At 46.9% G+C, this 62864-nt stretch overlaps 4 protein-coding genes across 4 annotated transcripts; 1 reads left to right on the forward strand and 3 right to left on the reverse strand.

The window, feature by feature from the left end:
* Window positions 1–271: 271 nt before the first annotated feature.
* LOC137892952 (whirlin-like) lies at window positions 272–26807 on the reverse strand. The gene is made up of 12 exons (XM_068738370.1): window positions 26142–26807; window positions 18189–18365; window positions 17100–17225; window positions 13807–14045; window positions 12981–13017; window positions 9554–9739; window positions 8303–8485; window positions 5770–5838; window positions 3809–4499; window positions 3076–3242; window positions 1906–2034; window positions 272–976 (listed from the first exon to the last, which is right to left on the reverse strand). Exons 1-12 carry the CDS (start codon window positions 26805–26807, stop codon window positions 800–802), a joined length of 2847 nt encoding a protein of 948 aa, XP_068594471.1. The 3' UTR covers window positions 272–799.
* A 4195-nt stretch (window positions 26808–31002) lies between these two features.
* Window positions 31003–43317, reverse strand: noxa1 (NADPH oxidase activator 1). The gene is made up of 16 exons (XM_068738642.1): window positions 43298–43317; window positions 41633–41807; window positions 41252–41334; window positions 40309–40417; window positions 38812–38946; window positions 37916–38023; window positions 37474–37533; window positions 37354–37391; window positions 37119–37257; window positions 36944–37009; window positions 35191–35278; window positions 34618–34730; window positions 33132–33292; window positions 32587–32695; window positions 31556–31679; window positions 31003–31448 (listed from the first exon to the last, which is right to left on the reverse strand). The coding sequence occupies exons 2-16, from the start codon at window positions 41804–41806 to the stop codon at window positions 31342–31344; spliced, it is 1614 nt and encodes a 537-aa protein (XP_068594743.1). The 5' UTR covers window position 41807; window positions 43298–43317; the 3' UTR covers window positions 31003–31341.
* A 1307-nt stretch (window positions 43318–44624) lies between these two features.
* On the forward strand, window positions 44625–51965 carry dpp7 (dipeptidyl-peptidase 7). The gene is made up of 13 exons (XM_068738384.1): window positions 44625–44750; window positions 45228–45354; window positions 46919–47058; window positions 47301–47464; window positions 47675–47810; window positions 47935–48016; window positions 48147–48313; window positions 48613–48673; window positions 49218–49336; window positions 49416–49572; window positions 49920–49984; window positions 50053–50123; window positions 50239–51965. Exons 1-13 carry the CDS (start codon window positions 44664–44666, stop codon window positions 50348–50350), a joined length of 1488 nt encoding a protein of 495 aa, XP_068594485.1. The 5' UTR covers window positions 44625–44663; the 3' UTR covers window positions 50351–51965.
* A 759-nt stretch (window positions 51966–52724) lies between these two features.
* On the reverse strand, window positions 52725–57501 carry man1b1b (mannosidase, alpha, class 1B, member 1b). Its single transcript, XM_068760922.1, has 13 exons — window positions 57415–57501; window positions 57155–57266; window positions 56941–57053; window positions 55972–56045; window positions 55799–55905; window positions 55502–55681; window positions 54898–55046; window positions 54637–54825; window positions 53958–54148; window positions 53760–53880; window positions 53242–53436; window positions 53024–53155; window positions 52725–52931 (listed from the first exon to the last, which is right to left on the reverse strand). Exons 1-13 carry the CDS (start codon window positions 57499–57501, stop codon window positions 52725–52727), a joined length of 1857 nt encoding a protein of 618 aa, XP_068617023.1.
* Window positions 57502–62864: the final 5363 nt, after the last annotated feature.

The raw sequence follows: 62864 nt of genomic DNA on the forward strand, positions 1-62864 counted from the left end.
CGAGCAATCAGCCACATTGATTAGCAGCAGAAACCAACGTTAACCATCAAAGCCTGCGATAAAGACGACGCTGCAGCGTCCATCTTGGTATCTAAAGGGCACCTGCGCCAACCAGTTCACAACAGATGAACATTGCCGAGGTCCCCGACGGCTTTCTCATCCGGTAATTTATGTGATTTATTCGTACTGCATTACAATTACTCACATGCAGCCTCCGGGAGCGGTGGATGGGACAGAGGATCAGGAGACGGTGGACGAAGACGGTCCACCGGGCCACATTCCTGTCCCTCGTTGAAGATGGGTGGAGTTGTTGCATCAGAATCAGGCACATCTGGCTTTTAAAGGGAAAATTCTGCGATCACTTTCATCCGTGAAGCGTCTTAATATGCGTCTCACTCTGCACCTGATTGGACGCTGTAGCAGATCACAGACTTTGGACTGTGGACATTATGTCCGGTTTTCTTTATTGACATTCACTTTCACGATACGAGTGATTTATATATTACATAGCGCTCATTCTGATGGGCACCAGCTCAATGGGAGCATAAAAGGATTATTATTAGTTAATTATGAAAACTGATGCAAATATTATGTAACTCAGGTGTTTAAGGAAAATATTGATATCATTTCTCTTCTTTCAATTGTGCAAATCTCTGTAGCGTGCAAATAACAAATCCCGACACGTCTTTCCACTGATGCGTTCCCTGAAACTAAAAGGACCATGATTTTAGGACAACACTTGCGTGGTTCCGTTCAAACGGTTCATTCAAAGCACTAAAATAAGTGTCTTTTCCTCCGACTAGAGCCCCGGCTCAACCACCAGGAAGTCGATGTGATCTCTTTCTTTGGTCTTGAAGGCCTCGGCGACGATCCGCGCAGCGTCTTTGTGCTCCCGACCTCTCAGAGTCACACCGTCGACCTCCAGAATGACCTGTCCCACCTTCAGCTGGCCACAGGTATGAGCTGAGCCTCCTCTCTGCCAGCAGGGACACCAAGGGAATTAGCCACTGGCAATTCTCTTCATGAATTCATTTATTGTGAACTACTTTTGCCGCTTAAACACATTTCAGATAAGCGCCACCTTTTGTTCATGTGTCTGTGTGTGTGTGTGTAATAGTAATGCAGGGATATCTTCTGCATGCTGGACTTATTAGGCTAAAAGCGAAGACACTTGGGTTTTTCTGTAATGTCTTTTTGTGTTTTTAATGGCATAATAAGTATGCTATCATTACTTCACCTGGGAGTAATGCAGTACTACTGCTTGAAGGTGGTGGTAATACATGTACAGGCTGCTTGCAGTGAACGATGTACTACGGAGCCAGTTCAGACAGAAGAAGTATGCCAGCCATTAAAAAGTCTGATGAGGAACGCCTTCCACAAACAAAGGAAAATGAGTTGGTGTCATAAACTGAACGCGGAGCAGTAGCAGTTCAATAATCAATGATCAACGGCTCGTTCTGTTAGCAGGCGGCGTGAGCTTGATCTGAGACACGCAGAATGCACAACAACTACCATGTATTCTTGTTTGATTTGATCAAATCCAGAAAAAATAAATAAACATAGTAAAATAGTAATAATTTTCAAAATTCAGTATTTTCCACAAAGAGAATCGGATGAAAACGAAACTCCTCAAGGACGGCTCAGACGGGTTCAGTGATAATCTGACTTTAGCACTCTGAGCTCATTTAAAGAACTTCTGATATGGAAACGCGTTGCTTTGCTTTTCGGGGTTCGGGTTAGCAAGCAAATGAGAAGCCGCTGAAGAAAGACAGAGATTCTGTTCAAGCAGAAAATAGAATATTCATTCACGTTTTCACTGCATAAAATCCCATTCAAGTCACGCTCAGCACTTTTTAGGATCACTGAACAAGGGCCCAAACGTTTCAGCCATAAATCAAGACTCACCTGAATGGTGACGATTCGAGGCAAAGGCTGTCGTGTGTTGGCTCCTCCCTCTATAGCGATGCCAAGGGTGTTGGTTTTTTTCACCACTCGTACCAGAGTGGCGCTGGGCAGCGGGAGCGGTGAGCCAGTCTGCAGAGAAATAAGGTAAAGGATGCGTGTGTGTGTGAGTGTGTGTGTGTGTGTGTGTGTGTGCTGGAGGCATTCCTGTGTTTTCTTTCTTGCTTAAGCTGAATTACATTTTCTACAGGTCTGAAAGGACTGGTGAATCTTTGCATGCCCTTTCACAGTGTCCCAGTCCGCTGATCACGCATGCAGTGAGGCAGCTTGAAATCCGGAAAGTCCATGAGGGTTAATCATAAAGCTTCAAAACCAGAACTAAACTTTTGATTGTTTTCTGACATCACAAACTGCAGCCACTTTAAAATGTGTCCGGCCTTGAGCAGCTTCACCCTTTTGCCTGTTTCCCTTACAGAGAACGGCATCTATTCAGGTAAATCCGCCACATGCACTCTGCAGACGATCTGCGTTTTAGTCACACTCTGGTGCAAATAATTCTTAGAATTACTGCACCGAATGGTTTTCAGGGCTTTCTGCACACACGGTTCTCTCTCTTTTGACTTCAGGCTAATAACAGCGTTCCTGTTTCCGTTATTTTTGTTGAGACATTTGAATTTTTTATACTACAGTTACACTGGGGTAGATACAGTTACCCTAGGGCAGACTTACAGGAACGAGGCTGGCGGTCGGCCATCCCGACCACCACCGACATTCACTCGCTCACTACATTCACACAGGCAATGTGGGTGTGGTTGGGGGTTGTGGATTTTGGAGACAGAGGTCAATACTGCATTGTATGTTGTTGTTGTTGTTGTTTGTGATTTACCTCGACCTGGATGACTGAACACCTTCACAGACTTTTCATGGTTGGTGTATAAAGATACAAAGAACAATCTAGAACCTTTTGGTGCTGATCCAGATCACCATGTGGATCCAGTTAATGAGCTGCTTGGAGGAGGTCTGTGCTCTCTGAGTGCTTTTTTGGTTCTCAATGGACTTGCACCATTTGCCTCATGTCATTTTGCAACAGGACATTTTGGTACAAAAATGAAAACAATAGTGAATCATGCTGCAATTTAACCGTTAACTTTATGACATCATGCAAGTGCTTACTTGTCTAGGAGCCCCGGGAGGAGGAGCGTGGGCCCCTAGTTGTTCCAGACGGATCTTGCAGGGACGAGGGCTCCCGTCTTTACTCAGTCCTCCTGCCTCGGCTATGTCCACCCCGCTGTCCTCACTCAGAGTCTGGCCACTATCTGACAGCTGAGACAGGGTGGCCCCTGGAGGGGACATGAAATGCCTCATGAGTGTGCAGAGGCAGAAACAGGCCTCCTGTCTGCAGCACAGAGATCCATTCTACTGATTCAAAATCAATTTTAAACTTGATGTCACAATTCATTTCTACCATTTCAATATGTGAGGCCATTTTCATACAATATACTGCTCGCATTTAAATTGCACCATTCTTCTTAATGATATTGAAATGTATAACTTTATTTTTTTTACCATCACTAGATTTTTGTTTGGTCTTTCAAAACTTCAGCTGCTCTTTAATCTTCTAGGCTGCGAGTCCGAATCCTTTGCTTTATTTCACAAATCCACCATCCATCCGGGAGAGCAAAATGATCAAACATTCTCTTTAAAGCGGTGCCACTATCCCCTCACGGTTGGATGAACGGATGGACGGACGGACGGATGGACGGACGCCTATAGCTTGTGCAGCTGCTCCTGCCATTGGAAATAATGTCCTTACATTTGACAGATGTAAAAGTCTTAACAGGTCAAAAAGCATTTCCTGGCAGGAAGTGCTCCGTTAATTTGAAGTGCCTTAAACAAACTCGTGTACCTCTTTGCTGCGTCCTGGATTCGGCTGACAGGCGGTTCATGTCTGTTGTGACGACTTTCTGCGTGAGGGCGGGTGAGCAGGGCCGGTCATGGCTACAGGGCGGAGCAGCGGGCGCGATGAGAGAGGGACAGGGGGAGGGACACGGGGAGGGAAAGGGCGACAGATGAGGGGATGGCATGGGAGACGCTGCTTTGGAAGAGGACGTAGACTTCGAAAAGATGGAGGATTTCTCATAGGAGCTGGATCGGGAGGAGAGCTTGACCGAGGCCTCTGGCCGAGCCGGGCTGGACGTGTCCCGATGGTGCAGGAACCCCGGGCAGGTGTGGTGTCCTGATCCGGGCCGACTGTGCTGCGCAGCTTGATGATGGAAGTGATGTGCAAACTGGAGGTTGCGCTGCTCAGAGTCAGAGAGCTGCGGGGAACTCGTGCAGGCGTGATGAAGAGCATTAAGGGATGCATGGTGGGCTGAGGCCGGCGAGGAATGGTGGTTGGTGGGGAGAGACTTGAGTGACTTGAGGAGGAAGTCCTGGAGCAAACGGTTGGGGCCAGTGAACCGCAGGCTGCAACTCGGCTGCACCTGCTGCACCGAAGCCTTCCGATTGAGCTCCTTCTCCCTGATCAGCCTGCCCTGAGGCTGGAGAGGAGCAGCCCTGAAGGGTGGAGGAGAACCACCCAAAGCCTGCAACTCCCCCTGCCAGTGAAAGAAGGTCACAGTATATATGAACGATGCTATCACAGCTCCTCCCTCTCAGTCCTCCAACAAGCAGCGAAAAGAAAAAGTCTTCAGGCTGAGAACAGTCAACTCTGGCACCAATGAACCTTCTATATTACCGACTGCTCTGTTCTGATACTCTCACCCTTAACTCTTTCAATGCCATTGACGTCTATCTAAAGCCAAACATTCACTGCCAACCTGACATTGAAATCTGCCTCTCTTCAACGGCCAATATAACTCCGGAACTAAAAATGGTAGGGGCACGTTTTCTTTCCCTGACGAAGGAGGAGACGTTCATTTGACAGGTTCGGTGTTGGTATAATCATCGTACAAAATATTCTGTGGGGCTTGAAAAATAGGGCAAAATGAGTGAAAACTGGGGCAAATAGCCGCGCTGAATGAGTTAATGAGCTGGCCTAACTTAAACTAATTTTTTCCTGGTTCTAACTTACCGTTCGAAACCAGAATGATCCTCCTTTAAACACTTTCATTGCTGTTATACTGGACTGCATTTAATTTTAGAGCTCCTCGGTGCTCTAAAAGAGAAGGCGGGGGATTTCTCTCACTGGAATCAGCATCATTTTAAGATGCTGATGAGTGAAACTCGAGAACTAATCGCCGTGGTGAGTTACCGTGGCTTCAAAGAGAGTTCTCTCTCTGTTAATACGTCTGGAGCAGCCCTCACACTTGAACGTAGCTCCAGTGGAAACAAACCCACACAGCACGACCTCGTCAGAGCTGCTGCACGATGCGTCTTACAATGCAGAAAACCTCCCAGGGTGAGGAGGTCAGGGTGGAGGGGGAGGCGCGGAATCAGTCGATTTGATTGGTTGTGGACATTGAAGGTCATCAGAGGGCAGATCCTGATCCGGATCATCACTCTACATCCAAATGTCCCCCAGAGGATGGACACCCCTCTTTTGGGCACCTTCCACTGTCGTTTGAGCCACACACTTATTTAGACATGAATGAATCTATGACTCTTTTTTTTAGGACTCAGGATTTACCCCAGGGCATTATTAATAACCCCACACGTTCTGCTCATGAAAATTATGGCTTCAATCAAGCTGTGAGAGGGGCTTTGAGCTTAAATGTTCCAAGTTAATATAATATATCTGAATATCCACATCTGGAAATGTGGACATACTGTGTTGTAGTACATTAGCTCCAAAGCTTGCATCTGAGACAAACAGTCAAAACATTTAGCCTATCTTTATAAGGGGATTAAAGAAAGAATGGCTCGTACCAGTGCCATGTTTTGTAAGGCTTTGGTGTTCTCCTGGTCTTCATCTGTCCAACCAGCAACAGAACCGGCCTGAAAAAAACGGTATGAAACGTTATAAGACTGCAGGGATGCGCGTGTAACACAAACATATCTTCCTGTAGCCGACTCAAAGCAGAAGCTAAAGGAACGCGATTTGCATCACAATGAGTGTGAGACACAAAGAGCTTTGCTTTTTCTTTTTTCAACAATCACGGAATCATTTGAGGCCATTTAAGACTTTGGGGGGGGGGTGTTGCTGTGGAAGTGTTCAAAGCGGAATTCTTTGAACGGTCCACATCCACCACGTAAGGCCCAAAACAAAGCAGGACGAGTATTTGCCTCAGAAATGTGAGGTCACAAGGTCACTGGGGACGTGTGTGGAGACCCTTGGACTTCAGGATGGATGGATGAGTGGACGGGCTCTGTGATACGCCGAGCTCAGCTCATGTTGGCCAGAGGCGGGTCTATTTTAGTACGCTCTTTAAAATTGACATCCAAACACCATAAAGTATTACGTAAATTATGTTGCTTTCTTTTTATCGATTTCGTTGTCAAATTGCTGTATTTGTGCCTCCAGCTCGCCCCCACCTCTCTCTCTCTTAGCGTGCTCTCACGTTTTTTTCCCGGTGATAATTACACCCATCGGGTGTTCTAAATCCCCACCCTGCAGCCAAACAGCATAAAAGTGCCTAACGAGACAATTGTGCGCCATAGCGTGGCACCGCTAGCACGGATCCGGCTGTTTCTGCCGAGCGACTGAGCGACTGTCAATTAAATGCAATTAGCTTTTTTATTGAGGAGCCGCAATAACACAAACACCGTAATGACTCTGTCAGCACGGCCAATTACCCAGATGCTGCGGCGAACGTCGTTAACTCGCCGCGCAGCTAGCCATGACAAGACAAATGCACCCGAAGCATCTGTGGCCACAAAGTGTTCAAGCGACGGCTCCAGAATCATCATGCAGAGGGAGATGCTCGATCCATAGAGCTCCAAAGCGTATTGTTACACGATGCGGATCTGATGGGCTTTCTAAAGGTCGACCTGCCGGCGGTAATGGACGAGAGGAAGACTGCAACCCAGCAGAATCCGGTCTATGGACTGACGCAAACCACAATAGTGTCACACAGGTGGACGAGTTGCTCTATGTCAAAGACAGATGCTAGGAGGCTCACAGAGATAAAGGGAAAGCTGGCCGGAGTGGCGCACAAATACATGTTAGCGGTCGCTAATGTTTGCAAAAGAAGTATGGAAACCCGGCGCATTTAAATATCGGTCGTAAATCGATGCGTTTAAGACCGGTTGACACAGTGCAAATCTCTGCAGGTAAATCCTCGCTGTCAGGCGTGTCAGACGTTCGGTGACGCTGTGACCGTGATGAACATGATCTCTGTCTGCAGGGATTTCTGTCCGCTGCAATCTCAAAATGTCAGCTCCCAAAGTACCTGCAATGGAACGGCAGGCGAGGAAGCCTTCCAGGCATTCGGAGGAAGCACGGACAGCACAGGGTGGCGAGTCGGGATATTTCTCCGACACAGACAGGAATACCGATTTGAAAACGCTTCATTAGTTTAGCAGCTTTGTTCACTTTTTAATCATTTTTCATCGCTGTTTGTTTGCTTTTTATTTATTTTTATAACAAATGTCATCCCATCTTGTCGTAATCTGGGCTCAACGGCTGTGTTTCAACATTCAAATAGAGTTGTACTCATTTTTTAAAAGCTATTAGGGGAGCACTGATGCGTCTATGAACAGGATCATCACGTGATCGGGGACCAGTTTCCTCCTTCAGTTGTCGGCATGACTGAACTGTGGTGAAATACACTGAGTGGGATTCTCCAGTGACCCGGCAGACTCCAGCCAATCTGTCAGCGTGGTTGGACTGGTCAACGAGACTTACGGTCAGAAACTTCGCACTGACTTTTTGAAGTCGTATCGGAACGTGCGTGAAATCATTTTCAATCAACATTTGTTGTCCAACCATTCTCCTGCAGTAAAAAAATCCACCTGCTTACATTTCCAGCATGAGGATTCCAATGACGTTCCCTCGCCTGCTCTATTTTGGCTTAATTATCTGACTAAGGTCTAAAGCAGGGATCTCAAACTCGCGGCCCGGGGGCCATTTGAGGCCCACAGGATGATAATTTGTGGCTTGCAGGACAATATGAAAGTTTAAGGATAATACAACCTGCGAGTTTTATATGATTAAAAAAAAACATCTCAAGAATGTCTTTTGAATTTTTGATTGATAAAAATACTGAAAAGATGGTAATATTTAATTTTTTTCTCTAAGCCAATTGGAAAATTGGAAACGTAAGAAATGTTCTGGGTGAGAGTTTAAGCCGCATTCATTTTTCTTTTTTTGTGGAATACCTGATGTACCCGACCTCGCCCAGACTTTACCTGCTGCGGCCCCCCAGGTAATTTGAGTTTGAGACCCCTGGTCTAAAGTGAAACAAAAGGATCATGAAGAGATGTTGAAACCTGCACACTTCACACATATCAGATTCTCTACCGTAGCTGGGACACGTGGCTCTGGATCCTGGATCAGAGGGGCTGTGTAGCTGCAGTGGCCCACAAAGCCCGGGCCTGCGTTCGGGTTCTGGAGGGCCTCCCTGTCACAGTGGACCACCAGCCTGTCATACTGATCCAGATCCTGTGGGGCCACCAGACTCCTCACTTCAGACAGCATGGACAGCTAAAGCGGAAGAGAGGAGGCAACAAAACGGGGATGAGATTATAAAAAAAAGCAGAAAATCACTTAGAAATGATTAACCGTAGCATTTTTATTAGTAATTCTATCATTTATTTATTTATTTATTTGAGCATCAAAACATCAGGCATAAACAAAAAAATGAACAAAAAATAAAAATAAAAATAAACAAACAAACACATTTTCAGAAACATATATTCTTGTTAAACTGCTCAAAAGGGGTAGGACGAAGTGTAAACTTATAAAATCCTACCCCTACTGAACCAACAGATCAGCTGACAACTGTCATAAGCACATATAAATACTTAAATATAATATATTTGTCCACACATAATAAACATGTTTATGTACTTAACTTGTTAGTATTCTAGCAGGTGGTCAATAATTAGTATGTTATTACCCATTAATAAATGTATACCTTAAAAATACCTCATATTTATACTTTCTTTTAAAAACAATTGTACTTTAATTCAATATTCAAGTTATTCCATAATTGTACACCACAGATATACAGAAGCCTTTTCTAGCTGTTCTTATTTTATTTACCTTAAAACTTCTCAGCCCTCTTAAGTTGTATCCTCCTTCCCTCTCAGTGACAACATATTGTACACATTGCGATTCAGATTGATTAAACCCATGGAGTGTAATTAGAGAAGTACATGGAAGTAAAACGGAAAGATAAATGACAAAATAAAATCAATTAGTTTGACATTTTTGTAAAATAATTTAATCATGCCACTTCCATGACATCATCTCTAGGCATTTATAATGAAGTGGAATAATAACCAAAGAGGAATTAAGACATTTTAGAGGTTTTACTTATTCTACAAAATAATATAACAAAAATAAAAGCAAGCACCTTGTTGTTATTTTTGTGACAAAGGATCCCGTTACAGCAACATTACAAAATGTACAAAATTAGGGAATTTATTCTGAGTAATATCATAATACTATGGCCACATTTGAAGTGTTATAATGCATTCCGAGAACTTCCGACGGCAGTGACGGTCCTTTCTTTGGCTCTCTTCTTGACCCCACCCTGCAGCTGCTGACCTTTGCATGCGTGTTGAAGAGCTCAAACAGAGCCATGGCCAGCGCCTGCACTCCGATGTGGCCCTTCTGGTACTCCTGCAGGTAGTAGGTCATGGTCTGCCTCTCCGTCTCCGTCAGGAGCATGTGGGCCTGCTGCTCCAGAGACACCAGAATGCTTGGGGGGCCCACACTTCTGCACCCCGCCGGCTGCATGCACACAGACAGGTGAATCTCGCAATATGAGAACATCAGGGAAAAGTTCCTGTTCCTGTAAAAAAATGTGGACAGTGGTCCCTCATTTATCGCGGGGGCTACGTTCTAAAAATAACCCGCAATAGGTGAAATCCACAAAGTAGTCAGCTTTATTTTTTTACAATTATTATATACCACACACGTTATATTGTACACGTCTTTAGTGACATAAAGCAAAGTGTGAGTGTGTCCCAACATCTGCAGCACATCTGCCCACATACTTTCACCTGCAAGGAGGTGAGGCGGTCGCTTTGTTTGTTCTCAAGTTTCTCTTTACATAAAAAAACAAAACAAAATCAAGAATCTTGTGTAAATCCAGCCCAATGTCGGCACTGAACAGTTCACAGAATGCATTCATTATGAATGCTTTCACGGTAGCATTTGGATCGTTAGTGTTCTATCAAGGTCAAGGTCAAGGTCAAGGCCATACGGACACTGAATAACACTTAAAACAATCATATTCACAGCATCTATTGTCATTAATGCTGTATGTTTACCATAATAACTCCATGCCTGCTCTGTCCTTTGAATTGTTCTTGTTCATTTTTTTTAATTCACCTTCACTATTTCTTGTACTTGTGCGGAGCTTACTTAATTTAATTGCATCACTGTGTGAAATGACAATAAAGTGCTATTCTATTCTATATTCTATTATACATTTATTGATATAGCGCTTTAAAGATCCCAAGTGTTTTTTTTATCGACCTTGTAGCAAAGATGAATGGCGTGTTGGCAGGAACCCTTATTTCAACTAACCCCCCGGTAAAACACAAGAATACTATTAATTACTTTCTAAATGCACAAATCAGCTACGCATTCATGTAGAAACTGCAGTGGTGCATCCTACGTAAATACGTGCATACTAAAATACATTTGTATTGGGACAAGTTGCGGATGCAGAAAAGATGGCGCGGCTGAATTAGCATCTTCTCAAGTGAACTCCACTCCACTTCAGAGCACTTTCATACAACCAGAGTCGAAACAAAGTGCTGTGCATGTGCAAGATGAAAGTATAAATACATGGAATTACATGAAGTAATAACAAATAGGAAACATAAGTATAGAATAAATAAAGAGTGCACCTAAGGCCACAGTGTAGTAGTGTGCGTGTGTGTGTGTTGAAATGTGTCATTTTAAAATAGAGTCTCTGGGATGTCGTCTGATTTGCAGTGAGTCACATCCCCAGAGGTGGGAACTCATCAGCATCCAGCACACTAACAAGCTGTTTTATTAGTTTTATTCTGAAGTCAAGATGATGCAAACGTTGAACGCAGCAGCTTCTTCATCAGAGCCCATTCAGCTTTCAGAGCAGCGGCTTTCAGACAACACTCTTAATTCATCAACTCTGAGCCAGAGGCTGTGGAATTGCTTCCTGGGCATGCGTGACAGCAAGATGGCCGAGATCATCAAGGCAAATGACAACACTCATTAGACCTTGGCGGATTATAAAGCACTGAAAATGCATCCATTGCTGAAAAATATGATCAATTAGGATTATAGCACAGATTTGACGCGAGCTGCCAGTCTGTGCATGTGAGCAGGAAGCTCAGCCGTTTCAGTGGCATCATATTAACATTATGTAATCCATGCAACAAGGAGCAAGAAGCGAGAGCTCCAGCAGCCAATCAGAGCTCAGGTTTGCAGGCTTGCAGGCAGGAGAAGCAGCAATACCTGCACCCCTCCTGTTACAGGAGCCAATCCGAATCGGCCAACCAGCAAATGGGTTTGTGCAAATGAGTCTACTTGTGTTGTGTGTGTGTGGGGGGGGGGGGGGGGGGGCAACTCAGCACAGAGACATTAAAGGGACAATTCACCACAAACCTCACTCTCCAGTGATGTTGCCATGACGACATCACCTCATTCAAAATGATGTCATACCACCGGACTCCTTGACTGTTTAAGTTCCAAACAATTAGAGGCAGAATTAAAACTGCGAGTTAAAGTACTCACACAGATGGCCTCCTCAAACTCGCTCAGCAGTTTCTCCATTGCTGCCTGCAAAGCCTGTCTCCTTACGGTACAACATCAGTGCTGCTGTACCGACCAAGCCTCAGTCACAGCTCAAGAGCCGGTGGGCGACCTCATCGTAGCGGAGGCATGGATGAGACGCAGAAAGCTCTGCTGAACTTCAGCTGCAGGAATTGGTCGGGTTTATGCAGCTGATCAGTAAAAACTGAGATTAAGTCATTTGATTCTAATTAGAGGGACGCCTCCACGAATCCACTGCAAAATGTAACTGAACTAGAAAAGCACTCAGAGAGCGCAGACCTCCGCCAAGCAGCTTGTTCCCCTCCTGGATTTACACCGTCCACATGTTGATCTGGATCATCAAAAGGTTCTAGACTGCTCTTGGCTATCTCTATCTTTATGAGTCAGAGGTTTTTTTTTACTGATTTTTGAATCCATAAATGGAGTTCTAATGTTAAAATGTAATCGTTTTTTCCTGACCTCATTCTGGATCAGATCCATAAGACATTTTTCATGATAGTTTATATCGGACCCCTTCATGACTGTGATTTTTGTTGAATGAATTTAAGTCATATTTTACTAATATATATATATATATATATATGTAAAGCCTCCATTGTAAATAAATTGAAAAAACATACGTTTTGTATCCAGATGGGTATCCGGATTGCTCGCAAAATTGAATGGGATCTAAGTTAGGACCGTCTTCAGACATGTATAATATAATCCTGCTAACAATCAAACAGACAAACAAAGAGACAACCCCTTGCAAAAGCGTAACCTCCATGGCGGGAGAAACGAGCAGCAATGTTAGTTGTATCATGAAAGCTGCTGTTTATTTCGGTAAAGAACTGAACTCAACCGGACTATTTCTACGCTGTCGTATATCAAGGTCAACTTTGAAAGAACTACCTGAATAATCCTTTCACCATGTAGCTGTTATAGCTACCAAAACGTGCCGTCTGCAGCTTGGATCAACTTACACTGCTGAGTGCGTCCGCGAGGAGCCTGTTATCACAATGTGCAATGAGTCAGTGTAAAAAAAAAAAAAAAAAAAAGAATTCTGGGCCCGATCCTGGAATGTAAAAACGTTTTCAGAACCGTTTTCATTTCATCGCTCAGCAGTTTCTCCTTTGAATCAGTCCAAATCAAAACGATCCAAACAAACGAAGAGCCTGCCATTCAGTGAAATGAAACTTAAAGAGCGTTCAGCGGCAGCCATTCTTACCTGTCCTAACACCGGTGTAGCTCTGGCTGAGGATGGTCTGCAACAAAGAGAACAAGGTGAGCGTTATCTCCAGTTACACCTAGTGAAAACACAATCAAATGAGAAGTTAAGAAGTTATTTACATAATAGGTTCCAGTACGTAACAATAAATCATATACATTCACAACTGAGGAAAATAACCTCTGGACTCCCACAAGGTTCAATTCTGGGACCTACGTTATTCATACTGTATTTAAATGATATTTGTTAAAAGTTTTAAATATTTATAATATTTATAATATAATATTTACTCAGGTACAAATACGAAACAAATGTTTGAAACTGTAGAAAAGGAATTGAGCAAGTAAAAAATATGGTTTGATGTAAATAAATGGTCTGGATCCAGATTCTAGAATTATTTTTACATCTGGAATCGTGCCTGTGCTGTAAACTGCCACTTTAAGAAGGAGGGACACGAATGGCATGATGGGAAAAAGAGTCCAGAAGGTGTCTTGTAGTACGTTCCGGAGCAGCAAGCTAGAGCAGGTTTGGCCCCTCTGATCCGGAAGCCCTGTTTACTGTCTCACAAGATCGAATAGTCTATTGGAGGCGAGGGTCTGCAATCTCTGATTGTCTTTCTAGTCTTGTTTAGAATAAAAGTCTTCCTGTCGGTATTCAAACAGTATTTAAGTTAAGAGAAGGGAAATCAAATTTAAGCGGGTTGTTTGTGTGTGAAACATGTAAAGTATGAACAAATGTTAAATATCGATCTCTCTCTCTCTCTCTCGGTACCGATGAGCTGCTCCCACTGACAGCGAGAGCCTTCTGTGTGTCTTCCTCCACTGACCTCGACCTGCAGCTGCTGGCGCAGACACTCGCATGGGCGCCAGCACCGACGTGGTTGGATTCTGCATCGGTCTGACTGATCCATTTGGTCTCATCCACCATGGTGCGTGCGTGAGGAAGGCGGCCCACGTCCCTCGCCTTCATTAGCAGGTGGCATCCAGTTTTGAGGACGTGAACCGCCTCATCATGTGCGATGGTGACGAAGCTCTGGCCGTTCACTTCCAGGATCTGATCCCCAACCTGCATCAAAACAGCAACAAACAGGAAGCGCTTCATGCCGACTAACTTTTGTGTCCAACTGGACCTCATGTTTTAAAAGCGTTTATTGTTGGGGGTTTAGTCCTAAATGAAAATTACACGTGTGTTTTAACCCGTGCGTGCCGTGCATCCGGATCCCTGGTCCAGACGATGTATTGCTACACAGTTTTGTTGCCAGTAGTTGGTCGGGACAAGTCCTCTCTCCAGCAGGATCTGTGCCCCCAGCTGCCGGGGCTGAAACCCTCTGACTTTAAAGACGTGATCTCGCTTTCAGTGGACCCCACATTTCCGAGATTGTTTTTGTCTCCCTGCCTCAGGGGCCATTTTCTTCTGCTCCTCCAGGGTCTCAGGAGACATTAAACTGTTTTCACAGAGACTTCTCATGATGAGTCGACCGGCTGTTCACAGTGAAAGGGAAAACGAGGACTGGATTCTGAAGGGAAGAAGATGAAGTTGTGTTTTGGCTGAGAACGGTGTAATCTACCACCGGGTGGCTGGTTAGAGGTCAGACATTACCGCTCTGTCCATCTGACTGTGTTTTCAGCTCCTGTCAGAATAATTTTACAACACAATAATCCTATTATCCTAAAGCAGTTTAACTCTTTGAGTGCCATTGACATCTAAAGATGTTTTTTTTGAAACCCACACATTCACTGCCAACCCAGACATTGAAATCTGCCTCTTCAACGGCCATAAAATGGTAGGAACACACTTTTCTTTTCTAATGAAAGAAGTGACTTTAACCTTTCATTTAGCAGGTTCGGTGTTTGCAAAGTCATAGAAAATAATATTTTGTGGGGCTTGGAAAATCAGGAAAACCCCAAAAATGTAGCACTCGGCCTATAGCTGAGCTGAAAATGGCTGGCAATCAATGAGTTAATCAAATGAGCTAAAAGCTGAATCAGCCATAGAGAGATGTATAATATGAGTTCGTTGAGTCATCATGAAATGAACTCAACGAACTCTTAAAAGCTAAGGAGCATCAAACTGAGGCTTAGAGAGCAGAGCTGTCATTTGCCGTGACGATCACATGCTGCAGGTCTATCCTTCAACTGTTGCATTCAGGGGCAGAAAGACAGGGAGGGAGTGGTGAAGACAAAATATTGGTAATATTATATGGGCTGTGTCTGCCTACTTTCCCCATCTCTGCTCTGTCTTTTCCTGCTTTCACGTTTCCATAATGTGAAAGATGAAGTCTCTATCTATGTCAAAGAAACCAAGAAATGGTTCTCGCCATCAAGGGGCAACGTTTCAATATGCAGAAAGCTCCATTTTGCATCGCTCACTGAAAGCTTTTCCAAGATGCCCTAATTCTTCTAGACTAGTAAGGAACCAAAACCATGACAAATAAATAAATAAGCCTTTCTGAATAATGGTTTTTATCTTTGTCTCCAAGTAGGACACAGTCTGACATCGTCATGAAAGCCATCCCGAGGCTCCAGCTGTGCTGCTGACAGGCGAGTGGAGACGCAGCACAGACTCGGAGTGGGCTGCTTGTTGAGGCAGGAAGCTGGCCTGAAAGCAGAGGCAGAGATTTACCGAGGAAAAGAAGAGCATTTCTGCAGGCCTGTGAAGTCTGAGGTTGTACCACAGGTAGCAGACGCTAGCGGCGCCAACAGGTTTAGCTGGGCGATGGGGAGCAGGTGGCAGGAATGCTAACAGGTTCATTAGGAAGCTGGGAGCAGATGTTGGCAGCAATAGCACGAACGACGCGGAAAATCCTCACGTCAACAAATCATTAAAGCTGAGTCGTAAAAGCGCGTGACGGAGTGTGATAGAGTGTGACAGAGTGTGCTGCTGTTTCATGGTGCTCAGCAGCAAGTCCAGGGTTCTGTGTCGCTGCCAAACCTCTGGCAGCTTTTATGCAGCTCCAGCAACTCACGGGAGAGAAAATGGATGGATGGATGAGTGGCTGTAATATGTCCTATCCCTTCCACACTATTATAATAACTAGAACAGCACTCGGAGAGCTGAGTCGTTCAGTAATGAAGTACAGAAGAAATCTCTGGAAGAAATATCACTTACTGTGACGTCACAGTACAAAAACGTGCAGAAGATGTGTGTGCAGGCAAAGAATTTTGTTTTGTTTTCATTTTCAGAGGCTTTTCTGACAGCGGTTTGAGACAGAAATGAGGGACGCTGTCCTGCAGCACCTGTTTGAGACAGAAATGAGGGACGCTGTCCTGCAGCATCTGTTTGAGACAGGAATGAGGGACGCTGTCCTGCAGCATCTGTTTGAGACAGAAATGAGGGACGCTGTCCTGCAGCATCTGTTTGCTATTTTGACTGGCTCAGATATTTCATACAACTGTCTGAGAACTAAATTTGGATGATTATGGCTTACAGCTAATAACAATCCAAACTTCAGCATCTCAGTAAATTAGAAGATGATGAAAACTCATGGTGTCGCATTCTAATCAGCAGCAAAGGTTTCCAGCCAGATGATCTCTAACTCCACCTGTACAAGGAGTGAAGCTGCTCTGCTAGCATGTTGCTAACGCTCAACTACAAATGTTCATTACTATGACCATGATCACACACACACACACATACACACACACACACACACATACACACACACACCTATGTGTGCCTGTGTAATCATAGTGGATCACAAAGACTTTCACCTTTTCTGGTTTGACAGACGGACACTGGGTCAGAGCAGAAACTAAAAGTCTACGTGAGTGAAAGAAGGAAACACAGAAGCGCGCTGTATCACACTCACACATAGACAACAAAGCATGTGTGTGTGTGTGTGTGAACAGATTCAAAACTGATATTCAGACCAATGTTATTTATCACAGAGGTGACGGATCAATTACCAGGACACGGTTTTCCTCAACTTGGTGCCACTGTGGCCAACATGTAATTGAGATAATGCCTATTCAGGAGAAGGTTTGGTGTCTCCGCTGACTAGCATGGCAGAATGTTCATCACTGAGGCTCCGCCTTCGCAGGAGAACAGATACTGATATTTGTACTCATGCTTGTTCTAAGTACACGGGACAGATGGTTCAGCTGAACTGAGCCGGGGTACCTTTAGCGCACCGGCGTCTGCAGCCGATCCAGGGTCCACTCCGGTAATGTAGATCCCCAGTCCATATTCAGCACCGCCCCTGATCATGAGGCCCAGAGAGAGACCGTCATCCATGTTCAGGTGCACCTATCAGGGGGACATGGCGTTCAGGGAGCTGTCAGGTATTCAGAGTAGCAGGAATCTAGACAAAATGCTCGACAGTCTTTTGTGTGCGCTCTGACAGCGGAGCGGATCAGTGTGTGATCAATGGCTGATCTAGATTGGATTCTCTTAAGTAAACGTAATTGATTTGGAAATCATTTACTGAGCGGGGCATGAATTCGGAAGGTGGGGGGGAGGAAGAGCATGCTGAATAGACATCATTAATAAGATAGACAGCAGCTGTATTGATGACTGGCGTCCATCTAACGGACAAACGAGGAGGAAACAAGTCACGGTTCTCCAGACGCCATCGTTCACCTTCTGTCACAGTAAGAGTGTTCGGGTTAGTTCACCATTTCACCGAGCTCGTGTGAACATAAGCAAACCCGAGCAGGTTTCTGATGCGTCCTCTCGCCCATGGGTGGAACCAGAACTCAGTCACAGAGGCAGAAAGCCACTCCCGAGCAACCTCTGGACAGAACACCCATCAGATAACCCCGTTCCAGTCTGCATGCTTGAACGCAGACGGCGATCTCAGGTTTCCTCTTCCCCTTTCAGCAGAAAACCTTCCAGCCTCGAGGCCGTTCTGTGACAGCAACGCCATCGTGTGAAAATAGACTCGACGATAGGGCCTAACTGGTCACACTGGTTAACACCAGTTTCTGCTGGACTATAGTTCATGCACGAAGTTTAAATCCAGCAGTTCAATTGTCACTTTATGGAAATGAAATTCATTATAACATACAGTAAAATAAAAATATGAGTTATAGTTAAAAATATGAGCTACCACAAGGAGGGTTGGTTTAAGATAGATGATAGATAGATAGATAGATAGATAGATAGATAGATAGATAGATAGATAGATAGATAGATAGATAGATAGATAGATGATAGATACATAGATACATAGATAGATAGATAGATAGATGATAGAGAGATAGATCTTACCACCCTCTCGTCCATGCCGTGTCCTTGCCTCTGGTTGGCCTCGTGGCTGTCAGGCGGCGGCGAGACGCTGCGGCCCTGAGGGTCCACCCAGCTGTACATGTGGTTGGTTATGTAGCCTCCGGGGAGCCGACCCATAGTACACACCGTCATGGCCAGCATCTTGCATCCTTTCAGCACCTGCATGAGACGAGGATGGTGACATCACACACTGACAGGTCAAGGTCAAACAAACCCGACAGAACCACGAGCTGAACTTTCTAAAAGCAGAAGATGAACCAATGCCCTCGTGCTTGTTGATGTAAATCGTTACTGGCAATGCGTGCCGGATTATTATTATTATTACAGTTATTATTACATTATTACATCTTGTTGGAAGTAGTAGATTCACTATTGCTGACTAAACGGTCTTGAAATTCTTTAAAATTCCAGACTTGATTTTCAAAAATGTCTCTCCAGTGTTTGTACATATCAACTATGGTAGGGGAAAAGGGAAGGGAATAGTTCTCCATCTACATGATCTAAAGAACGCTGTGTTGCTCTTGTCCAACACAATAAAAAACATCTGCAATCAGTAGAAAAGTCCCAGCTCGTGCCCTCGCCGTCTGTCAGCGCAGATATAGCGTGTCTCATCACCAGAACCTCGCTCCTCCAGTGATGTCATCGTCTTTTAACCTCTGCTATTTGAATCACTAAACCCCCTCGCCTTGTGCATCTCCTGTCGCTTCATTTAGATGTTTTATGAGGGAGACAGATTTAGCAGAGGCACAGAGGCCACGCCAGACACCGGCAGAGCCGCTGCAGGAGACAAAAAGGAAGACTGATGCCGTCGAGCCTTATTTGGGGGGAGATTTAACACGTATGCATGAACTTCAAATCCTTTTTTATCAGAAGATTGAAATGAATCAAAACCAGGTGCCGAAGTACCGCTGGTGTTTGGAAGCTGCAAGTCTTTCTCCTCTTCCATTCACAAAGCTGGATATCATCCATTTTCTCTGTCTTCCGCATGTTTCTGATCAATATGACTTGAAGACAGCGAGTCTGGTCTAAGGTCTGTTTAAAGATAGTGGGATGGTTGTAAGAGAACAGCTTCCGTAAGGCCCGCGGAGATCTGCGTGAACCCCGTTTATCCGTTTCTGCGACATTTCAGATGGTTTAGGGTTTTTTTTGCCTCTTTTGATTTGACTGATTCATCCTCTTTTGGACGCTTTGGAGAGAACATGAAGCGTGAGTAGAGATGGTCCTGTTAATGGATGGTCTTAGAGCGATGCGTTAGTCGGTGGCGCAGTGGTAAGCGCTGTTGCCTCACGGCGAGATGGTCGCGGGTTCGTCTTCGACTTGTGGCCATTCTGTGAGGAGTTTGCATGTTCTCCCCCGTGTCTGCGTGGGTTCTCTCTGGGTTCTCCGGGTTCTCCGGCTTCCTCCCACCACCGAAAACATGCAGCCTAGGCTGATTGGCGACACTAAATTGTCCGTAGGTGTGTGTGTGGCTGGTTGTCTGTCTCTGTGTTGCCCTGCGATGAACTGGCGGCTTGTCCAGAGGTTAAGGGTCCCCTGCCTCTCGCCCATTGACTGCTGGGATTGGCTCCAGCTTGGCCCGCGACCCGATAACGGATTAAGCGGTTGGGACAATGAATAACCCTGATCTGCCCGGGTTTGAGTGTTGAGTAAAACCCTCCTTTAAATTTGTCCTTCGCCCTCCCGATGGTTTGCTGCAGAGTTTTGGGATCTGCAGCATTGATGGATGTTCGGTGTGTGTGTCTCAGTGCTGCGTCTGTGGTCCGTCATTCCAGCAGTGTCATCGCCATAAATCAACTCCAGGGCTTCTTCATCAGTGCCAAAAGCAGCAGCCCTCCCCCCCCCGCCAGGGGGTTTTAATGCTCCGTACTGCTCAACAAGGTTGTGCGACATGTAGCTTCATGTGCAGCAGCCGAGCATCAGAGCCCCCAAGGTCATACACCCCCAGTCGTTTCCAGTCCTGCCCCCTCATTCTGAGCAGGCTTGGATCTCGTAGGTGTAGTAGCACGCCAGGCTAGGGAATTTTGGACTATTAGAATTACATTTGGGTCCAGTTCACTTTCTAAACAATACAGTACCTGTTTTTGATGACAGGGCGGGGATTTTTGGATCTGTCATTTTAAATAAAATAAAATGCTCATCTATCGATGCGGGGGAGTCGGTGTGTAAATCTTACATCCTAACACTGAACTTCTGCAGTGCTTCAGGATCAGTGCGTGCTTTTCATGGTTTTTATTCTAATGTTTGTAATGTGCAGTGCTTTTTTGGTCATGTGTGAGCGGCCTGAAGACTCTGTTGCGTGTTTTAACTCGCCGTTACCTTGCCATGATGCGTCTTGGCCAGGTCGTATGTAAGGTGAGAAGCCTTACATACAAACATACAAACACACAAACACACATTCTTTAGCACCACGGACATTTGTAAAATACAACAGGAACATAACAAATAAAGCTTTGTGCTTTCAATCCAAAGCAGGTCAACGAGCAGCACAAAGTATTTATTTCAGCTCATTTCAAATCTCCCCCCCTACACACCGTCCAGTTAAAGCCCTGATAAAACCTAACAGTATCATTCAACTCGGATTAAAAGAGTGACCCACTTTGGCTGGAGGGGGCCTCAACTAGAGCTTCACTAACAGACGACAGCCAGAGAATGGTGCAGGACAAAGAAAGCCCCCGCAGGCGGGCCCATTGACGACACTGAATTAGACGCTAATGCAGAAATGGCTGCTTTCTATTCTGGTACCACGATTTCTGGAGGCTCGGAGCCATCCGGAGCTGGAGCAAGCCAAAGTTCAGCGCCGCAACCAGCGGGATGAGTGACGAGGGGGTGGGATCTGGGCTCTGTGTGCATCCCCACGGTGCTCGAGCGAGGATGGAGTGGGAGGACGAGGAGCTCTCAGGAGGTCTCGTGTTGGGCAGCATCAGTGGGCGGATGAAGAGAGGGAGGATACGGTTGTCACGATAAAGCTTGTGGATGCTGGAGGAAGAGTGATGCACAGAGGCCGGCGCAGACGTCAGCGCTGGTCACTTCGTCTGCAGCACGTCGCTGGGGGCCCTTCAGCGCTACCACAGCCTCCGAGAGTCGCTGACGCTAAAGGCACGGCCATTTTATTCTCTGCGCTGGCTGGAGGTGAATATATGGTCCGAAAGAGCCCGAATCATCGGGAGTGTCGCTCGTCTCTGTCGGTTACGATGCTGCTGTCTGTCAGCCTGAAAATAAACCTGCAGGAGGAAACTGCAAGTCAGCCTCTTCTGTCGTCCTGTCAGACGCACTTGAAACAAATACATGACTAATAAAAATGTCAAAATACGCACCAAAAACGTGCATCTAAAAGTTTATTTCAAAGTATTCATGAGTTGCGGAATTATGACAAAACAGGGAAGGGAACCAATAGACAACAAGGAAAGCAGTCGCAGAGCGCAGACATCTGCTAAACGGCTCAGTCTCCCCGTACTGAGATTCACAGTAAATTCCTTTACCATGAAAACAAACATTTAGCAATTGGATGTAACAAAAGAAAAAACATGTTTTTAACTGATAAATAGACACACACACACACACACATACAAAATGATACAAGTAACAATATATTACTGTAATATAAAATAAAATGTGGTTTTATTATGAGTTTTACCTTCGAGACAGACGATAGCAGCTAATAGGGGGGGGGGGGGGGGTGCATAAACGTAGACATAATAGCAATGCCAGCATCCTTCTGTTTGAGGATTGTACATGCCGACAATGTACTGCCGTGCCAAATCCTTTACCCGGACACCACAGCCTTTAGCGATAATTTCATGCTTCATCGTCATCGTCATCGTCTTCGTCATCGTCATGAAGTGAAGTGAAGTGAAGCTTGCGCGGCTCTTATCTCTGGCCGCTCGTCTGTCGAGGTTTTACTGTTCTATTAAAAGTGTCTCAAAAGTTTCGTGATCAAAATGGACCCCGATTTCAACTCGATCTGTCTCCTCAGATGTTAAAGATAGAATAAACCCGTTGACATGCTCCGATGTGGAATCCACTCGGCTATAAGACGACGCATCGATTGACGAATCAATGCGTGAGGCAGATAGTGAAGGTTGAAATTCCTGAATCCATAAATCCATATTGTCAAACACAAACCTCCTCCGGTCTTGTCCTCATCGAACTGAGTCGTCCTCCGAGCCTGAGGACTAGCGTTGATTGATCTGCAGCCAGTTGTCAGACAAATGTGCAGGGACTATTACGGGGACTATTACATCCAAAATCACCTCTACAAGCAAACTGCCACAGGGCAGCATCCTCATTTCACACTAGTCAAGTCAGCTTTATTCGTTTCGTGCCAAAGAGAACAAAAGTAGCATAAAGGCACAAAAGCCGGCCTAGATTCTATTCTACAGAGACCTAACAGCTCCATCATAGCCAAGCCCTTTACAACAATGTTGAGAAAAAACTGCCTTTTAACAGCAGAAACCTTGAGCAGGTCCAAGCCTGCAGCGAGTGGTCCAATATCTTTAAGAAATCTGCTTTTGTGGGTAATTTGAATTCATTAAAATAGTCACTTATTCACAGCTGAGATGGCCTTTTCTGCCTATGCTACATTCTTTGTCTTTTGGACACACCACAGATCCATAGACCCCCCCCACCCTTCCAAAAAACATGTTTTCATGGCTCTACAGAATAGCCTCTCACAATTCCTGGGTCTGGTCCAGATGGTGCATAATTATATATTTTTGTATACTGTGTGTATTTACGTAGTAGAGGTACATTCTTGTGTTTAGGCCGCTTTGTCAAAGCAGTCAGGGATCACTTTAAAGACCCTACCCAATTCAAAAAATATATATAAACTTTATTACAGGCTCTAGACCCAATAGTAAAAACATACAAGACAAAAACACAGCAAAAAACCATCTTATTCAGGAGAGTCTTAACAGACAAAATAGCTGCAAGTACTCGCAGGTGGAGAGGAGAGGAGAACCTGCAGCGGTGAACACACAAATACTCAGTACTTTAAAGCAGCTTTCAAAATCCAAGGTCAGGTTGTCCTGGTCTTTTTGTGCAATTCGACTCATGCAGAGCTGCATTGGTCGTCATCATGTGGGCGACTCTGACTGAATTCATCTGTTACTTCTTTAAAGCTCTAATTCCCTCGTTACCCCTCCCCCTCTTTCCAAAACATCCCCACAGCGCCACACCTCATGGAAATCAACCGAGACACTCGTCAGAGCTGTCGGGAGACGTGATATAATAAGGATTAAATGTATGCTATTGTACCGCACGCCTGCCACCTACGTTGTACATGTTATGTGCCTTTTTAATTTATTGTTATTTTGCATCTGTGGAGTAATTTGTTTTTATTATATTGTTATTTTGCATCAACTGAGTAAATTAATATTAGTTTTATTTGTATTGTTAGTTGTCGATGATTTATGTACTAAGAACTTTCAACGGAAACAAGACGGCAAGGGCTTTTTAGAAATGCTCCTCTTAGACAGGATGTTTGACTGTACTTGTACTGTAATACATGCTACATGCCCGGACGCCTGATTAAACAGGCTGGATTATCAAGACAGGATCCATTAAGCCCGGCTGTTCTGTTGAATCATACCTGTGCCAGAATTAGAGTCTGACAAACTCTTCAAAATAAAGTCAACAGATCCCATTAGAGAGGACGATCGTTCAAGTGGCGTGATCAACCGAGCGTTGACGTAAAGCCTCCTGCAGACTCCAGAGCACCAATCACGCATTTTTGATGCACTGTTTCCACTTATTAGACATTATTACCGTCCACATGGTGATCTGGATCTTCATCAAAAGGTTCTAGATTGTTCTTGGTGTCTTTATACACCAACCATGTAAAGTAAAAGTGAATCAGAGTTGATGTGTATTTTTAAATGGATTTTGAATCCATAAATGGGTTTAATGTTAAAATGCAACATATTTTTCCTGATCCTTAATCCCGAGCAGATCCAGATGAAATTTGGTGGCGAGATAGAGACCCCACCCTACTTGACTGTGTCAAATTCCATAAACATCAGTCAATAATCAACCCAGATCTTGAGGAACAAATTTTGAAGCTTCATTGACTGCAATATTACCGAAGATTTCAAAGTGATCCAGAATCCAGGATCTCTTCTGGATCAGATCAGAATACTTTATTAATCCACCAGGGAAATTATTCAGTTTCCGCTGCTCCAATAAATATCACACACATCAAAACAGTACAAATACAACCATTAGTAATAAAAAACAACAACAACAATATACAACTGAAACAGAAATTAAAAAACAGAGTTGGTGTGTAATTAGTGGGAAATGGTCTCATGAGGAGTTGTGCAGTCTAACGGCTGCCGGGAGGAGAGAGCTCCTGCAGCGCTCTGTAGAGCATTTAGGCAGGAGCAGTCTGTCACTGGAGGCGCTCCTCAAACCCTCCACAGTGCTGTGCAGAGGGAGAAAGGGGGTCCAGAGGACGGCCCTGATCTTCAACAGGATCCTCCTGTCCATCTCCTCCCCCGCCACATCACTGGCCTTTCCGATGAGTTTGTCGAGCCGGTTAGGGTCGGCCACCTTCAACCTGCCCCCCCCCCCCCCCCCCCCAGCGTGCGACTGCGTACAGGAGGACGCTGGCAACAGCGTGGCCCTGCAGATGTTGAAGTAACGTAGCCTACAAGAAAGGAACAGCCGACGTTCACCTTTCCTGTAGCGTTTGTCTGTATTTTTTTGTCCAGTCCTGTTTATTGTCAGTGTGCACTCCCAGGTATTTGTAATCCTCCACCCCCTCAGCATCAACTCCCAGGATGTTCACAGGGGGCAGGGGGACCTTCTCACTCCTCAGGTCCACCACCAGCTCTTTAGTTTTTGTCACTTTAAGCTGCAGATGGTTTTGTTGGCACCGTGTGACAACGTTTCCGACCACCGACCTGTATTCCTGACGTGCCAGACTATTGCCGAGTCGTCCGGGAACTTGTGAAGACGGTGAACAGGAAAGGAGACAGGAGACTGTGGGGAGCCCCAGTGCTGCATGCAGTTCTTCAATCGGACACATGCGGTCTCTGTGACAGATAGTAAACCATCCAGGACACAAGGGGGCGCTCCACTTTCATCTGGGACAGCTTTTTACCAAGCAGTATGGGTTGTATGGTGTAAAAAACCACCATGACCTTTACGGCGCTCCCTGGCTTCTCCAAATAAACCAACTCCGGTGAAAACATAACTTACTCCGCGGATTTAAAAAGTAGGTGCCATGAACCAAAACAGGCGTTTGTGAGCAACTCTTACTTTAATGTAAAGTTATAATCAATATTCCAGTCAGTGTTTCATCATTATCTGATCTGTGGATACGCTGGCCGTGTGGGCAGAGTAGGAAAGCGGATTCTCTTTTTAGCGGGTCCAGATTAATGCTCGCCACAGCCAAACTGTGATCGCTCGACTCCCACGGACACAGCCGTCTGTTTGCCTGCGGGCCAGATGTTTGTTGGTGCGTGGCTGTCCAGAAGCAGCAGAACGTTCCCCGCCCTGCTGAGGTCAGTGGCGCAGTGCTGAGCCGAAGACACTGTAGGCGTGCAGACGCACGTCGGCCCACCGCTTCCCCGACATCGCCAAAGAGTCTCAGGCTCGTTGCGATGAAAACCTTTAACTTCCCCAAAGCCAGAGTCACTCAGACAATTGTCCTTCACAATTGAATTCATTTTGTGTTCGCAGTCAATTTGTATTTAGAGTCTTCAGACAGACAGATACCGCTGTGGTCCTGACTGAACTGGGGGGGGGGCAGACCTGGGAGTCCCCCAGGGGGACACCATCCACTTTAATGCATGATCTCTGTTTAATGCATTGTCTTTAATGTGTGTTCTGCCTGAAGCACAGTTTCTACACCAGGAACACAGTCTGCAAAAAGATGGTCCACACTCAAAAACAGCCCAACATTCATTCCACGCACACGCAGGTATAAAGTCCTACCTTCACCGCCTGGATGTGAGTGACATTGTCCAACACCAAGTCGTTCACGGTCACTATCTGGTCCCCGACCCTCAGTCCTTCTCTCTGGGCAGACGAGTCCGGCTCCACTAAGGACACGTAGATCCCCACGCCGTGCTCCGACCCCCCGCGGATGCTGAAACCCAGACCCTCGTGGCTCCTGCTGCGCTTCAGGGTGACTTGACGCACATCTCCAAAACGGCAATCGAAGAACGGCTGACCCACGCAGGCCGACAGCTCCGCTGCAACCGCGCTGAAGTCGTCCGGGGAGACCGCGGTGAGGGTTGGATCGCCCCCGTCTCCGGCGCTCTCCGCGGGGAGCGCGCCGGTCCTCAGGTAGAGTCCCTCGGACGTGTACTGGTCGAACAGCAGCTGGTCGGACCTCGGGATGACCAGGCGCAGCATCGGAAGCAGCTGCCGTTTGCCGGGCGTGACGAGAATCACCTTGAGCGTCTGGACCAGGTCGAAGACGTTGCGCTTGGCGTGGTACGCATTGAGGCAGTGGATGAACTGCGCTCGCTCCAGGTCGCTGAGCAGCAGGTTGAGCGCGTTGTGGAGCCGCCGGACGTTCGCCGAGAGCGCGCGGCCGCCGGGGCCGGCGGAGCTGACCAACGTGTTGAGCGAAGCGCGCTCCAGGTCAGCGCTCATCCTGCAACATAGCGGGGAATCGGCGCGCTGAGGACGGAGCGCTGCTCCAGCCGAGCCTCACGGCAGGACGCACAGCAGTCCACTGGCGCGCAGCAGCCCACTGGGCATCGTGGCTCTCCAACAGGTGACCCGCGCTGGTGCGTACGCGACGCGTGTCCGTCCAAAAGGAATCGGGCTTTTCCTTGACTTATTTTCCTGTGGACACGCACGCTCCTCTCGCGCTCCGGCTGCCTCTGGCGGGACGCGCGACAGAAGCTTTACGCTGACTCAGTGTCCGGTGTGAGGTGTGAAAGCTGACAGATCCACGTGACAGATCCACGTGACAGATCCACGTGACAGATCCGCGCAGCGTTTCTCTTTGTCGTTAAATCATAAAACTAAAGATCAACTCCGGAGTCTCGCCGGTGTCCGACCGAGCCTTCGCGCAAACTGGAAGGGAGAGCCGAGCTACATTTCATAGACCTTCTGATTATAGGAAATGACGCAGGTGTGTGTGTGTGTGTGTGTGTGTGTGTGTGCGCGCGCGCTAGCCTGTATATTCGTGTGTGTTGCTTAGAAACAACTCTACTAACCCTAATTTAAATTATTATTTTTGGCATTTTTCGCTTATGTCATCGCCTATATTTTAGAGTAAAGTCAGGATGGAACAAGCACAAAGCAAAAAAACACACCAATTAAATCCTCGCGTTAATGACGCGCTCTGGAAGACCGCAGCCGGGGTCTCTCTCAGGGCGCGAACGCGCGTTCCTGCAGGGTAAAGTGTGGCTGCAGATGACGAGGTGTTCGCCCGTCAGCCTCTAAGCTGATCAAGCCGCATTAATGCGTCCTTGGGACGCCTCGTCATAACGCGAACCTCCGGGCTATTTTTAAGCGTCCATTTCTAGGAGCGCGTTGCCTTCCTACTCATGGCAGCGACGCGCTCCTTCCATCCGTCCCGTTGTCTCCCACTGCTGCTGCTGCGGGGACGGACGCGTCTCCAGAACTTGTCCACTGCGCTGCGGCCCAGACGAAGTGTTCTGCTGTCTGCTTGTTGGCTGGTAAGCAGAGCCATTTTGGTGCCCTAGGCGAGATTGTGCTTTTGGCACCATGAGTGAGAGGGGTGTTGCGTTGAATGTCCTCAAGTCATCCTGTGTCGCGATAAAGGCACTTGTTGACACGAGCTCAATTCCAGTGTGGTTCTTCTCCTTGAGCTCGCTACAATATACACAGTATTGGGTATTGGGTTTATCTGTGATATATTGTTGAAATTGTCCGTAAAAAGAAAGTTATAGTTAAGATTTCCACCATCTTAAACTTAACGTGCCATCCTCTTAAATGGGATTGGAATAAGGTGGAAGAAGGGTGAGCCAGTTCGTACTCAATAAACAGCTCTTCTTCAGCTCCCTGGGCGCCCTGTATGTCCTACTTCACCCCCTAACCGCATTGGAGTTTGGACCGGTACTTAATGCCCGCCTTTATTTATATGCAGACCTCCCAGAGTTGGTGGAACGTCTCATTCTTAAAAAAATAGCTGGATGAAACTGAGCCGTGTTAGATTACAGGGTTTATTTTGGATTTAAGTGGAGTGGGCGAGTGTGGTTTTATCTTGAGACCACATTAATCCACTCCCTCTGAGAGTTTAAATTCTCACAGCCTCCCCAGCTTATGCCCCGTCGGTCTTCTCATTCAGCCGTTCGTGATTCAATGGAAAAACACAGCAATTACGATAACAAAGCCCAGGAAGCACAAGGCTGTACAGGGAGAGGGACGGCAGGTGATTGGAGCTCTGCCTTATAATACAGGCAGTGCATTTTATACATACAGTACATTACACATTGCTAAAAAAAAACATGGTGGTTGGAGAGATGAAAAGCAATAGCATTTCAAGGGAATTTTTATCTTGTTGTACGATGTAGAATGACAATAAAATATTTATATTCCATTCTAATTAATAATCATGATATACATAATTGTTTCAGTTGTTTTTTTTGCATTACTTTCTTTATCAGTTACTTTGGACTGCATGTATTTATGGACATCGTTATGCAGGGGAGGGGGATAACACTTTCTTTTGACTTTTTTCCCTTTCATTGGATCATCTTCCAACTCCTCCTATTTTCCGTAGCTTGCATGTTCTTCCTTACTACATCCTTAAACGTCCTCACTTCTCTTGTATTTAACCTACAAAAAAGCCCTTTTTGACTTCACTTCAATTTTCTTTTACTCGATCTTGGCAAAGATCAATTGTGTATTGACATTTTGAGGAAAGGGAAGCCAACAATTTATCCATAAATCAAAAAGGAATCAAATAAAAACATTTCGGGTCCATGCAAAAATGAAAAGAAAATCCTCCACAACAAGCTTCCATTAGTGAATCTGCAGGAGCGACATTCTCTGGGGAGAACAAAGGAGGAGTCAGATGCAGGACACCACACACACCTGGGGGGCTGGTGCACAAAAACATGGCAACGTTCAGCTGCGTCAAGAGTGAAAGGACGGGGGAAATGTGCAGTGCCTCACGACAACTTAATGGCTGGTGTATGCTGGGAAACGACACACGTGGTGCTGGGAAACTGTTACGATAAATAAATGTGAAAACAGTTAGACCGAGTGACATGAACATCAAATGCACATGAACAATTAATACAGAGCAGCAATTAACACACCCACGCGTCTGAAATTAAATGAGGGAATCCAGGTACAGTATTCAGAAGTACTAGTTCTGTAGCGTACAGCAATGAGTTGACTGACTGCTGTGAAGTGACTAAAACGCCCACTGATCTCAGAGCGTTCTGTGCATTGGGTGAGCTGTGTGGTAACTAGAGTCCTCTGTTTCTTAATCAATTAGAATGAAGCTCTCTCACTCTCTCTCTCTCTGATGCCTCAGCCATGCAGCTTTTTACAGCTACCATTTATGAAGACAGTTAAAAGCATCTGACATTTACGTACCTCGCTGGCTATTAATGGCTGAGCCAGTGAACTTCCCAAGGTTCTAAGAACATGTAGGTAATATACGGACAGAAATACAGAGAGATGGTGGAGGAGGAAGAGGCAGAGTACACTAGAAACACACTCATGCTCGTTTATACTCTGGGGACAGGCCTGAAGTCAGGCCTAGGGTCAGGCCTGGAGTCATGAAGATGCTGAGGTTCTCCTTGGGAGTGACCAGGTTGGGTAGGATTAGAAATGAGACAATAAGAGGGACAGTGAAGGTTAGACGTTTTGGAGACAAGGTCAGAGAGACCAGACTTTGATGGTTTGGACATGTCCAGAGGAGAGACAGGGACTATATCGGTAGAAGGACGCTGAGGATGGAGCTGCAGGAAGTACAGTAGTAGTAGTAATACAAAGAAAGAGCGACTACACTGCAAAAAATTATACTGATTTACCCAGTGCACAGTAAGTTGTAGAAAAGAGGTGATCGCCGATGTTTTAGACTAGCTGTATTTATGTGTTTAAACCATCAGAAATTACAAGAAAAATGTAATTTATGATTAATATTTTGAACCAATTACATCATTCATCAGGATCACAAGGGTCATTAGCCACCACCACCGCTCTCTAGATCTATAAGGGTAGATATGCATATTTTGCTGCTATTCAGGACAGACACTCTTTAATGTCAATCTCTATAATTTATTTTTGCTAACAAATAATTGTTGCAAACCAGTGCTCTGTGTGGATGTGTGTGTGCATCCCAAAATGCAGAGACTGAGACGTGGAGGAAATTTTGCAATCTAAAGTATGAAGATGGATGCTGGTGATGGGCGGCTGAAGCTTCACGTAGCATTGAAGCGTTTCATCAAATTGGTTCACTCAGAATTTTACTTCCAGCAGAGGAAAACAGAGGAAAGAATGACCTCTTAGATGCCTGCTGTAAATCGTTTGTTCGGTGAGGTTAGGAGTGCCTTTCTGGCTTTTGAATGCATGATGTGTTTATGGCCCAGCTCCCACTTCACGTGGACGTTGCAACAGACATCTGTTAGGCACGTCGTAATAGTAGCATATTTATAGAATCAATTCAAAAACCCTTTAACCCATTTAGATTTAGTTTTGAACATTTGGTATCATTAAGTATTTTCCTGTATAAAAAACATAAAATAGCAAATATGATATATAATACTAGCTGGTGTGTGAAAAAGACAGTTCAGTAATTGCTGCCATATATAATACGTTTACAACTAATGACACACGACCACTGGTCAGTTATCATTTTTAATCAATCATGAAAACAAACTGAAATCCATTGAAAAGTTCCGGTGGCTTAATTTAGAAAATGCATCAGACATCTCACCACACTCAAAAGCTGTCAAAGCAGGTTCATTAGACATATATCAGAAACACAACAACAACAATAGTTCAATAAGGTAGGAAAAGAGGAAAAAAGAGCAAGCTTAATATAATATAAACTCTCCCGTATCGTAGGTAAAGTGGGTGCACTACAAAATGTGATTAGAACAAAATATATAAAAAATAAATCACAATAAAATCATTGCTGAGTTCGCTGCAAGCTCAGAAAGCGGATGTCTGTCCCAAAGCTGGAGACGGCTTGGGTTTAGAACTGGTAGCTCTGGTTCTCGTTGCCGTTGTCCCCGTAGGCAAAGCAGCTGGGGAAGATGCCTACGCTCCCGGCGCAGTGTCCCTCCAGCCACTCCTCGTTCACTACAGGACAGTGTGAGACACAAACATGAGGACACACTGGTAATCTGGACAGAGGACGCCTTCACAAGAAGCTACACTCAGCATGAGGCTAGCCCGCATGGCCTCACCTTCTCCCAGGATGTCTATAGTGTCTCCCTCGTTGAACTCCAGGTCCTCTGGACCCTCAGCATTGTAGTCATACAGCGCCACCATCTGGTAGAGGATGGGGCGGTCAATCAGGGAGTCTTCTGTCTGGTGCGTCGAAGAACGTTTGACATGAATTTGTAAAAAAAGAGAAACAAAAACATATTTATGCAGGAGTCATTCCCCTCTTGTGTTCTTCAGATTGTTGGAGATGTACACAGGAGGTAAATGAGAAGCAGAAGATCATCCACACTTATGCACCAGCACCCAAGACCAGGCGAGAACCCGGCAGTCCACCGACCTCTGCAGGACAAACCTCACTCCTTCGCAGACAACAAGACAAATGGTTGGAAATGGGAGTGGAGGGAGTTTTCTATGTCGAATTGGAGCAACCATCTCTAAACTCGTGGTGGGGCGATACGCCACTACCTGCGGTCTTAGCATCCGTCTCCAGAAAGCTTTGCAGACATTCAGAGACGTAGTCTCTCCAGCGTGTCCTGGGTCTTCCCCGTGGTCTCCTCCCGGTGGGACGTGCCCTGCACACCTCATCAGGGAGGCGTCCTGAATAGATGCCCGAGCCACCTCATCTGGCTCCTCTCAACGCGGAGGAGCAGCGGCTCTACTCCGAGCTCCTCCCGGATGACGAGCTTCTCACCCTATCTCTAAGGGGAGCCCAGCCCCCCCCCCCCACGGAGGAAGCTCATTTCAGCCGCTTGTACCCGCGTTTGAAATGAAATGTCCTTGGTTTCCAGAATTTACCACATTTACCTCGGGTCATGAACAAATCAACCCCCCCTCTTGCCTGGCTATTCACCTAGATGCTGCCTAATATTCAGCAGCTATCGTCTGACAGTGTCCGCTGACTGGTGCTGTGCCAGTAGTGCACAGTGGGTGTATTAAAGCTAATGGATCGATGCCCCCCCCCGTCTGAACCACTGCTGCATTAACAAACAGAAAAAGGGCTGCAGCTTGGCAAGTAAGATGCGGATGCGGAGGGGTAAGTATGAACGCCTACCTTGCACCACAGGGTGGCCCTGCCGGCCTCAGCCACCTCTTGTACCGTGAAGCCTGGTTCTTCATCCCCACCCAGAGGTATCAGCGCCTGGGAGCCATGCTGCTTATATCTGATAAAGAGAGCGTGCAAAAGGTGAAAAGGAGGTTCAGCAGAGGAAGACAGGGCAACAGAGAACACCGTGGGGTCCACCGCGTGGGCAGAGGCTGGGAAATAATGATTCCAGGTCAGAGCTGATGATGACGCTGATACCAGCATTAGAGTAAGGCTTAGAATGTTAATATTTGTTGCTACCAGCGACTATTTTTATTTACCGGTAGGTCCCAGTCTTACCAAATCTTAGCTGTCATGTAATGTGCTCTACTCCCGTGATGGTGCCGTGTCACCTATCCTGCTTTCATACACTCGACTCGTGAGGAGCTGCGGCTTCGCTATTCTGTGTCTCAGGACACATTTTGGAGCCACAGTGTGAAGCAGGAAAAGGAAAGTATATTTTTAGAAATATAGGATAACTTAAATTCAAGGAGACAGAAGTGGGTTGGGCTTACCTGAGGCGCAGGTGAGTCGCCGGCTGGCCCAATTTCACAGCGACTTGCTCCTTTAATTTTTTGTACGTTGTGTTCATAGGGACGGACAGAGCCACGGTGTACGTGTAGTGGACTTTCACCAGCACAGACTCGGCCCCTGCCCCATGTGCGACGCCAGCAGCCTGGGAACAAGGAGCAAGGCATTTAAAGACAATACAAAGACAGCTTTTAGGTCTGCAAGACAGTGGTGAGGACAGCCATGATGGACGGCTTAGAGACAGTGGTGGGGACAGCCATGATGGACGGCTTAGAGACAGTGGCTCTGAGGAAAAGACAGGAGGCGGAGCTAGAAGTGGGGGAGATGAAGATGCTGAGGTTCTCCTTGGGAGTGACCAGGTTGGACAGGATTAGAAATGAGACAATAAGAGGGACAGTGAAGGTTAGACGTTTTGGAGACAAGGTCAGAGAGACCAGACTTTGATGGTTTGGACATGTCCAGAGGAGAGACAGGGACTAGTGTTGGGGAGGACGATGCAAAGGACAGGGTGAAGTGGAGAACGTTGGGTTGCTGTGGCAACCCCTCAGGGGACAAGAAGGAAGTCCAGTAGTAGTAGTAATAGTAGTCCAAAGACAGCTTTCATGTTGAAATGCTGACTCATTGACTAGAAGTACTTCTGGGGCTTTATTTGACACCCATTGACAATATTACTATTGTTAGTAGTAGTACTACTAGTATGTGGTATTGTTGGACTCATAAAAACTGCAACCTGCAGCTTTAAATAATTAATATCTATTTGTTTTTTTCTTTCTCTACCTATAACCAAACTAGCGCCCCCCGGATGGATGATGGATGGATGGATGGATGATGGGTGATGGATGGATGATGGATGGATAGATAGATAGATAAATGGATGGATGATGGATGGATGATGGATGGATGGATAGATAGATGCATAATGGATGATGGATGGATAATGGATGGATGGATGATTTCAACCTGTGCCTGTTTCCTGGGTTTGCTCCTTTCTCTGTGTTTCTGCCTAAATCTGATCCTTTGGTTTTGTACAAAGATAGAAATGAAGCGGGCCAAAGTGGAGATTTCTAAATTAATTCTAACCACACCACCAAAGTATGTGGAAATCTGAGGAAGGTTCGATCTGAACCATTTGAAAATATCATTTTGGATTTGTCTATATTTGACACAAATATTTGTCAGGGCACTGTTGTACGCAGACACACAAAAGAATATTCAAATCCAAAAGCTGAGTGCATCTTCCTCCCTGAAGCGTCGCAATGACTTAATCAGGACACATCATTGTCCCCCCAGCCTAGCTACTATTTCAACCTTACAAAGCACTTTCTTCACACACTATCCTATATTTAGATCAGAGAAGAATCGTGTTTCTGTGTGCATTTGTGTTTGTCTGTCCAAGGACGAAACTCGGATGTGAGTCTTTCTGCTTGCTTGAATAGTGTGTCTTTTCGGGGGGGGGGGGGGGGGTAGTACCTCGTAGGTGGTCGGGCTGGCTGTGGCTGGGTACTTGGGAGGCTCTGTGTCTACCAGTAGGAGGCTAGTGGCAGAAGTGTAGGATGGAGGTGGAGATTGTCCAGTTGAACGTCCTGCAAGGTAAAGACAGCGCCGTCTGAGCACCAACAGAACAAGCTGGATTCTGTCTGCTTCACCTTCTGCTTCGGTCTCAGACCTCCAGCCCAGAACTTTAAATCTCTTGCTGACTTACAGACCTACGATCTTACAGCTCACTGTGTTCCTTGGCAAAATGTGTAGACGGGTTGTAGACCCGTTGTGTATTTCAAAAACATTTTCTTTTTAAAGCACTTCAGTGCAACTAAAAGCACAAATCCCTGCGCTGTGAAAACCAGAGACGACTAGAGAAAGACAGAAGATGAAGACACGGTGCCAGACAGCATAACATAAGAGCATGAAAATACAGCTCTGAACCTGGCACTAGTATAACAGAGGAGCGCTCGCTGCAGCAGACCACAGTAAAGAAGGGGGAGAGATCTTTGTCCTTAAAGGGTTTTAAACTAGAGGAATAAGAGATGTGTGATTGATGTATACCCCTCGGAGCAGCAACAGGCTGGGGCTGGACCTTTGGACGACTCGGTGGCTTTAGTCCCGGTGGGAGAGGAATTCCGGTGGGAACGCTCTGTGGATGAAGACAAAGCAGGGAGGTCAGTGAAACAGATACAAACCCGTTTTCCAATTGCAAAAGAAGTATCGTTTTTCCTGTCTTTTGTTGAAAGGACCGTGAAATCTCCACCTACTCTGACCGAGAGACTTTGTAGCAAAGCACTATGTGAATATGTAATACCTTTTCACATCATTATGTAATAACACCGCATTTTGTCAAGTTCTCAAGACATCAATTACGGTGGATTATTACATAATGCACCAAATTCTTGCATTTTCTTCACAAAAAAGGTTTAACATCTGCATTTTGTAATAACCGGTGCAATATGTAAAATCTTATTAGAAAGAAGTTATTACATAATGTGGCGTTATTACATAATACGGTGGTATTACATAATACGGTGGTATTACATAATACGGTGTTATTACATAATGTGGTTGTATTATATAATGCGGCGTTATTACATAATGCGGTGTTATTACATAATGTGGTGGTATCACATAATACGGTGTTATTACATAATGTGGTTGTATTATATAATGCGGCGTTATGTTATTACATAATGTGGCGTTATTACATAATGTGGCGTTATTACATAATGTGGCGTTACTACATAATGCTGTGCTGCAGGCTCCATCTATAATGTGGAGCTTTGAAACATTCCCATGCATTTTCGCTGAAACAACAGTTTTTCTACCTGATCTCGAGAGTGAGATAAAAAGCTCTCGTCAGCGCTTGTCCAATTTTGAGCAATCTCTAAAGGTCCGCCGTTAAAAGTCCAGTTTGTGTTTCCTGAGAGAAATATGTTGGTCATAAAGTGTGTTGACTGACCCTCATAAAAACCTGAATCTTAATGTTTCAAGCTGTGAAGACGAGCGCTGCCTCCCATGAACGTATTTGAGAAGCACTCCTTCTACTGTGGGCTGGTTGAAACAGGCTACGGCGGGGAACACTTCCTGCACCGCCTCAGGAAGTTTAACCGGGCCCAGGAGCTGCTGCTTCACGCCCAGGCCGTTCTGTGTGCCCCGATCTCGTCTGACCCAGCCACCGAACAGGAAGCTTTTTACTTCTTTTGATTCCTCAAAGCGTTTCCATATGAGAGTTTCATGCATAATTTTATGAAAATAAAATATATTTGTTCATTTATTTATGAAATACTTTCAATCAAATGACATTAAAAGCTGGATACTAACGATGCAGTGACAGATATCAATGACCGCCGTGCTTTGCAACACCAACACGCATGCTGCTTCTACAGCCAATAGCGGATCAATGCCACGTTGGTGAGGCCTGTTTCAGTTACTATTAACGGAAAATGCAGATTGAAATGGTCAGAGGATGTTTTTTTTATCATCTGATTTGACACAAATCGAGACTGGTCTGTAACACGTTAAGGTCGCATCCCTTCTTCAAAAGGGTTTCAACCACAGCAGCTTTGAGACAATTGGGAACGCACCCAAGGAGATTGGTAACTGATAAATAAAACATAATGTCGACCGTGGCTCTTTGACCATCCAAGGTGGCAGAGGACAAGTTGTACATCGTGCTGCCATGACAACATATTGACTGAGATCCGTTCTTGCTACCTCTATTTCAAGCAATGTGCAACACACGGCAGACACGGAATACTGAAGGCTGATTCTGAATCAGATTCTGATTGCACAGACATAAAGACAGTACATTTTTTTGGCCTCTGGACGTCTTCATGTTCACAGGCTCGAGCATTGACATCGGCAGAAGTCCTCTCTGAAAAATAGAGACTTTGAATTAAACACTGACGTTTTTTTTCTTCTGCTTTTAGCTTAACAACGGCACACAAATCGATTATTTTCAGATTCAGCATCTCGCTCTTTACCTGCCCATCAAAAATGACAGTTGCCATCCCATTCCTGTCCTCCTCCCCGAATAAAAACACCAAGGTGCCTCCCGGCACCGTCAGCTGCTCCGGCCCCCGAGCCATGTAAGGCTTCGACACGCGCATGTATCTGGAATCACTAACAGCCGGTTCAAATACCAAGTCAGTAATAAGCTGCTTGCCCCGAGGCTGCTGCATTCTACGATCAGATCTATCTACGGGACTGATGACTCACTGATCTCCACCCGTCTTGGGCTCGTAGAAGCCGGGTTTCTGCAGAGACGACAGTGTGACAGTTTACCAAGGATCCACCGACAGCGCTGTGTGTCTTCAAAGCGACATGGGCTGTTCTTACCTGCAGCCTCAGGGGTTCGAAGCCTCCGAAATCATCATTTGGAATCATTGAGGAAATCACCTACAAAGAAATGCATTCTAGATTTCCATTGATTAGAAAGGCGGCTTCATTTCCTGCAAAGTGTTCGTTAGCGCTCAAAAACTTTGTTCGGTTGAGAGTTTGATTTGGATGCGTTTAGATCATTTGGGTGCCGTTTGATCAAGATGGCAAAACTATTGTAAACGTTTACAATATGCTGAGATATGTAATAGTATCCCTACTGATATATCTACCAGTCCCTGGCAAGTGGAGAACTACAAGTAGATAGAAGTACAAGAACACTCCATGTTCTTGTTGTTTTTTGTTTTTGTTGTTTAAGTTTTTGAATAAATAAACGAGACTAAAGCAGGTTTTGGTGAGAAACACACTCACGATTCATCGTGACGGCGGCGACACACCTTACCTTAGCTTTGCCCAGGAAGTCTCTTTGCTTTAGCTGCTCCACGTCCTGCTTCTTGGGACGGAACGCCACACCCTCAGGCACCAGGAGCGGAGCCAGGACCTCCTCCCTCTGTTCAGGTCAGAGGTAAAGGTCACAGATTAAACTCCTTTTACCACAAGTTAACGCAGTTCCCAGTTCTGTGCCAGGCTTTGGTCAAAATAGCAAACAGATGCTGCAGGATAGCGTCCCTCGTTTCTGTCTCAAACAGATGCTGCAGGACAGCGTCCCTCATTTCTGTCTCAAACAGATGCTGCAGGACAGCGTCCCTCATGTCTGTCTCAAACAGATGCTGCAGGACAGCGTCTCTCATTTCTGTCTCAAACAGATGCTGCAGGACAGCGTCCCTCATGTCTGTCTCAAACAGATGCTGCAGGACAGCGTCCCATAGCTATTGTAAAACCGCTAACTATAGTCCTTCTATTACAACTGTTATTATTGTGGTTGCACACGTCTCTGTGTTTGTTCCTCGCGCACCTTGCCCGAGGATTCTGCATGTTCAAAGGCAGTTTTCCTCACCGCTGTCATCAAAGGGCTTGCCCGTGGTCTGAGCAATGGAGGTCGGCGCCTCTTTAAAGGGTCTTGATGTAACTTTGGTTCTGATTTGAGATGGAAGACCTTTTTTTCTCCTCCTTTAAAACAGATTTGGGTTTTAAATTGAATTTAAAAATTCAATTGTGTTCTTTTCGATTTTGTGAAGGACGGCCATCTTTTAACCTTCATTGAAGGTTTATGCAATAGTTTAAACTGGTTAACACAGACACCGTTCCAAGATTGGTTCAATGCCCAGAGATCAGGGTACAGGAGTGCTGTCACTTAACAAATAAAGATTAGTGCTTTCTAAAGGTTGCAGCGCTCACCATGACGCTGTCCACGCCGTCCTCTATGATCCCCCCCGGGCCTCCTCCTCGCTCCTGGGACAATGACAGGAGGACCTCGCTGGCCTGCTCCCACTGACCCATCCGACAGTACGCAGCCGCTGCATTGTACATCACCTACAGGGCGAAATGCTTGTGCACGTCAGTAGTCCCAAAGATATTGATAACACAAGTTTACACCACATATTCAGAGCTGACGACTGCTGGTGCATCGATGTCTTATTGAAATGAATTTCTGGATTTGAATAACACAAGACTTCAAGGCACTGGCGGATGGAGCTTTTGGAAACCACTTGTCTGCTGCAAGGGCTTAAAAAGCAGCATTTCATTCTAGCATCAATCAGAGGGGTTCGCCTCGAGAAGCTTCAGTTGGAGCTGCGATTTAAATAGCCAGAGACCTTTTCATCATCAGAGAAGCTAACTGACATCGGTCTGGCTCCTGCGCGTTGAAACCGGAGTGTTCCAGTTCAGGGGGTTCCGTTTATTCTACGCTTCCTAAGCCTGCTCCGGAGAATGTCTCTCCTCTAGGGGTCTGGCTTCGATGACCTTTTTGTTGTACGACAATGTGTGAAACTCTCTCGCTTAACCCAGATCACCATGGTAACTTGTGTTTCCAGTTAAAATCATGAATACAATTGCTGCCCTTCCATGCAAATTATTTTCCGTGAGATATTCATGGTGAGCTGCAGTAATTCTCAGCTGGAGGACTATTTCATACCTGGAAATTAGTCGCGCCATAAATTAACAATGTTACAAAATGAGGCCGTGTGAATGCAACGCGTCAGGTCGGGGCTTTCTGTACCGATACCTTCATGCATTACATTTTTAATTCAGAAGAACATGCTGCAGAAGGCATCTCCTGTAACAAAGAGCTGTTACTGACACTGATGGAATCATGCTTCAACCCTCTATTGCCAAATGTATTTGATACACATGGCTTTTCAAGATTTTGAGACTTCCACTTCAGAAGTTAGATGCCCCCCTCCCCCCTCCCGAAAAACCTGATAGATGCAAGCCAACTCATGCATCTGCATTTTCCAGGAAAACATTCTGGATTTTGCAAAAGTTACATAAATTAGAGCACTTATATAAACATAAATGTTATTTTTTTATTTTAGTTTTTTTTTACAAATTTGTCAGAAGGTTCCATTAAGACCTTATTTTCCAAAAAAATAGTGTTCTGATGATTCATGGTGCAGGCTTTAAAGGGTTAAATCACCTCAACAGCAATGGTGCTAGCTGAAGAAGTCTTATCGGTGCTGTGAGAAACGTTTCAGGTTACGTAACTCTTCTTTGGGCTTTATGAATGAAGCTTTGTTAGCTCCCGGGTGGTGTTTAACTAGCACAACGTCGGCGATGACGGCGCACATTCTCCCTGCTTTTATTCCTTGTTCCTGGCAGACACTCATAGGATTGGATTTCGCCTGCTGTCCCATAAGAAAGCGGGTGTGTGTGTGCAAGCGCGGCGTCATCTCAAACCTGCCAGTCATAGAGTTTGAATCTCAGGCCCAGCTGTTTGTAGTCGATGACCGTGTTTCCTCTCATGTGCTTCTGAGCCCAGATACAGTCGGACAGAGCCTCCTCCAGCCTGAGGAGACAGCAGCACAGGCGGCCCAACAGAGATCAGAAGGAATGAAAGAGTGTTGACATTTTCAAGGCGGCTCCTTGAACCACAAAGACCTTGTCTTACAGCAGCATCATGTGTCTGACAGTCTTGGGTAAGGCTCAGAGGCTACCTGGACCGCCTGCTGGTTGCCTGGTAACCTCCCAGTGACGACATGTCTCTGGGAGGCGAGACATAGCATGCATTGACCTTTGCAATACAGACACAGACACAGAAGTAATATCTTCTCTGACCGCACCAACAGCTCAAACGAACCGTCTTCCCACGCCATTCTAAACATTTCTGAGTGACAGTCGTCAGAAAACGTTCAACAACACCTCGTTTTTGCAACTCCACTAAAGAAAAGACAAAAAAAGTGAAATAATGATCTACTAAGTGTGTCACTTATCTGTTTGAGTAGGAATTAATGCTCATTATGAAGTAAATAACACATTTATATGCAACGTCTAGAACGTAACAAAGCACCTCTGGCCAAAGGTTGCTTTTTACAGAGTGGTTTGCTTTTGGAAAAATTCATGAAAATATGCGCTTTAACTGTGAAAAACACTGAAAAGAAATTGTGGATTCACATCTGGATCACCTCTTCCGTGGCCACAAAATATCATCTAAATCTGTTGGCATCATTTTGAGAATTATTTTATGCAATTCCGTAAACAAACACGGGCAATTAGCGAGGTAATGATGATATTAGAATCCCATTAGAATCATGTTTCGTGTTTCTATCCCAAGGCTTAATAGTGAAACTTTGTTGACGTGCAGACTGTAAACGGGTGTTTGGGATGCCCTTCTTTCACCCACTTGTCAATCTGCATCAATACTGCTGCTCTCTGGAAGAAGCCGACAGCCAGACGCTCGTCCTTGGAGATGGTGAGGTCCAAAGCCTTGGGACAAATAAGAGGAATTCAGATTGGATATAGACAGATGGAATCGTTGCATGGTGCTCCTTGTTGTTTGACTGAAGCGCAGCTGTTTATGTGTGGTGAAAAATACTCTACTGCTGGATTAATTAAAGTATGAAAAACTAATTTGATCAAAATTGGTCATCCTAGGACTAAAGTTCAAGCAATTTACTGGCTTGTATTGAAGATTGTTATGAATTAAAATGAGGACGTCGGAGTTTCAGGAATGATTCCGGTTTTCAGGGTCCCCCTTTCATCCCGACACACTCAGCAGACGGACCTTCACAGCCAGGTCCAGCTGGCCCAAGGTGACATGAACAGAGGCAGCGTTGAACAAGGTGCGCGATGTGGGTTCAGTGATTTGGTCCAGTTTGGCCAGAGCTCCCTGCCAGTCCTTGGAATCCATCGCCTGCACGGCCTCATTCCACAGCTTCAGCAATTCACTGTAAAGCATCCTGGACGAATGAAAAGGACAAAAATGTATAGGAGAGGGAAATGAGGGAGATTTTTATTTACCTTACTTTTACCTTACTCTAACCCTAATCCTTACCACTAAGCCTAACCCCAACCCTTAACCATAACACTTAAACCTTACCCCTACCCTTAACCCCTACCCCTAACGCCTAAACCTAAATCCTAAACCTAACCACCTACCCTAACACTAACTCTAACCCTAAAGCCTAGCCCTAACTCCTAAACCTAACCCCCTACCCTAACACTAACTCTAACCCTAAAGCCTAGCCCTAACTCCTAAACCTAACCCCCTACCCTAACACTAACTCTAACCCTAAAGCCTAGCCCTAACTCCTAAACCTAACCCCTAGCCCTAACACTTAAACCTTACCCCGAACTCTAACCCTAAACTCTATCCCTAAACCTAATCCTAAACTCGCTGCAATTTTACTATTTTGTTGTTTTTATTATCAACCTACTAACAATTATTTGTATGTTTAAACTAAAGGTAAATCCTTCACTTTTTTTTGACAAACTTATAAATAAATGAAGAAACTTCAATGTTTAAGAGACTCTTAAATTGTTTCCAAATCAATACATTTATAGATGAATGTTATTCACTTTTAATGTATTATTTTACTGTTTGAATTTTATTGATTTTATATCCGTGTTCACATTTCTATTGTTTGTATTTTTTGTTTTACTTTATTGTTTTTATTATGTACACTGTAAAGCGTCTTTGAGTTCTCAGAAAAGCGCTATATAAAATAAAATAAAAAATAAAATAAATAAAATAAAATGTATTATTATAGAAACCCAGGTGAGTAAAATAAAATGCAACTAACAAAATGATGAAACTACTATAAAGGGAGTTGTTGAGCAAAAAAAAAGAGCAAATAAGGTAAAATACTCATTTAAAAAGCATATTAAAATGTGCGAAAATGGGGCACTCAGCATAAAGCGGAGTTGAAAATGGCTGGCACTCAAGGAGTTAATCGGATGGATCATGAGTTAGGAAAATACTCATTAATGTTGGTGCAGGTCCTTGCGAAGGGGCGGATCCAGGAATATAAGATTAAATTCTCCTCAATACAAAGCTCTGTTGGGGCAAAGCTTCCATCATCCCAATCCGACATTTAGCCGCCGCCTCTCTGGCCAATCGTCAAAGCTTCAACGAAGTTCTGATGAAAGTTGTCAAATAGTTTTGATAACGTAAACGTAGCCGACCTTGGCAGAGGTGAAGGGGAAAAAAACAGCGTCCTGCTTTCATCCCGCATTCAAGAAAGCAGTGCGGGATGAAAGCCACGGCAGGTGGCGCTGTGGAGGGAAGGAGCAAACTCTTACGCCAAACTATACCTGCTAAATACCTGAAAGTCATATTAAAAAGCATTTGAAGTAAATCTGGAGACAATTTAAAAAAAAGCACTGACGGACCCTCAGGATCATTGTGCGTATTAGACTGGACCACTTCCTAGTCCTGCCCCGCGCCTACCTGTCGTTCACCTGCTGCTCCTTGTTAGCGCCTGGGAGAATCCGACACTACTCGGCTCGGCCCAGCGGATCCACACTGAGCCAACAGGGAAGTGAGAGGCAATGAGAGCAGCCGGGAGTGTCTCCACCCAGCAGCGGCGAGGAAGTTCCTCGTCCACATTCCCCAAACGGGACCTGCACACCGACACACCACCTCCGCCACACAGAGGCATGTGCACAATCCCGCCGCACGTGAGTCTCAGGTGACTCAGGTGAAGCTGTTTGACCTGATCATTGCATCAAGAGGAAACAAAAGTAGATCCCGTCAACTCACACTAAACCCGACCCACAAACTGTACCTGTGTAGCAAGAATCTCAGGTGCGGTTGTAATTACACTGAATCCTGACGCTGACTAGAGTGACTGAGGTCTTTAGAGCTTGACCTTTGGCCTAACTTTATCAGGAATGTTTCAGAGAAGGAAGTTGAGGGAAGAATGGCTGCTTTCCACCAGGCATGACTTCTTGCCCGTAAATCGTGGTCATAATGTCGAGAAAAAAGGAAAAACCTCAACGCATTTCCAAAACTTAGACAACTGGGTCAACCTGCTGCACAGGTTGAGCTTTAACGCTAACGTGCACTGCTGCACACCACTTGTGCAGTAGTGTGCTCACGACTTGGAGTAGCTTTTACCATTCCTCACATGCCCACAGCGGAATCTTTTTGTCCTGTGACTGCAGGTCTTTGTGTCTGTAGAGGTTCTAGATTTGTTTGTAATGGACCAGTTTCAGTGTGGATTCTGGGAATAAATCAAAGCAGCCCCCCCCCCCCCTAATACATGACCATGCATGTACTTAAACCTGATTTTACTGCAATGGTTTCCTGTTTGTTTATTTTTTTCTATGTTCATTGTGTTCCACGCCTTTGTTATATTTCATAACACATAATTACTAATTACTACTGTACTGTACTGCCCTAAACCACAAGGGTGTACTCAGGTCTGCTGCATAATATACGTGCAGGAAATGATTTCTTTTCTTTCAATAGCGTGAAAACTCTAAACTTTATGATCAAATTAAATTCTGTAAGATCTGCGCAGACATTTTCTGTAATAAATAATATTATAGGAAACTGTAATAAATAGTTAGGTCGGCCTATAAACATACTTGGAATGCGTTACTTAATGCGTTACTTAATGCGTTACTCCCCCCCGTGCTATTATTATTTTACACTTTGGGACTTCGACTGTGTTTTACAGGAATCCGAAATTTTCCGACCCACACTTAAAGGCAACATCGCTAATGACACGTGACTCCCGTGGGGTTAGCGCATGCGCACTGGGCGCTGTTGACACCTGACATCTTGTCACGCTGCTCGGGGAACGTGGACCATGGGGGGGCTTTTCACCTTCGTGGCCTTTGTTCTCGGTGTCTTCTCCGTCCAGCCTCTGCACGGCCTTCCGGTCGGCCATTGTAAGGTGAGGCTTCGCTTCAGGGCGTTTTCATCACTCCTGTTTCAGAGAAAGACTTTTCAAAACGTCTCGTTCTGAACGTCGGGCCGATAAAAGTGGAGCCGAGCAGAGCCGAATGGAAGATCGGAGATCCAGATTCAACCTCAGATGCTCGGGAACCATGTTTAACCCTTTGTGTGGCTTTCTGAGAAGAAATTCCAGTTTGTTAAGTGGCGTTTGGCGTGACGTCATTAGCGAATGTTATCGATTTTGGACAGTAGCCATTTAAAACAGAAACGTGTTCTTCTTCTCTCCTTTAACGTCTCTTAAATCTTCCCGCCTGTGATAAAGTGGTCAAATGTTCGGGTGTGATGATGGACCAGAGGAAACGTGTCTCCTCTGCATGTTCACGTATTCCAGGCGGTTGCCGTTGAGCAACGACACGCCGATGGTTCTATTCTGAGAGCTTCCTGTTTTGCTGTGTCCCACGTTAACGCTTTCTAGCCGAGAAGACGCCACGGATCCGAGGACGAAGTCCAGTTCACAGAGAAGTACTTCAGCCAGACGCTGGACCACTTCAACTTCAACAGCCTGGGGAACGGGACCTTCAGGCAGCGCTACCTGGTCTCAGGTGAGGACAGCGTCCTGCTCTAAACGGGACCTTCAGGCAGCGCTACCTGGTCTCAGGTGAGGACGGCGTCCTGCTCTAAACGGGGCCTTCAGGCAGCGCTACCTGGTCTCAGGTGAGGACGGCGTCCTGCTCTAAACGGGGCCTTCAGGCAGCGCTACCTGGTCTCAGGTGAGGACGGCGTCCTGCTCTAAACGGGACCTTCAGGCAGCGCTACCTGGTCTCAGGTGAGGACAGCGTCCTGCTCTAAACGGGACCTTCAGGCAGCGCTACCTGGTCTCAGGTGAGGACGGCGTCCTGCTTTAAACGGGACCTTCAGGCAGCGCTACCTGGTCTCAGGTGAGGACAGCGTCCTGCTCTAAACGGGACCTTCAGGCAGCGCTACCTGGTCTCAGGTGAGGACGGCGTCCTGCTCTAAACGGGACCTTCAGGCAGCGCTACCTGGTCTCAGGTGAGGACGGCGTCCTGCTCTAAACGGGACCTTCAGGCAGCGCTACCTGGTCTCAGGTGAGGACGGCGTCCTGCTTTAAACGGGACCTTCAGGCAGCGCTACCTGGTCTCAGGTGAGGACAGCGTCCTGCTTTAAACGGGACCTTCAGGCAGCGCTACCTGGTCTCAGGTGAGGACAGCGTCCTGCTCTAAATGGGACCTTCAGGCAGCGCTACCTGGTCTCAGGTGAGGACGGCGTCCTGCTTTAAACGGGACCTTCAGGCGGCGCTACCTGGTCTCAGGTGAGGACAGCGTCCTGCTCTAAACGGGACCTTCAGGCAGCGCTACCTGGTCTCAGGTGAGGACGGCGTCCTGCTTTAAACGGGACCTTCAGGCAGCGCTACCTGGTCTCAGGTGAGGACAGCGTCCTGCTTTAAACGGGACCTTCAGGCAGCGCTACCTGGTCTCAGGTGAGGACAGCGTCCTGCTCTAAATGGGACCTTCAGGCAGCGCTACCTGGTCTCAGGTGAGGACGGCGTCCTGCTTTAAACGGGACCTTCAGGCAGCGCTACCTGGTCTCAGGTGAGGACAGCGTCCTGCTCTAAACGGGACCTTCAGGCAGCGCTACCTGGTCTCAGGTGAGGACGGCGTCCTGCTTTAAACGGGACCTTCAGGCAGCGCTACCTGGTCTCAGGTGAGGACGGCGTCCTGCTTTAAACGGGACCTTCAGGCAGCGCTACCTGGTCTCAGGTGAGGACGGCGTCCTGCTCTAAACGGGACCTTCAGGCAGCGCTACCTGGTCTCAGGTGAGGACGGCGTCCTGCTCTAAACGGGACCTTCAGGCAGCGCTACCTGGTCTCAGGTGAGGACGGCGTCCTGCTTTAAACGGGACCTTCAGGCAGCGCTACCTGGTCTCAGGTGAGGACAGAGTCCTGCTCTAAACGGGACCTTCAGGCAGCGCTACCTGGTCTCAGGTGAGGACGGCGTCCTGCTCTAAACGGGACCTTCAGGCAGCGCTACCTGGTCTCAGGTGAGGACGGCGTCCTGCTCTAAACGGGTGAGGACGGCGTCCTGCTTTAAGCGGGGCTAACGCTAGCGCTAGCGCACGCTCCTGACGGCTGCGTTTCCCTCTGCGTAGACAAACACTGGAAGAAGCGCCGCGGCCCCGTCTTCTTCTACACGGGCAACGAGGGCGACGTCTGGACGTTCGCCCTCAACTCCGGATTCATCACAGAGCTGGCGGCCCAGCAGGGCGCCTTGGTCGTGTTTGCCGAACATGTAAGGAGACGCCGGTGGAACCCGCGAGGCGGCTTTGGTGTCGTGTGACGAACGCAGATAGCCGGTTCGTGTTTCACTCGTAAGAGAACCGGGCCCAGAACTGAAGCGTTGGTCTGTCTCTCGCTCTGGACCCTCCGTTTCTGTCCTTTTCCTGGGATGGAGATGCATCCTGATTGGTCCATTAGAGATCGATAGACCGGGTACGATCAGTTTCAGGCCTGAGCGGCGTCTCCTCCTCCCAGAGGTACTACGGAGAGTCGCTGCCGTTCGGCGAGGACTCCTTCAGCGTCCCTCGGGTCTCCCTGCTGACGGTGGAGCAGGCCCTCGCCGACTACGCCGTCCTGATCACCGAGCTGAAGCGGGAGCTGGCGGCGCCGGACTGTCCCGTCATCGCGTTCGGAGGCAGGTTAGGGTCCGTCTGAAACCCGGAACTCGGTGAATCTGTTCCTGCGCACCGGATAAAAGCCCGTTTACACGCCTACGCTTATAAAAGCATCCATTTTGTCCTGGTTTTGAGTCAAACAGGAACTGTGGAAGGAATCTATCTGTCCCTCAGTTCATCTTGTTGTCTGTCCCCGTCCCCGTCCTCGTCCTCGTCCCCGTCCCCGTCCTGCAGCTACGGTGGGATGCTCTCCGTCTACATGAGACTCAAGTATCCCAACATCGTGTCTGGAGCTCTGGCCGCCAGCGCCCCCATCCTGTCCGTGGCCGGACTGGGAGACTCCACGCAGTTCTTCAGGGACGTGACGGCTGTAAGTCCTTCCTGTCTCCCCGTCTTCGCCCGCCACGTTTGTTTTGTTTTCCACTGACCTTGTGAGACGTGTTTTATATCGTGTAATATAATCGTGATAATGGCGTTTGTTTCTCCTTCACGAGGATTTTGAGGGCGTGGCCTCAGAATGTAAGGACGCCGTGAGAGCAGCGTTCCATCAGCTGAGAGAATTAGCCGAACGGCGAGGTAAACGTGCCACGCCTTAACTCGTCTGTTATCACAGCATCATAAGTCCCGACCTCGGCGGTGCCGCTCCCTGGTGGCCACCGAGGTGTCCTGCACTGAGCTGGACAGACGTCTCTGTGGTTGTGACTAGATTACAGCAGCATCCAGACGCAGCTGTCCCTGTGTCGGCCGCCGTCGTCTGCTCAGGACGTCCGGCAGCTCAACGGCCTGCTGAGGAACGCCTTCACGCTGATGGCCATGCTGGATTACCCCTACGGCACGCAGTTCATGGGCGCGCTGCCCGCCAACCCGGTGAAGGTAGGCACGCCCCCGGGGGGGGGGGGGGGGGGTCATGCATGGCACGCGGCTGCCCTGCCCTGAGCGACGCGTCGGGACGAGCAGCTTAACGAAGGCGTTCCTAAATGTCCACGATCTGTCCGCTGCTGGCGAGACGCGAGTCTTCGTCCGCTGACGCTGCAGGTCCAGAGGGAAGGTCGGGTACAACCGACGTGTGAATGGCGGCTGGTCTGCGTGGCGTGAAGAACAAACACGCAGTAGAAGTACGTGAACATTACGCGTCAGCAGATGTGATGAGTGATGAGGTCGTTGTTTCTCAGGTGGCGTGTGGCGTCATGCTGAGGGGCGCCGACCTGCTCACGAACCTCAGGGACACCGCAGGTAAGGACTGGACGGTGTGTGTGTCCTGTCTTCTACTAGAGGACAGGTACTGCTGCTACTACTACAACTACTGCTTCTACTACTGCTGCTACTACTACAGCTACTAGTACTACTACTGCTACTATTACTACTAATACTACTACCGCCACCATCTTTAACGATGCAGGAACAAGTGAAGAGTATGACGCAGCACTGGGATGTAGTTCACGTCAGCAGACACGAGAGGGCAGTGTTTAGTCACATACGGGTGTCCCTCTGAGACTTCATGGAGCTTGTCCATCCTTTTGTCCGGGTCTCCGTCCTCCTGATGGATCCCGACTGCAGTTTCTAGTTTTGTTTCTTTTTATTAATTTTCGCGAGTTCACGGCTGTTTTTTTTAGCAACGCGTTTGTTACGTTGGAGAAAATCCGGTCGTTTTTCAAAATAAAACACCTTTTAGACGCTAATAACTGATACAACGGAAATTGTATACATTAGTTGTTCTTTCTTTGCGGCCCGGTGGTTGGGGACCCCTGCATTAGAGCTCAACAGTCCTCTCCTGCAGGAATCGTGTACAACTCCACGGGGGCGCTGAGCTGCTTTGACCCGGACAGTCTGTTTCTGGAGTGTGCCGACCCCACAGGCTGTGGACTGGGCTTGGACAGCCTGGCCTGGGACTATCAGGTAGTCCCTGTGTTGGTGTGTGTGATCCAGTGGCGTCAGTGCTGACTCGGCGTTTATGAGCTTTCTGCTGTGGTTTCAGGCGTGCACGGAGATCAATCTGTGCTACGAGAGCAACAACGTCACGGACATGTTTCCTCCCATGGCCTTCAGTCGGAGGGACCGGGAGCTCTACTGCTCCAAACGCTGGGCTGTGATCCCACGACCAGACTGGCTGAAAACCCAGTACTGGGGAGCCGGTGAGCACTGGGCTGCGACCGGGCCCAGCAGAGAGTCCGGACACGTCCAGAGTGGCGTAACCTAGACTCCGTAACCTACAACCAGTCTCTGTGACCTACACCCAGACTCTGTGACCTACACCCAGACTCTGTAACCTATACCCAGACTCTGTGACCTACACCCAGACTCTGTAACCTATACCCAGACTCTGTGACCTACACCCAGACTCTGTAATCTACTGAACACGTCATGATAATAATACAAACCCAGAAGTGACATGTTGCCTAGCAACTGGAAAAATGCAAGCCTTCTCTGTGGCATCGTCCTATGAAGTTCCTAAAGCCTCTCACACTGTTTTTGTGTTCAGATCTCTCCACAACCAGCAACATCATTTTCTCCAATGGGAATCTGGACCCTTGGGCAAACGGAGGGGTAAGAAATGAAACCACCATCCATAATCCATGCTTCAGCGAGGACTCAATCTGCCCTCTGCGGTTCAGGTGCGCAAGTCTTTGAGCCCGTCCCTGATCGCTGTCAACATTGCCGAAGGAGCCCATCACCTGGATCTGAGGTAACCCCCCCCCCACACACACACACACACACACACACACACACACACTTCCATGCCTTTAAGTCTCAGACCGCATGGAAGATCTGATCAGACATGCTGAGTTTTTTTTCTGCAGAGGATCTAACGATGCTGATCCAGCGTCAGTGATCCGTGCCAGGAAGACGGAGGCGGACCTCATCGCTCGGTGGGTGGAGGCCGAGAGGACCCGAATCCGACGGCGATCTTAAAGGTTAAGCTTCTCACGTCTGGAGCTGAGACGACCGCTTCTACACATCAACTCAGGAACCGCTGCAGCAAAATCCAGATTAAATCAATCTGTTAGTTTCTGCTGCACTAAGGCTGGCGTGGGAAACGGCGTTGGAGGAGACGCTGCGGGAGCTGCTCTCATTGTCCTGTAACGTGTGGAGTCAAAGACGGGCACAAACGCTTCTGTCCAATAAAAACACTTTTAATTTCTACAATTCTCTGTACAAAATTAAAACCGTTCCAACATTTATTTACCAGGTGACAAAACATTTTATGTCTGGCTGCAGATTTACATTTATTTCAAAACAACACAAATCATCCCATCGACCCCCCCCACAAACCCGTTGTCTTTGTAAAAAAACAGTAAAAATCAAAACTCCAAGGCGTTCTGGCCGAATCCTACAAGCGTTAAACTTGTAGATTAAATCCAACACATCGATACGTCTAAACCAGAGAGAACAAAGATCCCGCTTCAGCTGCTGCAGTAAGAAAAGGGCAGTTACAGTCGAGCTCCCACGGGTCCGGAAAACGCGTCCTGATAGCGGACCGACCGGCGCCGCTAACTGGTCCTTTAGAAGCAGTTTATATCAAAAGCACAGGACGATGGTCTCCGTTGGTTTCCCTGCTGGAGGAGGGATGGCTTGTTCTCGTTCAACATTTAACCGACACCGACAGCCTTCAGGCTTTTACGTCTTTGGCTCAGGAGTCGGCGTGCGTTCACGCCGGCAGCGATCCGGTTCGGATCACGCTAAAGACAGCTCAGAAGTCCTCTGCAAGTCCCACTGTAAAAAGTAGCTTGAGTGGGTTCAGCTTTGTTTGAATGTTGTCGGTAGCAACATTAAAGGCATCGAGTCGGAAAATAGAAAAGACAAGTTTGGTCTCGAGTTCAAGAGGGAGCGACTAAAAGTACAGCAAGGAAGTAAAGCAGTAATACGACATGATGTTACTATAGTTGCTATACTATAGTAACATCATGTTGCTATAGTAACAGAGCAATCACAATGTGCAACTTCACCACTAGAGGTCACTGAGTGGTCAAACATCTGACTTCACCGTGGTCCGAATAATTCGCATGTAAGATGGACAAACGCACGGAACAGAGACTCGAGGAGTTCGGCCCAAACGGCAGCCTGCAGCGCGGCGGTCGCAGGCCTGCACCGGCGCCCTCGCCGTCCTCAGCGGGGACAAGGTACCCCTGGATGCTCAGGCAAACTTTGAAGTGGGATCTATCCAATCTTAACGTGACAAGAACGCCAGCAGGCATTCTGTGGTCAGTACGAACCATCAGGCCACAGATGTTCCACTGACTGTTACAGCTGTGGGAAAGATCTAAAGTCGTTTTTCTACCTTTCAAAAGTACCCAAAGTACCTCGTTCCGCCTACACAGTACTGTTTAGAAGGATAGATGTACACAGAATGAGTGTTAACAAAAACCAAGGTTGTCTTAGGAATAACGGAAATCTGCTATGAAGGGACTAAAACCTAAAAGCACAGTAATATAACTCCAGGTATACGGTGCTCATTTGCATATTAGGAGAAATGTTGCTTTTTAAGATCACTTCCATCACCTCAAAAAAGGGAAATGGAAATGTACTCGATGCTGAAACAGGAAAACGACAGGAAGAGAAACAGCTCTGCATAAAAACAAACGGGAATCCGGCCAGGGTTGATGGTGTGAAAGCAGGACCAGCCTTCGTCTCAGCTTGGTGGCCAGTCTGAGGTGTAGTGCCACCTGCTGGCATGGAGTGTTAATAATATACTCATTGTGATTACTTTTAGGCCCAGCCAAAGTTCTGAACGTCCCTCACACACCGTACGACTTCCTGTGTGACGTCAACGCATGATGCAGAAGCTGATGTGTGGTCTGGGGGTAGGGGTGAGGCTGGCATCCCTGCAGGAGTCACCCCCCAGTGGTCAGGCTGTGGAAGGCTGCCCCACCACTGGGGCCCATTAAATGCTAGCCCAGAAACCTTTGAAAGCAAAATATAAGACATGGGCAGCTTTAAACGTAACCACTCAGCTTTCAAACAGCCGGACACTAACCCCCCGCCCCCCATGCGAGTAAGACGTTTTTGATTCAAGTGTCATTCAGGCTTTTCTTTACCAGGACAGGAAAGCGGAAACCTTCCGTGTCCTCAAGCTGAGCCGGTCTCCTCGACTTCTTTTTTTTTAAATGACTATTTTCACGATGTAAACAAACGAGTTAAACGGTAAAAAGGAGGCGTGTTCCATCTCTGACTCTGTTCCGTTGCACTGACAACATCCAATCACAGGCGGATCACGGAGACACTTCCTGGCAGTAAACCACCCCTGAGATTTGACATGTGTGTGTGTGTGTGTGTGTGTGTGCGCGTGTCATGCGCTGGAAGGCCATATCGGCAGGGGGTGAGCCTCGGTGTTGAAGACATACTGGTCCAGGCTGAGGAGGTGGGGGTCGTCTGACAAGAGCAGATACAGATACTTCAGGGTCTCCCCCAGGAAGAAGCTCTCCATCTTGTCCCGGGGGCTGGGGTAGTCGGGGTCACGCACGTTGTTGATGGAGGTGTACCCACCAGAGGACACCTGGGAGGAAACGCAACAACAACAACAAGTCAACAACCTTTGTGTTGGTGCCCGGGGGGGCGGCGCCACTAACGGCAGCACGCTGGACGGACCTTGGTGTAGTTGTTAAAGTTCTGGAGGATCTCGTAGCCCCACTCCCGGTACTTGTGGTCCTTGGTGAACCTGTACATGTAGAAGAGACTCTCCACAGTCTCCGGGCGCAGAAGGTTGTGTCTGTCTGCAAACTAAGACAGAGACACACTCCGGAGTCACACTTAAGCCCGAGGCTCTGAACCCTGACCCCCACGCCGTGACCCACGGCTCCTCCTACCTTTACATTGACGTCCTGGGCGCTTCCCTGATACATGTTGAAGTGGACGATCTCTGGACTGAGGCCAGTCTCCATCTGAACGTACATCTGGTGGCAGGTTTCCATCAGCCGCTGGGCGAGATCCATGTGATCGGCAGGCAGGCCGTTGTGAGCCCCGAGGGCCAGCGTGCCCGGCAGGAAACAGACCAGGTGGTCCTGAAACACACAGGAAGTGTCAATACCCCCCCCCCCCCCCCCTGCTGCAAGCAGTAGGTGCTGGGGGGGGTCAGGGCTAATCCGTTTCAACACGACCGGCACCTGGGAGCAACGGAGCAGCATGGCGTCTTTTAACTGCTTGTCTTTCTAGTGTACGGAAGACATCCGTCTAATTCTTGGCCACTAATCAAAAAGAGACTTTTAATGTCGCCTGAAAGAAAATTCGCCACTTTTATAAATGAATAATTACATTTTAAATGATTCGCACACAGATCAAAGTGTAATGAGCATCGAGTGGCGATGAGGCTCCCGTAAACACTGACCATCTTGGGGCTGAACTCTCCGTGTGAGAGCTCTCCCACGAAGGTGAGGCCGCTCGGCGAAGACTTCTGCAGCAGGTGTCTCTTCATACCCTCGACTGCTTGGAGGTAGTCCTCCAGAAGCCTAGAACCACACGGATCACAACGCTGGGACTCACTGCGCCGACCGTTGCGCCGGTCCTTTGTAGGGGGTTTCCTTACTGGTTCTCCTCCTTGCCGCCCTGGATCCACTGCTTCAGCAGGTATTCGTAGTAGCTGTCTGCCCTGGCTCCCAGGGTGTAGGTGCCCTGGTGGCTGAACCGCCCGCTGTTGGTGTTGATGAACATGGGGACGAGGCCGTCCAGCTTTCCGTCCAGCTTGTGGATCTGTGTCACGACCTCGGCGACAGCAGCCTGGACACAGACCACAAAGCGACTTCAGGAAAAAACTAGAGACAAAACACGATCGAATATAATCAGAGAGGGGAAAACAATCGTTCGCAAATACAGATAAAAAAAGAGAAGCTAATTGTGTCACATAGAGAAGAACAATACTAATACAAAAAAAAACTCTGGAGAAGCTTTTATGGGCTAAAACGGGTCACAGTGGATCAGGTGTGCTCAATACAGGGGGGGGGCGGGGGTCGCTGACTTACGACCACAACTGGTACCCATTATACGGCAAGTATAATATTCTGCGTCACGATACGGAAAATATCAGAGTAGAAAGAGACTTTCCTCTCGGGAGACATCGTGGGTGAGATCGCAGAAAATGTCGTACACTCGATCAGCGTCGTAAACACGTCGTAAACACGTCGTAAACAAACAAACAACAGAGCAGCGCGGTCGTAGGGTCCAACAGTCAGAAACGGCGGTCCGCTGCTACGGGTCTGCTGGGTGACCTGGTACCGTGGATCCTCGGTGAGGCGGCTGAGCTCTCTGAACTCCAGCTGGATGCTGGCCACCTCCGCCACGGTGCTGTCAGAGGTCCAGCGAGGCGGGTGGGCCGTGCCGGTACCGATGTTCACGTCGGAGTAAGGGATCTTGGATGGGGTGTTGAAGGCGGGCATCAGCCGAGTGCCGATGTCTTTCTGCAGAGGAAGAGCGGGTTTCATTTGATGGGTCGTCTCCGGCGCCGTGTTCAGTCTGAATGCCTCACTCACGGCTTTGTCCAGGAACAGCTGATCTCCGGTCAGATTGTAGGTGCTCAGCAGACCCCCCAGGATGCGGATGGTGCTTTCAAACAGGTTGACGTCGACATTCTTGTTGAACGTGAGCTCCGAGGCGACCCACGCCTTTGCCTCTTCAAATTCTGCAGCGCATGGCAAACATTGAGCTTCGTTAAAAACGGAAGAATCTCAAATTTGTAGCTCATTAAAAGGGTTTCATGGCTTTCCTGGTTATTGATCTCACTATGATCCGACAAATCAATAACTATTCCTTAGGCGAGGGCGTGGCACAGGAGGCGTGGCCTATAGCCTCATGGCAAAGAGAATATTTCATTTGCTGAGAATAAAATATCGTAGTTAATAAACTTTTGTGTAAGTTAGAATTTCCTCAGGGTTGTCCATTCCTTAGAAGAAAGTATTCCTGATCAGTGACGGGTCCAAAGAAAGCGAGTAGTAAGGATGGCGGTGAGAAGAAAAGACGATGATGACGATGGCGATGAAGCAAGAAATGATCCATCAATGTGACCGTGGTGTCCGTAAGTGATGGGACACGCCAGTACAAGCAGAGTCCATCCAAGAGACAGAAAGCACGCGCTACCTTCCTTCAGCCCCATGATCCACATGGTATCCAGGGAATCGATGAGGGTCAGGCCCAAGCTGAACCACTCGGTGTAGGACTTGGAGAGGGGCCGGAGCTCGTCGTGGCCCCAGGCGAAGTCTTTATAGCCCTTCCACGCATGCTTGAAGGCTTCTTGCACCGCCTCCAGCCAGGCTGCATCTGAAATACGAGCAGGAGGCTTATCCATCATCCTAAATGAGTTCCAGCTGCAGTTTAAAGTGGGCATCAGGTTTCATTTCCCCCCCCCCCCCCGACAACAGGAAGAAATGCAGATACCAGAGTTTCTTGGAGGTTTGTCCTTTTGGGTTCCCACTGAATCCTGGTTTTCCTCCTCCCTGGCTCCGCCCACGTCCTGGTCGGTGTCAATCACGGTTCCACGCCGGCTGAAAGTAGGAAGCGTTTAGAACTCTAGCAGTAACATCTAACCCGACTCGCATGTCCAGACTCACCGGATAGCCTCGTCCCCTCGTTTGTCGCTGCCCAGCCGGTCCCCGACCATCACCTCTGAAGCATTGTCTTTCTTCTGGAGATGCAAACAAGTGGCATGAGCAACAAGCTCCAAGCTTTTACAGCCCACCTCGAACCAGAGTCCAAACGTTCAGATCAGCGCCGGTGAGCAAGGCCGGCCGGCGAGGCAAAACGTTTCGTAAAGCTGCAGCCTGTCGAAGCCGAGAGGCCAACGAGCGTGCTCTATTCTCTAGAGAAGCCCGAGCGTGCTCTATTCTCTAGAGAAGCCCGAGCGTGCTCTATTCTCTAGAGAAGCCCGAGCGTGCTCTATTCTCTAGAGAAGCCCGATCGTGTTCTATTCTCTAGAGAAGCCCGATCGTGCTCTATTCTCTAGAGAAGCCCGAGCGTGCTCTATTCTCTAGAGAAGCCCGAGCGTGCTCTATTCTCTAGAGAAGCCCGATCGTGTTCTATTCTCTAGAGAAGCCCGATCGTGCTCTATTCTCTAGAGAAGCCCGAGTGTGCTCTATTCTCTAGAGAAGCCTGATCGTGTTCTATTCTCTAGAGAAGCCCGAGCGTGCTCTACTCTCTAGAGAAGCCCGAGCGTGCTCTACTCTCTAGAGAAGCCCGAGCGCGCTCTATTCTCTAGAGAAGCTCGAGACCCATTTGTCTAAACCCGGTCAGCAAAGCGGCGTGGCGGCGAGCGGATACGCCGCTTTGTGCAGACGAGCGTCTCCTGCTGTGCAGCACGAGTCGCTTTCCCCTTCGCTCAGGCTGCGGGGCATCGCTCCAACGGTTAGCTTTAGCATGCGTTTGTAGTTACCACACTATACAAAAGGCTTTCTGCCATAGTGGGACTCGGGTGGCGCCACCCTTCCACTCTCAGCTTCATGCATGCAGCTCCATCCTTTTCAGAATCAGAATACTGATTCCACACAGAGACCAACGTAGAGCAGAAGCAGAATTCCAGAGACCTGGGGGGGTTGTCCCGTCAGCGCTGGGCGGGCCGGCTCAACGGGCTCAGGCACAGCGTGGACGACGTGCTCCAGTGGGGCCATCTCGTCTACCGGGGGCTCTTCTGCAAAAACTGAACACACAGGTAAAGAGATGCCGTCTGGATAATTAGAGTCGTGTGCAGAACAGAGCTCTGAAGGTGTGTGTGTGTGTGTGTGTGACTGCGAGCCTTACCAGTGAGGTACTCATGAACAGGAGGGGAACAATGTGCCAGAATAATCAGGAGGAGGAGCAGGAGGAGCAGGAGGAGCAGGCTCCGCTGCAGCCTGGACAGCTGCTTCCATCGCTGCAGGCAGAGAGAGAGAGAGAGGAGGAGGAGGAAGGTTCCTGATGAATCTCTCGCTTGCTCTGCTTCATCACGAAACAGATCTGAGCTCCAAACCGAACAGTCTGAAACACGAAATGAGGAGGAGAACGTCGGAGACGTCTCTCACCCTCCAGCAGCTCGGCCTCCTCCGATCTCCACTTCCCTCGCCTGCAACATTTACAGAGACGTAGTCCTGTCGATATGGTGGACCCATGCCTGGGGGGGGGGAGAAGTGATCACAACCCAGCTGATTCCAACCGGATTAGGTTAGCCACCTCAGCTGCCTCCTCTCGATGAGATGAGGCAGGGGGGGGGGCAGCCACCCTGAGGAGGACACTCATTTCGACCGCTTGTATCCGGGATCTTGTCCTTTCGGTTCTGACCCAGAGCTCATGACTAGAGGTGAGAGGAGGAACGTAGACTGACCGGTGAATCGAGAGCTTCGCCTTCTGGCTCAGCTCCTTCTCCACCACGACAGACCGATACGACTTCACCGATCCGTCCGTCAATCTCACGCTCCATCCTTCCCTCACCCGATAACAAGACCCCGAGATACTGCAGCTCGTCCACTTGAGGCAAAGACTCCAACCCATAGAGGGCAGACCTCCTTTTCACGGTCGGGAGCCATGTCCTCGGATTTGGAGGTGCTGATCCACGTCCCACTCGGCTGCAAACCGCCCCAGCACAACTAAAGTTGTTGTTGTTGTTGTTGTTGTTGTTGGACTAAAGTTGTTGTTGTTGTTGGACTAAAGTTGTTGTTGTTGTTGTTGCTGGACTAAAGTTGTTGTTGTTGTTGGACTAAAGTTGTTGTTGTTGTTGGACTAAAGTTGTTGTTGTTGTTGGACTAAAGTTGTTGTTGTTGTTGTTGGACTAAAGTTGTTGTTGGACTAAAGTTGTTGTTGTTGTTGGACTAAAGTTGTTGTTGTTGTTGTTGGACTAAAGTTGTTGTTGTTGTTGTTGGACTAAAGTTGTTGTTGTTGTTGTTGTTGGACTAAAGTTCTTGTTGTTGGACTAAAGTTGTTGGACTAAAGTTGTTGTCATTCTGTTTTGATTCAAATGAAGTCAGACATGTTGGTGGCTAGGCTAGCACAACCAGCGACATTTAACACGAAAAGAGTGAGTTATCGGAAAAAACGTGTCATTAATACGCCTTGTACTCACGCGTAGTATTTAACAGCGGAGTATTTACTCTACATCGGCACTACGTAATCCCGCCCGCCACGGCCACTGCCTTCGCCGATGCCTCACCGGTTCTGGCGGAACGACAGCCAAACCGAGGACCGAGGCCTGACGTGAGGCCTAACGCACGGATAGCTCGAGTTCCTTATCAGGACAGCAGAACCATAAAGGACATAAATCCCCCCCCCCCCCCCCCCCCCCCGAGAAACGCGGAACAGCGCAGCGGACGCGAACCTTAGCGGGGGGGCCCGGCGTTGATGTCAGACGGAGGAGACCCGACAGGGGGGGGCCGACAGCCGGCGCGCCTCGCCCTCAGCTGCAGCGATGCCGCCCCGGGAGAGTCCTCATCTGTCGAAGGGTCGGGTCGGCACACAAACAGCCCCGCAGCCGAACCGGTACCTCCGTTTAAAAAAAAAAAAATATCTCACGAATGACAAAACTGCGCGAAATGCGGCGTTAACGAACGAGCTCCTCGTGCTGCATTCAGGACATCCGAGAAGTGTCGTAAATTCAAGAGTTACTCATAAATGCTTCAATTCTAATTTTAAATGTATTTATTTTACTCAGAGAAAGATAAATGTATCTGTTTTTGCTGTATTTTAATTATTTTTGTCCAATATTTATATGACATCACCTGTCACAACATAACAGACAGGTGGCCGTCCACCATGAGCCTAAACCATGGTGTGAGCCTGTACACTGGTGAAACAGCAGGGTCACGATCCTCAAGGGTTCCGTGAGGTTCTAGCGGGAACATTTGCCATTGTACTTACCCTAAAAACTGTCCAGTCCTCCTCAGAGTTAACCCATAGGTAGAGCGTGGGAAGTCCTGCAGGTCCTGGAAGTCCTGGATCCCCTTGCCTACCCTCCAGTCCAGGAGTACCTCAAGAACCCTAAAGGAAATCGGTGTACATAAATGCAAAGATGAAAGATCAGCAAACAACTGAATGGACTGCGTTTGAGAAGGAGGACCTGCCAGCGGCTGCTCATGGTGTAAAAGAGCAGCAGACAAGGGAGCCTTTCAGATAGAGAGAGAGAGAGAGAGAGAGAGAGAGAGAGAGAGAGAGAGAGATCATAATCTGGATGTTAAAGTGCTGAAAGGAGTCACCGTTTCTTCACATCTTCGTCCTTCGGCCTCCCTTTGACATATCTATGAAAAAATATATTTAGTATATGAATTGACAATTTTTTTAGATTTTTGGAAGATGGAGGATTGCTGAGAATTGAACTTTGTCTTCAGGAACCTGTTGTGTAGAAATATTTTTCCTTGAATGTTGATTGTGTTGAATACTTTATTCATGACTATCATTCTGTATGAATATATTAAAAATCACTTTGTTTTCTGACTGCAGAGAAATTATTGAAAGTAGTCAGCAACCAGAAATGGAAGTTGTCGCAAAGGACGTTCTTTTAAAGGTCCCATATGATGAAAAACTCACTTTTCCCATGTTTCTACACTATTATGGTGATTTTGGGTCCTTATCAACCCGAAAAGAGCTAAAAGAAAAGAAAAAGAAAGTTAAAGTTAGACAATAGAAATGATAAAACTAGCGTTTGCGGGGTTAGGGTTAGGGCTCCTAGAGACCAGAAGCCGTCCCGTGACGCGGATTCAGTCTCACCGTGGATCTGAAGGTGCAGCTTGACGCTTTTCAGTGGGCAGGATGGTTTGCGGAGGATTCTTTTGCACCGAAAACACGCTCTCCGCTCTCGTCGTAGGTGTTTAATTCATTTAAATCTTTCTCGCTGATGGAAAGATAAGAACTTTAAGGCATCACGCAGCGTAACCCGTTTGTCTGATTAGGTTCCATGTGTGAACACCGGCGACAGGTGTTCACACATGGAACAGGTAATAAATCCGGTTTATCAATAGTAGTATTGTTACTGCAGTGACGAGAACTGATGCTCTTTGTTAAATTTAATCTAAGCGATTTATGAATGTCTAAACATCTGAGAATTTAATTAAGACCTACAAGTTTCAGCCAAGAGACAAAATGATGCTGCGTTCGTGTCTCAATTAGAACGTAGGAAAATACCAAACTCTGTACAGAGAAAATTATTTCAATCATGTTCGCTCAGTAAAGTTATTTACTGTTTTTTTTTTAGCACAAATTCAGTATTAAATGATCCGCGTTCATCTTTCTCCTGTGCGCGAGTCTACTTTAAGCACGGCTTCTACTCCATCTCACCTGGCCACCATCATTTTAATAAATTTTTATTCCCATGATAATCGAGTGCCAGCCATTTTCAGCTCAACTAAATGCCGAGGGCCCCAGTTTTTGCACATTTCCCCCGATTTTCCAGGCCTCACAGAATATTCTTCACAACTATGCAAATGAAAGATTAAAGTCTCTTCTTTCATTGTAAAAAAAAGTTGTTCCTGCCATTTTTGTTGTGGAGTTATTGGCCGTTGAAGAGAGGCAGATTTTAATGTCAGGGTTGGCAGTGAATGTTTTGGTTTCAAAAAACGTCTTTCGACGTGAATGGCACTGAAAGAGTTCATGAGTTGGGCTTTTTTTCTCTTGAAAGCATTGTGTCCATTTGAATCGAGTGTGAAATCCAATCAGAGGGGATAATTCCAGGTCTGTGAACCGCCAGTAACTCAACAGGGAACAGCAGCAGCATCTAAACACAACGTGATTTACTGTGAGCTTTTCTTGATCAGTGACGTCAGCACAAAAACCCTGAACGTTTTCCTCTTAAAGGAACTCTTTTATTGTAACATCGTTAACAGAGAAACATCTGCTGTTCACCTGGTTATCAACAAAGCCATAAAAACAAAGTGTACACAGGCATTCTTTATATGGCCAGTGGTTTAGTATGCTGAGGCAGGGAAAGGGGGGGGGGGGGGTCAAAACAGCACCCACTTGGTTGGTTTTGCCCTGTTCAAACACTATCATATTAACATAAGCACTGACACTTCACAAATAGACGTCAAATCAAAATGAGCATCAACATCTTTTCGGTGAACAACAACACCACATTCTCTTGTTTGACATAAATTCACTGTATTCACAATTTGGGGAAAGAATTTCAAAGTACAAATATGCATCATTATATGCCTGTGTTCCATTATATACTGAATGACAGATTCAGAAGAGAAACAGCGGCTACGTTCACATTACCAGATGACTAAACTGTTTCTGCCCTAACATGTCAAAATGTCATCCGCGCTTTCACTACTAGAGCATTGATTTCAGTTTGGAAATGATGAGCTGTATTGTTCATTTTCTTGTTCCTCTTATCCTATGCAGTCTCATAAATATACTTTTAGCAGTGATGCAAATATCTTGCAAAAAAAAATATGTGTGTGCATGTTTGTCCTTTTGGTGTATAGATGTGTTCACATTAGACCAATGGGTCACTTGTAATTACAAATGTGAGCCGTCAGTATAAGCATGAGCTCCCTGGCCTCCCAGGCAGAAAGCAAGCCAGATGACAAAAAGGATGAAGAGATGAAGAAATGAGGAACGAAGGCCGGAAACAAAATTAACAAATTATAAGCGAAGTATAAGCAAATGTGAAACGAGCAAATCAGGCTTGAAAAATGAGGCTAATGATGTGAATGGAGCCAAAACATATCAAAGTACATCAGAGGGCTGTGTATGAAGAGACTTAATGTACGGGTATGTCTTCAAAGAGACTCACCTCCTAAAGCCGTATTAAACTGTAGAAAAAAGGGGAAGGAGACGCTGGTTAGTGGATTTACTGTTTGTATCAAGGGGGGGTAAATCAGAGCAGGCAGATTGTTAATATGAGTCAATCTCTTCCCCAGAAGAACGATAACGACAGCGTCTAAAGAGTTTAAAGACAAGCCAAAGGACAAACCTAACGCCACAGCAGCCTGCAAAGCTAGCGAGGCTCAAAAAAGGTTCTCGCTTTGTCTTCGAGACAAGAGAGAGAAGAGTGATGAAGTGATTGTAGGTTGAAACAGTCCAAGGAAATCCCCAGAACTTCCTCAGAGCATTACATTTCATAAAAATAAAAAAAATACAAATCTCAAATTTGGAAGAATAAACTTAAATATTCTGACATTGCAGTCATGAGTTTAAGATTTAAAAACACTTTGTTGTTCATGAATTACATTACTTCACTTTACACAGCTGAGTCATCATCATCATCATCATCATCATCAATCCACAGACGTTATCATTCGCTGTGCATTATGTCCGACGGGGATGACACACGACCCCTCAGGAATAATCCGACCACAATCAACACATTATCCGACGCATCCAACTCCATATGCTGAAACATTTCGATGATTCACCGTAGAAGGCAGGGTGACACCAAGTTAACCATAAAGGAGCACTTTAGTGATTTACTGTAGAATCGCATGGCGGTATGCCTCCAGATTTAATTTATTCACCTTCCAGATGCTTCCAGATGTAATTTATTCAC

This window comes from Brachionichthys hirsutus, chromosome 4 (genome assembly GCF_040956055.1).
Source record: "Brachionichthys hirsutus isolate HB-005 chromosome 4, CSIRO-AGI_Bhir_v1, whole genome shotgun sequence".
Taxonomy (NCBI): Eukaryota; Metazoa; Chordata; class Actinopteri; order Lophiiformes; family Brachionichthyidae; genus Brachionichthys; species Brachionichthys hirsutus.

Bases quoted from the DNA above. Each gene is read 5' to 3' on its own strand.
- LOC137892952 (XM_068738370.1), bottom strand. From the start codon at position 26,807: ATGAGCGCTGACCTGGAGCGCGCTTCGCTCAACACGTTGGTCAGCTCC. The intron at 14,046-17,099 runs GTACCCCGGCTC...GTTTTGATGCAG, and splicing joins CAGACGCCGGTGCGCTAAAG to GTTGGGGATCAGATCCTGGA. The intron at 5,839-8,302 runs GTAGAGAATCTG...CGTTTTTTTCAG, and splicing joins AGCCACGTGTCCCAGCTACG to GCCGGTTCTGTTGCTGGTTG.
- noxa1 (XM_068738642.1), bottom strand. From the start codon at position 41,806: ATGCTTTACAGTGAATTGCTGAAGCTGTGGAATGAGGCCGTGCAGGCG. The intron at 41,335-41,632 runs GTCCGTCTGCTG...ATTTGTCCCAAG, and splicing joins AGCTGGACCTGGCTGTGAAG to GCTTTGGACCTCACCATCTC. The intron at 37,534-37,915 runs GTAAGGTGTGTC...ATTTCTTTGTAG, and splicing joins ACTTCCTGGGCAAAGCTAAG to GTGATTTCCTCAATGATTCC.
- dpp7 (XM_068738384.1), top strand. From the start codon at position 44,664: ATGGGGGGGCTTTTCACCTTCGTGGCCTTTGTTCTCGGTGTCTTCTCC. The intron at 44,751-45,227 runs GTGAGGCTTCGC...AACGCTTTCTAG, and splicing joins TTCCGGTCGGCCATTGTAAG to CCGAGAAGACGCCACGGATC. The intron at 48,314-48,612 runs GTAGGCACGCCC...GTTGTTTCTCAG, and splicing joins TGCCCGCCAACCCGGTGAAG to GTGGCGTGTGGCGTCATGCT.
- man1b1b (XM_068760922.1), bottom strand. From the start codon at position 57,501: ATGGGTCCACCATATCGACAGGACTACGTCTCTGTAAATGTTGCAGGC. The intron at 57,267-57,414 runs GTGAGAGACGTC...CTCTGCCTGCAG, and splicing joins GGAGGCCGAGCTGCTGGAGG to CGATGGAAGCAGCTGTCCAG. The intron at 53,156-53,241 runs GTAGGAGGAGCC...TCTCTGTCTTAG, and splicing joins CCCAGGACGTCAATGTAAAG to TTTGCAGACAGACACAACCT.